General features: G+C 35.9%; 3 protein-coding genes and 1 pseudogene across 3 annotated transcripts; 3 read left to right on the top strand and 1 right to left on the bottom strand.

The window, feature by feature from the left end:
• Positions 1–13412: 13412 nt before the first annotated feature.
• LOC109016708 (RGG repeats nuclear RNA binding protein A-like) lies at positions 13413–17583 on the top strand. The gene is made up of 8 exons (XM_018999093.2): positions 13413–13463; positions 13539–13883; positions 14467–14779; positions 14887–14949; positions 15330–15462; positions 16513–16668; positions 16770–16823; positions 17096–17583. The coding sequence occupies exons 2-8, from the start codon at positions 13673–13675 to the stop codon at positions 17273–17275; spliced, it is 1110 nt and encodes a 369-aa protein (XP_018854638.1). The 5' UTR covers positions 13413–13463; positions 13539–13672; the 3' UTR covers positions 17276–17583.
• Positions 17584–37976: 20393 nt separating this feature from the next.
• On the bottom strand, positions 37977–40280 carry LOC109016752 (flavanone 3-dioxygenase 3). Its single transcript, XM_018999129.2, has 3 exons — positions 39874–40280; positions 39244–39491; positions 37977–39018 (listed from the first exon to the last, which is right to left on the bottom strand). Exons 1-3 carry the CDS (start codon positions 40102–40104, stop codon positions 38436–38438), a joined length of 1062 nt encoding a protein of 353 aa, XP_018854674.1. The 5' UTR covers positions 40105–40280; the 3' UTR covers positions 37977–38435.
• A 6915-nt stretch (positions 40281–47195) lies between these two features.
• On the top strand, positions 47196–48971 carry LOC109016809 (stellacyanin-like). Its single transcript, XM_018999181.2, has 2 exons — positions 47196–47633; positions 48483–48971. Exons 1-2 carry the CDS (start codon positions 47474–47476, stop codon positions 48866–48868), a joined length of 546 nt encoding a protein of 181 aa, XP_018854726.1. The 5' UTR covers positions 47196–47473; the 3' UTR covers positions 48869–48971.
• Positions 48972–49471: 500 nt separating this feature from the next.
• On the top strand, positions 49472–52278 carry LOC109016821 (annotated as a pseudogene).
• Positions 52279–52999: the final 721 nt, after the last annotated feature.

Raw genomic sequence — 52999 nt, 5'->3', positions numbered from 1 at the left:
ATTTATTTTTATAAATTCTGTTTATAATTAAACATTAAAGCATTTCTCTTGTCATAAGAGATGGAAAAATTAAGGTTTTTGTAGTCCATAGAATATTTCTCTTCTCTCTCTCCATTTTTTCCCCTTCCCTACCTCTTGGATCTATAAATGAATTTCTTAAAACATATTTATTTGTAAGTTCGCTTATTAGAACATCTAACATACTACATTAACTAATATAACAAGGTATTAAAATCTTGATACTTTTTATAATTATAATAAATATCACAGATGGATGGTAATGTGATCGATATGTTACACATAGATCGCTAATTCTAAATAACAAAAGTCATAATCTTAAACAATCATAGTACTGCCTAACTCACACACACATATATCTACAGTACTTATGGTCTAGGCCGGCCTAATTAAGCTAATATTGCCTAGTGGGTCCATCATCTTTAATTTAAAGGTCAAGAATCGCGTTGAAAGATTTGAACATAGTAGTTTCCGCTTGAATGATGCCTTTCATAGTTTAGTTTTCTGATCGAATGGGATGCGTAATGAATTTATTAATATACAAAAGAATTTTAAATGAAAAAGTACATTTTGTTGGGGAAAAAAAAAAAAACAAAAACAAATGTGTTTAGGATAAATTTATAAGATATGCCTCGCTGGGTGGGCCTAAACAACACTATAAATTAAATTAAGAATTTGGTAAAACATATGTGGCACGTATTGATCATTCAGCTCAAACAAAATAAACATGAATAATTAAATTGCATGCATGCTTTAGATCTAAGAATAATGATAGATGATATGAGATGATATGAGATGAGACAGAATAATGATATATGTCTTCGTTTATTTTTGTAGATGAGAGATAATATGAAATGAAAGTTTAAAACTGAATAAAATATTATTATAATATTTTTTTTAATTTTAATTTTATTTTAAAATTTAAAAAAGTTGAATTGTTTATTTTATTTTATGTAAAAATTTAAAAAAATTATAATAATTAGATTATATGAGACGAGATGAATTGATAAGTTTTAAAAAAACAAACGAGGTGGTCAGATGTGCCTGTCTAGCAAGCCTCTTACGACGTACCCAGATTAATTTAAGATACGGATGGAAACCATGAACCACATATCAATACTTGCCAAAATATATACAAGAGGCACTACAATGATTTTAACGTCATATTTCGCATACCTTTAGCTCGGATATATATAAAAATATCTCCTAGACTAATAGGAAAAATTCCCTTACATGGGTTTTGTTAACAGAAAAGAAAATATATAAAAAATTATATCATGTGATCATCAAAAGAAGTAAACATGATAAAGGCACGTGAGATATTTTTGTTAACAACGTGAAAAACATATATAGATCAAGAAATATCTTTCTGTTTTTTTCTTTTCTGTCTAAAGCCCTGTTTTTTTTTTTATATATAACAGTATCGATCCTCCACACTTTATTTATTGAAATGAACCCTCACTTACTATGGAGGAAAAACCAAAACACCAGCCATATAGCAACAAACTTAAAACTTACAATGAAACTAGACCAAACCCAACAAAACCTATAGTAAAAACATTATTCCCTAAAACTAGGCAAACCAATTTTTGAAAACTAACTAGTAAAATATCTTTCCGAATACTGTAGATTAAAAAATATATGATATGGAAGATCATTGGAATATATATAGATTTGACAACTAATTATTGAAAACTCTGACGTTCAGAAATGATCTCTCAGAAAAGCAAAATGTCCCGAAGAGTTAAGATATTTAATATGATTTTGAAAAATATTGAGAAAAAATTTAAAAAATTAAAAAGTTAAAAAATTATTTTAATAAGATTTGTATTTATAAATATTAAAAATTTGTATTGTTTTTTATGTTTTATTTCTAAGTTTGTAAAAATTATAATGATTAGGTAATGATTAGATGAAAAAATTAAAAAACTGAAATTAAAAAATATTTTATATTTGAGTAGTGTTTGGAAATAAAATATATGAGAAGACTAATTTGTTAGACAAACAAAATCTTAAAGATCATGGTTAAGAACAGGCCGTCTCAATGGTAAGGTCATTTAGAGCACTACCATGCATTGGTTTCTATATATGTATCTTTAAAATTACATCTTTTAAAGATTGATTTTGCATATCAAGAAAAATTCACACATTTGATTATGCATCTTTGAACCAAATAATAAAAAAATAGTTTTATTTTTTTCTTAAAATTATTATTATTTTATATATTTTACAATTAGCATCATGTGCTCAAAAATACCAATTCCATATATATAAATATTACAAATTTCATATATCAAAATGATCAATTTTATCAATAAATATTAATATGTTTTGCAAGGGATTTTTTCCACTAAGCCCAAAAAGCCCGTAAATGGAAGGAAGTATGAAACAAAAGCCCGGCCCAGAGTAACTAGCCCCTAACTCAGCCCATAGGAAAGCTCCTCTATACACAACCTATAGGAAGGATAGTGCTGCAAAGGATGAGACTCATTGATCTAAAGTCCCCTCGAGTAGTGTCCAGTCATCTAGTGTCCGCTCGCACAATAGGCGCGATATACGGGGAGCCCTTGATCTACTGACAGAAAGGGGATAAATGGACTAGAAGGAAGATAGACTAAGAGAAGGAAGTCGGAAAATCGCACCGCATTAATGGTTTCACCACCCGAACAACACGCCACATTAATAACGCCATCGCAAAGCCACGCCACACTTAAAAACTGTAACATAAGGAATAGTACGAGGGATACGGACGTCATGGTATCAGGCATTATCTGCTACTCAGGCCTGTGGTATAAATAGCAGATCCCAAGTACAAAAATATTTCTCTGATTCTTAAAATCTCTTACTTATTTGTTAATTTTTAAAAATATTTACTAATTTTGACATCGGAAATTACTCGGCCCTAAGGCCTTCCTCTCAAAGCTGCAGTATTTTTTACCTCTTGCAGGGCCCTAACAACGTTAACATGTACTAAAAAACACTTTGTATCATCAACTTAATATAAATTTCATATATCAAAGTCATTTTAATACAAATTTTATAAAGTTGATTTGAATGGGTATGAGAGAGAAAAAAAATAGTAAAATAATGTTTGGAGAGTGAATAGCATTTCTTCAAATTTGAAGAAATACTATTCATAACTATGTAAAATTTTGAATATGCATAATCTAATGTAGACGAATTTAGAGAGATATTATGCAGATATAAAGATGAATTTGAAGATGCATAAGCCATTGCCTAAGGCCCCATCCTATGCAAGGCTTCCAAAAATAAAAGTGATGTGTTTTTTTCTTTTTATTTTTTTTGAAAAACAAATAAAAAGCTATTTCATTAAATAAGATTTAAATAATTTTTATATTTTTCAATGTGTGCAAGGCTCCAAAAGACTAAATTTAATATCTAATATAATGAATTATTTATAGTTTTAAATTATTTTTTAAGATCTTGTTTAATTGAGGCATAAAATTTGAATTGAAATCTTATTTTCAATTATTGTATTAAATGTAAATTTTTAAAAAAATATTATTTAAAGATTTTAAATAAAATCTGATTTTATTGAAAATTTTGAAAATATTATACATAATAATTTATATTTTATTATATTATAATTATAAATAATTTACTTAAATTTTAATTAGACCTCAATTTATATTGAACCGGCACCGGTTAGGCAATGTAAATTTTTTATCTACTTTTCATTAAAATCTATAAACTTTTACCGTTTTACGTACAGAGTTTTTTTGACCGCTATGGTCAGTAGAAAATCTTCATAGATATCTCTACCAAATACGTTCAATTTTCGTCGAACCACTCGACTCGCGTCTACTTGGTTATACAGTTAAAATAAGTTAAAGATGAAAATTAAATAAAATATTATTAAAATATAATTTTTTAATATTAATTTTATTTTTAAATTTTAAAAAATTGAATTCTCTTTTAGGAATTGTTTGGATATATATAAAAAAATATTTCAACTCATTTAGTCTAATTATTACAATTTTTTAAAATTTTTAAACAAAATATAATAAACAATTTAACTTTTTCAAATTTTAAAATAAAAATAATTTTAAAAAATAATTTTTTAATAATATTTTATTTAACTTTTATCTCAATTCATTTCATCTCAACTCACTATCCAAACTTCCGCATAAGTCTCGTTTGGATACAGAAACAATTTCATATAATCTCATTTCATTATTACAATTTTTTTAAAATTTTTATACAAAATATAATAAACAATTTAATTTTTTCAAATCTAAAAATAATAATAATATTAAAAAATAATATTATAATAATATTTTATTCAACTTTTAACTAAAATTATCTCATCTCATTTCACAATTCAGACACAGAGTCTTACTGTTATTAAATTCCTCTTTGTTACATTTTCTATACTTGGTAATAATCTACGAGAACTCGTTTAAAAAAGAGGAGAGATCATCTGAATGCATGTATCATGCAACACAAACGTCCAGTCATATACTAATACAACTCACTCGTCCCTCGATCGAGCCCATGATGGAGACTGCAAAGATAAAAACTAAAATGAATTAATGGCGGCACGAGTTGCATGGGTGGTGAATCCATGCATGCGATTGAATCGATCCCTTTACACACCAAAAAAATAAAAAAGGAAGAAGAAGATTGGGGAAATTATTAGTAATTTTCAGAGAAGGGGATATTCGAAGCATATATGGTGTAGAAGCTAGAATATGTACAAACTATTTCATCCAATCTCATATAATTATTATAATTTATCTAAACTCTTATATAATATATAATAAATAATTTAAATTTTTTCAATCTTAAAATAAAAATAATATTAAAAAATCTTATTTTAATAAAATTTTATTTCATGTATATCATGTGTGTACGTAATAAAGGAGATGTTGTGAACGCTTTGAAATAAGATTTGGTGGACGCTATTTGAATTCAACTTCCAAGTAAAAATAAGTATGATCCTGATTTGGAAAAATTTTGTCGATGTTATTGGAATTTTTATTTTCTCGATTCCTGTTGAAAATATTGGACTAAACTTTCAAGTAATAACTACAGTACTACTGATGAGAATTATGATATTATAGTGTGTAACAAATAAATTATAGGAAAGATATCAGACAACTCCAACGACCAGTTTTGAACTTTTTATTGACTTGACTTCCCCAGCCCCTAGCCTGCTCAACTGGCACCTTTTAAGACATGCATATTCATGCCTATCATCACCATTAATAATTCGTTTTTGTGCTTAGTAGCTTGTGAATGATGTGTGGGACTTTGAGTTTGAATGCAATAATAATACCCTTTTATTTATGAGTGATGAGTACTCAATATGGCAAGCTGGGGGCACCCAAAAAAAAAAATCCCTTTTGTCTTTTTTATTCTTACTTTTGTGGTGGACGGCAGTACGTTTCAACGAACAATTTAAGAGTTTGGTGAACAGACAAGAATTTGGTGAAGAACATGATGATCAACTATGTAGGTCAAGCCCAAGCTTAGAGCAGTTAGTGTGAAAGTTCTTCGCTCGAGTCTGAAATCAGCCTTTTTGATGAATGATAGGAGGAGGACAAAGTCGCAGACAACCCAACATGATTGCAAATTAATTAATTTTTAGATCAGAACAATTAATGCCAAACGGATCAGAATACTGAACTGAAAATTATATTCTCAACTCTTTTTCTTTCTAGTTATGAGAGTGAAAATGTATGTTGTCATGAGGTTGCAAGCTCCTGTTAATGAGCTGTTAGTATATATTGGTTGTAGCGTTACAGATCATAAAATCATACCGGTCGGTAGTCTCCTAATTATTGGGGAACCTGCTTCCGCCCAAAAAAAAAAAAAAAAATTATGGATATTAAAATTAAAAAAAAATTTATTTATTATTTTAATTTCTATCATTTTATGATATAGTATTAAATGATAGATTTATAAATAAAATGTAATAAATAATTTTTAATCATCTAATATCACATTATATGATGATGAAAAGATAATAGAAGTTAATATGATGAGTAATATTACAATAAAATTGATTATAATCGAACCAATTATACAAAAAAGAGCCGTTGACCTAAAGTTATTTGGGTAATCTAAAAAATGATTTATACAAATCTCAAATAGATAACTCTCGCACAAATTTTTATAAAAAAATAAATCCTATCTTAAAAAACTATAAAAAATAAATAAATATTTTTTAATAGAACTAATTATTTTACAAAAATCTACAAAATTTATGTATTTAAAACTTTTAACTAACTTTACTCTTTATAGTCTCTTTTTTATAGTCTTTTTTTCGAATGCAGATGATGTTTAATTTAAATGTCTTTGTTTATTTACCCAACGCAATCCCTTCAAACCTATTAGGGCTTCATCCTCGGGTCCAGTGTAGTTGGGCCACCTTTTAACAAAAGTGCATGTAAGGATCAAATTCCAGACAAAGAGGACCGAGATGCAAGCTCTGCTATATATACTTTGAATTAGATTAGTCTTACTTTTACAAGGCAATGGGATTGAGATTCCTGTTCTAATTCAATGGCTGAGGTTAAAAAGAGATGGATACAATTTGTGAGTCTCATACTATTTTATTTCGTCTGTATGAATACTCTTCTGAACAATATTAAATATCGTAAAACCTTCTGATTGTAATTTGTGTCTATTAACTCTCTCCAAACTCCAAAGGTCATGTTTATACCCTTACGATAAAAGAGCCCTTCAACCCTCCGCGGAGTCTTGTATGCTTTTTATCTTCATCATAAGTTTGAAGGTAAAACAGCAAGTCCTTAGATTGAGTTTGTAGTAATTTTTTTAACCAATTCTTCTAGGGACAGTCGGCTGGAGTAAGGGCCAGATAAGCGTAGCTGACATAGCAAAAAAATTGAAATGCACCGTTTTGTCCAACGCAAACTTGCCCTCTCTCCCTCAATTTCCATCTCCTCTACGTGTTTCCATTCATCCCTCCCTCAAAGCCGAAGTCCACTCAAAGCGCCTCATTTCCTTGAGGCCTCCCACCAAGAAACCCAAAAAAAAAATATTCTACTCCGACGAACAAAAATCAAACAAATAGATTGGAAAAAAAAAAAAAATTCTCCCCACACAACCGTTGTCTTCCTTGCATGAGGAAAAAAAACCCAAATAGAGGACTAAATATATTACAATCTTCTTCAAATTATATCTACATTAATAGCTCCAACAACAGAAATCGCATATTTTTACCAAGCTGAAGAACAAGACAACTCGAACATTCACATTTACATCTAACACTTTTCGATGAGGTATACAAATTTCACATCTAGCTGAGAAACCCAACAACAAAAAATCAATTCCGATGAATACAAATTGAGAAACAAATCTACATCCAAGAAATAAAAATTAAACAAAAATATAAAAAATATTTCCACACAGCCATCGTCCTCCCAAGCTCAACCAATGGGATCAGATGGAGCTCAAGTTTGGTCACTTGCTCGGCAAGGACCCCAAACTAACCCAGATGCTTCGTCTTGAAATAGAGAAAAAAAAAATCGATCATGGGTAGAAAAGTGAACCCAGATGCTTCGTATCTTGAAATTGAGAAAAACTTTTATAAATAGAAAATGTAAGTTAGTACCCTTGCCTTTTATAATTTTCGTATCTTGAATGGAAATGCAGAGGAAGATGGAAATGCAGAAACTCAGGGGGAAAGTCTGGTCTGGGTCTTCGAAGGGAGGGAGAGTTCAAAGGAATTCAGGTAGGGGGAGAGTCTGGTCTGGGTCTTCGAAGCTTTGTGAACAAAGAAGAGAGGGGCAGAGTTCAAAGGAAGGAAGGAGAGAGTTCTAAACAATGTTTTGAATACCGTACCGGATGGAGTACCGGTCAAGACACTGGAACGAAATATTTCGGTACCGGTACCATTTCGTGTACCGTTTCGGGATAGTCGATATATGAATAAATTATATATATAAATATATATAACAATTATATTTTAAAATAATAGTTTATATATGAATAAATTATATATAAATACATACATACATATAAATTATAAATAGTCTAGTCTAAATTGGGGGTCAAAAAATGAACTTGTAGTTTGAAAAAACGAAAAAAAAAAAAAAAACACAGGCCGAAATATCGGCCGGTACCGGCCTAAATATAGACCGGTACATGCCGAAATTTAGGCCGAAACGGCCGGTACCGTCCGGTACGGCCGGTATTTTGGCCGGTACGGAACATATATAGTACCTGTACCGGCCGGACGGCCGAAACGAAAAATTTCGACCGTACCTGCCGGTACGGTACGAAATTAAAAACATTGGTTCTAAAACCAAAATGGCAGCATTTTATTTTCCACGTGGACATTGGTTTCACAGCGATTGCACATGCCGACTGCATTTAGCTTTTTTCTTATAATGTGTACCATACGTATATAGCAAGACATATGAATGTTTGTTGGCCTCAATGACAATGATTGAATTTGCGAGAGCTTTGTATTTTTAACGAATTTTGTTGATATCGAAAAAATTGCATAACAGGCCAAAAGGGGAGAAAGAATCATTCTCGACCTCATTTGGGCCTCGATCAGTGTGGTCTTAAGCTCTTGATAGTGACTCGGTGAGATTGTACGGTGACAGTACGTACAATGCAGATCTGAGATCTATATGCTGGAAGAAGTTTTTGCTCTGGAGCCCAGGTCGCGAGATTGAAGAAGCTGCTGAAGATGAAGTCCCCTTCAAGTCGTATGGCCGTCCCCTTTTATCTGATTCCTCTTTTTGCGTGCCTCCATGCAGTGATGATGAATGACCACCCTTTTCATTGCTTGTCTTACATCCTCTCCTCCTTTCCGCTTTCTCCCATTCTCTTTCCATCTCTTTTTTACTTTGTCCTAGCACCTTCTCTTCCATTGTCTGCTCTTCCTCTCTCTTCCTTTGTCTTCTAGTGAGGACCTTGTTGGTGTGAGCTATCATACAAGGATCAAATCTGAATATAGAAAGTATTTCATTGTAAAATCCCTTACTTTAATGATCAACCTTAATTATAGCCTTAGATCACGTATATCTTAGAATAGCTTTCCATGTATCTATCTACATATACTTGTGTTCCCCCTTTTTGGTACCCGAAGGCCCCTCTCCTAAGAATATCACTAAGGTAAGTTCCTATGCCATATCCTCTTTTACTGATAACGTGAATAGTATTGTGCAATATGTGTTGCCTTTCAGACATAATTGTGGCAAACCACCAAGCCGATACTCTCTGGAAGTGGAAGATAGAAGATCCAAATATCTTATTGCCAACTATGTGTCCATTCACAGGCTATCCGAACCAGTCAAGGCCTTTGCACATAAATTATCCTCAGATTACATTCCTCAAAATGTAGAAGAGGCATTACTTGATTGACAATGGAGTCAAGCAATAAAAGAAGAACTGAAGGCCTTGCAAAAAAATGAGACTTGGAGGCTGGTCTCATTACCCGAAGGAAAGAAAGCAGTAGGGTGAAAATGAGTCTTCTCCATTAAATATAATGCTGATGGATCCATTGATAGATACAAAACAAAACTTGTGGCAAAGGGGTACACACAGACGTATGGTATAGATTACCAAGAAACTTTCTCACCAGTAGCAAAACTAAACACTGTTAGAGTTTTGTTATCTCTTGCAGCAAATTTAGATAGGCCATTACATCAATTTGATACGAAGAATGTATTCTTCCATGGTAATTTAGAAGAATAAGTTTTCATGGACATCCTACCTAGGTACTAGGCAACTCCGAAAGATAAAGTAGTATGCAAGCTACAAAAGGCCTTGTACGGGTTAAAACAATCACCCCATGCATGGTTCGGTAGATTCAGTGCAGTTATGAAAAAATGTGGCTTTCAGCAGAGTAACTTAGACCATACCCTTTTCCTAAAGCCCCAATCTGGAAAAGTAATAGCGTTAATTGTTTATGTAGACGACATGATCATTATGGGTGATGACAAAGAAGAAATCTCCAAGCTTCAAGAGCAATTGTCATTTGAGTTTGAGATGAATAACCTAGGGGGACTCAAGTACTTCATGGGAATTGAAATATCCAGATCAAAAGAAGGCATATTTTTATCACAAAGAAAATATGTCTTAGACTTGTTATCTGAAGTGGGGTTGCTAGAATGTAAACCAGCCTATACTCCCATTGTCCAAAACCATCAACTTGAGGTATATGCCGATCAAGTGCCCACGGACAAAGAGAGATACCAAAAGATAGTTGGTAAGCTTATTTATTTGTCACATACTCGTCCAGACATTGCTTATGCTTTAAGTGTAGTGAGCCAATTCATGCACTGTCCTAGTGAAACTCATATGAATGCAATAACTAGAATCCTTCGATATTTAAAGTTCTCTCCTAGGAAAGGACTAATGTTCACAAAAAATAATCATTTGAACATTGATGGATACACCGATGCAGATTGGGCTGGAAATATTTCAGATAAGACGTCAACTTTAGGCTACTTCACCTTTGTAGGAGGTAATCTCGTTTCTTGGAGGAACAAGAAACAAAAGGTGGTTGCGCTATCCAGTGCATAAGTAGAATTTCGAGGTATGGTTAAGGGTGTGTGTGAACTTCTTTGGTTGAGAAGGTTATTGACGGAAATAGGCTTTGCTCCCAACTTAGAAATGAACCTGTTTTGCGACAATAAGGCAGCCATTAACATCTCTCATAATCCTATCTAACATGATCAGACTAAGCACGTTGAGGTCGATTGGCACTTCATTAAACAGAATCTTGAAGAGAAAATCATTCGGTTTCCATTTATCAAGTCAGAAGACCAGCTAGCATATGTACTCACGAAAGCCGTATACAACATAAATTTCTACATCTCACTCAACAAGTTGGGCATTAGAGAAACATCTATGCATCAATTTGATGAGGAGTGTTGGCGTGAGCTGTCATACAAGGATCAAATCTGATTATTTATAGAAAGTATTTCATTGTAAAATCCCTTACTCAAAGGGTACTCAACCTTGGTTATAGCCTTAGATCATGTATATCTTAGAATAGCTTTCTATGTATCTACTACATATACTTGTGTACTCTACTATTGCAATATAATTGAGAACATAAACTTTTGACAGACCCTTTTGTGGATTGAGCTTGTCGATCATCTAGATTTAGGATATTTTATCCCCTTCAAATTTGGTACTCTCCTATTTTAGAAGCAAATTTTTCTGCTCATCATCATTTGTAGACATGGGCTAAGATCGAAATACAAATATATTTTGCTTCTTTCTTGTGATTGTTTAGCTCTATTCATGATCTGTTTCGAATTTGGCAAGCCCTCCAACATTTTTCATGCTCTACGAGATGGCTTCCATATGTATATATATGATCATGAAGATAGGAGTACTTCCATCGTGGTTTGTCTCATGCACGTGGCTTGACAAAGATTATTGCATTCTGCAGCAGCGTGCTATCGAATTTAACTAAATAGATGAATACATACGTTATAGAGTTATCGAGGAGTAGCGTCTATACATTTTAAGAAATAGTCAATGCTTTCCACTAACGTGATTTTTGCAGTGTGGAGCAAAAGCTAGCTAACATGGCGGCATCATCCTATATATGGATCGAAATGAATAAAACAAAGAGAGAACAAAAATAGTAATTCAGTAAACTTATAAATTAAGTGCATGGTCACTCTGCTGTAGCTCCGCTTGAATTTCAATGTCTCTGCTTAATTGCTCAATGCCAGAGGTCCTGTGTTCAGTGCTCACCGGTGCTAAGAGCCTAAAGTCTATTTACATAACCAACAGGAAAGAGTTTCAAAGGTGACTGGGGGATCTCTTTCTAGCTAGAGATTATTGGCCTGAAATCCCAATTGTCTCTTGAATCTTATCATTCGTGTGGGATGTCAATTTTAATGCATTTGCATATATAATTTCGACAATAAAATAAATCCCATGCATGATGATCGCTTTGATTTTTTCTATGCTTTTAGCGACATTGTTTTGATCGTTTTAAAAATGTCACTTTCATGTCAATGTGGAGGGAACAACTTGTAAATATAGCCAAAAATGAAAATACAAATTGGTGAGTCTCAAATTAATGTGTATTTCACTCGTGACTGATCCAATCATGATTTCTTTCTCTTTCCTTTATCTTTTATACACATGTCCCGTCACTCAAATAATTCCAAATATAATTTCATTATGGAATATTAATATCTTATTCTATTCTATGTTTATTAATTTAATTATTCCATATATTATGAACTTTTTTTTTTTTAGTATTTCTACTCATTAAAATTCCTGAAAATAAATTTCATGTTTTTTTTTTTATGTTTATATTTTATGAGAATGATAGCCTCTCTCTTGAAATGATGTCTGGAAATAAAAACAAAACTGATAGAACAAAAGTAATAAATAAAAACAAAACTTTTTTTTTAATGGAAATAAAAACAAAACTGATAGAACATGATTGCATATGCATAGTGAATACTAATGTGGAACTTTAATCATATATATTTGGATAGCCCATTTCACCTCAACACTGAACGGCCTAGATCAATACCACGTGGCCACCAAACCGACCCTTCTAGCCCAGAATCCTTATCCCCTAGTCCACTGGCACATTCGTAATTAGCCCCCAACATCAAACCCTCCAAAGCTCAAAATTTAGGGGAAAAAAAAAAAAAGGCGGCCGAAATCCTTATCTCCTAGTCTCTCCAGTGCATCCGTGAAATGATTTATGATAAGATCCATGAGATAAAAAAATTTATGAATAATAATAAAAAAATTTATAAATAATAAAAATTAATTTTATTAAATTTTAGAAAATAAAAAAAATAATCTAAGATTTGAAATAATCAAAATTATTTTTATGTTTTATATAAAAAATTCTACCGACTACGTAGAAAGATATAAAAGAGAAATTAAAAAATATTTATATTTGAGTAGTACTTGAATATTAAGATGAAATAAATTAGATGAGACTAATTGCGCATCCAAATGGATCTTAATTACTAAAAAGAAAATTATATACACTATACTACTATCTCATTTTCATTTCACTAAATATGATATGATATATTTATTATCATTAAATGATCATTTATTACATATTTTTTTATTATTTAATAATAATAAATATGTTATATATTATTTAATATAATTAAAATAAGATAAAAATATAATATATAAGATTACTTGACTTAATATATTATATTAAATTGTATTAATTTATAAATTTATTATTATTATTATTTTAGACTGAACCACTTCACATCCACAGGATGTCACAATTATCGTTGGAAAAATTAAGGATTAAGGATTAAAGAAACGTTGATTAAAAAGGAAAAAAGAAACCAAAGCCAAATTAAAAAAAAAATAAAAAGGGCAAAAAAAAAAATAAAAGATGTAAATAGAATAGAATAATATATGTCGCACACCACACACGAGGTCCTTTGTCCAGACACCCAGCAATAAATTCAGCGTTTCAAGATTAGGTTCTTTTCTTTCTCTCACAAGCTCCCTTGCGGCTAGGGTTTATCTCACTCTCTCTCCCTCTCTGTGTCTCGCAGATCTGTGCTTATACTGTTCTTATATCTATATACCGATGGAGGAGTTGTTAAGCTAGGGTTCGTGGTCGCCTTTCGTGCTATAATCTCTGAAAGGGCTCCTTTTCCGCTTCCGTTTTCATATCTATTTCGGAAGGATGGCGACCATGAACCCCTTTGATTTGTTAGGCGACGACGACGCCGAGGACCCTTCTCTGCTGATCGCTGCTCAGCAGAAACTTGCCGCCGCCGCAGCTGCGCAACCCAAGAAGGTGGCTCCGGCGGCTCAATCTAAGCCGGCCTCTGAGCAGCAGCAGACCAAACCGCCGCCTAAACTCCCCTCCAAGCCCCTTCCCCCTGCGCAAGCCGGTGAGCGTTTCGGTTCCCCTTCGTTTTCTACTTTCGGGTTTTCCATTTCGATTCCGCAAGATGGGCTCTGCTTGGTTTTTTTTATTTATTTTCAGTTTATTTGAAAATGCAATCGAAGAGGTGAGATAAAAAAGGTGGTGTTTTTGTACAGTATATGACAGAAAATGACTAGTTAGAATTATAGTGTGGTATTTGAGTTTTCTTATGTGTTCGAAAACTATTATAATTAAATAGTTTTGGATATTTTGGGAATTCTGATTATACCATGTACAGAATGGAGAATTTTTGGGTTCATGATTTGCTGTATCTTTATATGTTCAATTGGGTTTTGGTTAATAATGGATAGCTGGTAAGTTTTATAGTTTTGCAATTAACATTTAATTGAAATTTTAGTGGAATTATATGTAGCTTTTTAATTGAAATTCCTATTTTTTCTATTTATGGCGGTTGTGATTTATAAATATCCAAAGTTTTTCATTTAGTTGTGTTGTGTTTTCTCTTCTCTTGTTTACAGTCATGTTGTTCTTTATCATGGTTCTTATTTTTGTGGTATTTTATTGGGATTTTGTTTCCGTATGAGTAGTGAGAGAGGCAAGGAATGAAGGTGGACGCGGAGGAGGTCGAGGAGGTGGACGAGGATATGGGCGTGGCCGAGGCAGTGGTGGTTTCAATCGTGATTCTGCCAACAATGAGAGCTCATTCAGCAACAGCGCAGCCCCCACTGGTCAAGGTTCCGTTGAAGACGGGGAGTCGGGTAAGTCTACTGAAAGGTGGGGCTACGGTGGACCTCGTAGTCCTTACCGCAGTGGTCGCCGAGGTGGTTTCAGCAATGGAGAAGTTGGTGATGGGGAACGTCCTCGAAGGCCATTTGAACGCCGTAGTGGGACTGGGCGAGGGTGAATACCTATTCTTTAACAGTTCCTTGCAGTATATATTATCTTTATTTTTCATTAAAATGTTTCTTGATTAAAATGCTTTCAATCTAAAATATGTTTATGTGCAGAAATGAGGTCAAACGAGAAGGGTCTGGCCGTGGAAACTGGGGATCACAAACTGATGAAATTGAGTATGTCTATTCCGTAAAACTTTTGCTGTCAATTTCAGAACCTTCTTTAGGCACATGTTTTTATTTTTATTGACACCAGATGTCCTGGAACAGTGTCCAGACTAATCTTGGGGGTGTATAGGCCATCGGCAAGGAGTTTCCTGCAAGTACACCTTGGGTAATTCAAGGGAAAAATCTCCCAGTCCGATGGCCCCTAGAGATTGTTTACATCCAAAGGGATTTGAACTTTAGACCTGGGGGAGCATACCCCCAAGCCCAAGGCATTTATCACTTGAGCCAACCCCTAGGGGTTCTTTAGGCACATATTATATTTCTTAGTAATATGCTTTATTTTTATCAAATAGTCAATATAGCTCTTTCGCTGTTTTTTTTGTACTTAGGGTGACTGAAGAAGTTGTCAATGAAACTGAGAAGAATGTGGGTGATGAAAAGCCTGTAGTTGAGGAAGAGGCTCCAGACAGCAACAAGGAGAATCCTTCTAATGAAGCTGAAGAAAAAGAACCCGAGGATAAGGTGTCTCTAAATTTTGTCTCAAATATTTTGTTTCCAAAAAATCCATTTAAACTCTTTCTTGTTTTTCAGAGAACAGAAATAGATGCATAAAGCCTATCAAGTATATCTTTTGAGTTTTCCTTATACAATTGCCGTATCTACTCTAACAAAGGATAACAAAGAATATGACAAGGGTTCCTTGTTATCTTAATTTAGGCACTTCTGGATCTCTTTTATCCGAAAGCAATATTATTTTCTAGATTAGTATCCACAATAATAGGCATTGTTCTTGTATTTAGAAAATGTAAATCTTAACTTTTGGGAATAGATATGAACAAATAACATAAATAAATTTGGCTGCATGATTGTTTGCATGGTTTGAGTACTGGGAGTATTGTGAATGAGGTCAGAGCTTAGTTACCCTTTGCTCTGTAAGTACGTTGGTAATTAAATTGCTTACTGTTTAAGTATTGATACTTATTGAAGTTATATACCTTTACACGTCATTTCTCACCCATTAGAAAATTCTACTGATATCTTAAGTGACGAATTGCCTTTTTGCAAGAATCCTGAATGTGATCGTATTTTTTTCGAGACTAATCGTGTATCATTTGAAAACATTGATCTTTTACTTTGGAGTGTATTTGTTATTGTGTTTAGTAAGTGAGCTTCTAAAAATGTGGCGATTTTCATCCACTGCATTTGTCGTATTGAATCAGTTCACATTTTATTGATGAGAAATCTTTCGGCAACTGAGCTCCAGTTTTTCCTGAAATGTAAAATGTGGCCTATAAGATTACAGACCATTTAGGGTATCCATTACCTATATCGATATTGCAAGTGTGTTTTTTCTTCTGTTTGTTGGTGATATACATATGGTTGTACATTTTTTTTTTCTTTACAAGTGAGTTTGACCCCAAGAGAAGGGGGATGAGATCCGAGCCAGTGATTTCCACTTCAGGAGGTGTGATTCCTGATCAATAGCGTCACCTGTTGGGGTCATGCTTGCCGAATAGAAAAATATAAATAGAAAAAAGGGCTGTAGCTTATGGTTTGTTTCTTTTATAACAGGAGATGACTCTGGAAGAATATGAGAAACTACTGGAGGAGAGGAGGAAGGCCCTGCAGGCTCTTAAGACGGAGGAAAGAAAGGTGGATGTGAAAGAGTTTGAATCCATGCAACAACTTTCAAGCAAGAAGGGCAGTGATGACATCTTTATTAAACTGGTGAAACCACTTTTTTGCCATTGTAACTTTTGAAGTTTTTGTTTGTCTTGTGTGTACTTGGCATCAGTACAATAATTATCTTTTGCGGTTTTTTTCATCAGGGTTCTGAGAAGGATAAGCGGAGAGAGGCTGAGAAGGAAGAGAAGGCCAAGAAGGTAGTCTGGGTTGCCTAATTTTACATTGAAATTCTATTAACAAACACATCCCTTTTCTGTGTTTATGCTGGAATTTGCTTTACTTTATACACTCCACAAGCAGTTGGAACAGTTAACATGCCTGTCTCTTAGTTTAACTGTCTTTTGTATGTTTTGCTTCTTAAATGCTGCGATCTTGAACTGTTTTCCTGGTTCTCATTGCTGCTGTGTTGCTGTCGCCAGGTCTTTCTGGTTAATACTGAACTCAATTATTATGTTTGTGGTGTTTATAGTCTGTCAGCATTAATGAGTTCTTGAAGCCTGCTGAAGGAGAAAGGTACCAAAACCCAGGTGGCCGGGGTCGAGGTCGGGGTCGCGGTTTGAGAGGAGGGTTTGGTGGAAATGCAGGCAGCAGTGTGGCAGCCCCATCTATTGAAGATCCTAGTCACTTCCCAACCTTAGGCGCCAAGTGAGATTCTCCAGGATCCCGTTTACAATCTCAATGGGTTTTCCATTTTTGGGTTCTATGCTTGCGATCTCTACCAGGGAAATGACTAGAATAATTGGATTTCCTGTATTAAAAAGATCCTTTAAATTTCGTGCCCTAAAATGTATATTTTATGTTCTTCATATGTTCCCCTGTAGTTTTCCCCTCTTTTCCCCTTCATCGTATGCTCTGTTTTCTGTTTTTAAGACTTGGGGGCATATGAAACGATTAACTTATGGCTACAATTCATCGTTGCTTAGTTTTCGGAATAGATTTGAGACTATTTCGGTTTTTTGCCTAAAAAGTGAGGTGTTTGGTGGTGTTTTGTTTTTGCCCTGATTATTGTATTGCCCTTGGTCACAGTCGTCAGAGACCAAAACTAGGCAAATGGTAGGAAAATAACGTCAATGAATGTAATTTTAGTGCCATGAAAAGGGTCTTAGGGTCTATAGAATGTTACAACGGTTCATGCATACGAACCGTGTACATGAGTTATGCCTGGTTGGTTCAACCGAAATGTTAGTTAGAATGTCTTCTTCTGTTCTGGGATTTTGGGGGAGAATCATGAGCTGCGGCAGCTACATATATTTGATTAAGGTGTTGTGTTATCTTAGGGGTAAATTTTATAAAGCCCCATTGGAACAGTACTATTGGAGATAACAAATTGAATCACATTTAATTTCTCTGTCACGACGTAACATATGGCTCCTCAAATTAGGGCATAAAGTAGTTTTTATCATAAATACTTTAATTCGGATTATTATTATTATTATTATTATTTTACGGGATAAATGTAGTTAAATTCTCTGTTTAGATTTTTACTAAGTTTTGAATCCAAATCTATTTGATCGAGTTTTCCTTAAAAAATTTACTACCAACTTCTATCTAAAACTCTCACAGTTCTTAAATTCTTAGCCGCTGATCGGATCAATTTTACGTGTTTATCTCAATCTCGCCACCTTCGTATCATCCATTCAGAACCCATTATACACACTGCCTTTGATGTTCTCAAAATGTAACAATATCACTTGAAATTAAAACGATCAAAATGCGAGACTCAGAGCCAGTCAACATACTCCAGAACGACTAGCTCGAGTCGAGATATATCCTACTGATCGAGGTGGTCGTGGCAGTAAACCCGGCCCATGTTGATCAATCTAATAAACGTTTCATTTATTGGTTATTCAGGATTTGTATCGGTAAACAAATTATATATAAGGATAATGTTACTTGGTCATCTGAAACTTACCACTTTAGATATTCTTTTAACGCGACATCATCAGGTAATGCTATGTGATTTATTAAAAAAATGAAAAACACAAACACAAAAGGAATAGATCAGCCGTAGAAGGAACCCAGAGTTTCAATTTTCATGTTTCTATATTTTTAAACGCTCTTTTGATTTGAATATAATTTTTATGTATTATCTTTTTTACTATTAATAAATCATGTGACACTACATGGTGGTGCTACGTTAAGAGGGGGCATTTTAGCTATACGTTTCAGATGGCTTAACAGCAACAGTGATACAAAATAAAGCAAACAACTAGAAAAGGGGCCAGTACGATATCACAACATTATTTGATTTGCAATCCTGATCTTAATCTGTACATCACTTTTGGATAAACAAGCACGTACGTTGAGAATAAGAAAGGGGTCCTCTGGGGAGCATTTCCAGAAGGAATAGCTTTTTAATTGGAATCGAATGAAGACTTTATGTGCCATGGAAGAGCATGAGCATAATGCAGTTCTCTGGACATAAGCTTATAACCTATACTCTTACTTTAAGAAGAACAGGAACAGCAGCCAATCTTCTGAGCAACAGGCTGTGTCCTTGGACCTCTACTTGTTGAAGTCCATCTAGTATTCATAGCCACTTGGCTGGCCATTCTGCAATTAGAATATAATTACAATCACTAATTAAATGGCACTAATTACAATGAGGTAGAGCTCATTGGCTAACCTAAGGGCAGGTGCCAGGGTTTCCCAAAATCGACCTATTTTGTTTTCTTCCAAAAGGTAAACTTCTATACTAAAATGTCCTTAGTACAGATACATTGAAATTGTAAATACATACTAGCTAATAAGTAACTATGAAGGTGGGTCTTTGCCACTGTGAAAATCCAAAAGACATAGTAATTCTGGGGGTATGCTACCATACAAATTCTGGGACCGATGTATCTTTATTGCTTTCCTGCTTTCAAATCTTTGTAGTAGTATTCTTATATCTCTAATTGTTCCTGTTGTGGTCCATTCTGAATTGTGTTGTGGCTGTGTCAAGACTGTTATCACCACCTGGGAATCTCCTTCTATGATTATCTTCTTGAGGTTCTTTGAAGATGCTTCATTTACTCCTATGAAGGCTGCTAATGTCTCACCCTACTTTGGATTGCAGTTGCTCAAAAACTCTGTTACTACGGACACAATTGTTCCATTATGATTCCTATATATTGCTGTTGTCGTGCTTTATGTTGACCTCACAGCTACATGAAATGAGATTGAGTAATGTTCCAACAGAGGGGGTAACCATTGAGGCCACTATTTAGTATTTTCCATTCCCAAGCCTTGTTGTGTTCCTTATAAGCTTTGATGACTTTAGGTAGAAAAAGGTCAATAGGTACATTTTAGGATTCATGAATGATTTGGTTTCTATAAAACCAGAGACTATCCATTGCTATAACAACAAACAATTGAAATTTTTGAGAGTCCTATGCAGAAATTTGTAGATTGGTGATAGGGTCTAGGATTGCTAGAATCCAACTGGTGATACCTTGCCCCGCTATGGTAGTGATATCCAAGGGTCAAGGTGATTGCCTTCATAGGATCCTAGAATAGGGACAATGCAGAAACAAATGAGAGATTGTTTCCTCTACTTTTTGGCAAATGGGACAAAGCACCTGGTCTTCATCAAAAGGTATGCAGATTTTTAACAAGGATTGAGTAGGAAGAATGTTGTTTAGCACTTTTCATAAGAAGAGTTTAAGTCGATCTTGTATATGCAAAGACTCAAAAGATTGGCTGTTGTTCAGAAGATTGTTGAAGTCCTTGGACCTCGCCCCATTCATTGAATCGGTGATCTTTATCCGATTCTGATCTTTTGAGTCTTGCTCTAAAAAGTAAACCTCTTCTTAACTCTTAAATAGGTCGATTTATTTCAATTTGAGTGCCATATTAAGATGCTTAATATCGTATAATCAAGAACTTTAGGGTCCATATTAATAAATTTATTATTTTCGAATTTAGTTTTAGTTTAAAGTTTTGTTAGAATTTACCCTTCAAATTGAAAGAATTGTTGGGAGCAAAGAAATTAGTTTTGAAGGGACCACATCATAGTAAATACATGATATATAGAAATTAAATAAGGTTTTGGGCCATATATGTAGGAGAAAAATTAGAGATAGGAGTTTCTATGTATATACAGATTTTAGACGCCCACCCCAGCAAGCTGTTCCTTAAAAAACATTTATTTCTCTCAATTCCTGTATTGTCATAAGCTGCATGCTAGGTAAAGATTAAAAAACAAAAACAAAAAAGAAAGCTAGCTTTTGTTTTATCAATGCATGTCTTCCTGCTAGCGCAGCTAGAGTAAGCTGCAAGCAACAAACTGAATCATACATGCATGATGATGATATGCATGCTTGATATCATGCACCATACTCAATTCAAGGAGCCCCCGGAAAACAAAAATCCAGCTCCGGTATTCCTAGGATATCTGTGGTCGATCTGAGTAGTACTGGTTTTGTAGTATTAATTAATTTGGGGTCTTAAATTTTATATATATATATATCTATATGTATATATAGCTAGAAGACAACTTGGACAGAATCCTAGGCATTGATCAGTTTAAGATAGATACAAAAGATCAATGACTTAAGTCTGGTACCCATTTGGTTCCTATCGATTTCAATAAACGTCCAAACTTTGAAAATTTGGCTGCTTCTTCAGTTTGTTCTCTCTCTCTCTCTCTCACACACACACACACACACACAATACTGCATACATTGAATAATTCGCATCAAACGTCGGAACACCTGAATCTGCATTGAAAACAAAGAAAGCAGTACTATTGAATATTCGCGTTTTACAAAATATACATACAACTTATGATCATGACGTATATACACACCAAACTGTTTTTAAACGCTTGGGAAATTGCAATGAAGTATCAGTACGTACGCGGTCAACTCTCTCTCGTATTTCCTCTTTAGTGGACAAACAACCCCGTACAATGGATAGTGTGTCAACTTTGGTTTAAATAGCTAATGCGGTAATGTCTTTATAGTGACATCACAGTAAGATGAATTTATCAATTATTATAGTTAGAAGTACTATTATTAAATTTTTACTCATCATCCTTAAACGTTCTATACATCACATATAATTTTTTTATTTTATTTTTATTTTTCTTCTTACCAAATGTTTGATGTATGTATGATGAGTAAAAAAATCAATTAGTTTATGAAGAATAAAACTAAAAAAAATAAAAATAAAAATAAATATGATATGTGGTGTATATGGATGATGAGTAACAAAACTCTTTACAAATATGTGTTGTTAAGTCAACTTGTAATAAGAAGTATTATTAAATTTCTCATGTATATATGTTTTTAAAACTTACATTGTTGTTATTTTGGAATATAGTTTATAGATATATATATATATAATTTATATATATATATAGACTATTCTGAAATGATATCGGTATCGAAATATTTCGTTCCAATTTCTCGACCAAAACATTCATCAAAACGGTATTTAAAACTTTGGTATATACCTTTAAGCATGTACGTATGCATACTCACATGCATGGACAGAATTACGTATTTGACTCTCATGTCAATTTTCATTAAAACTTTTTTTATAAGAAACTAACTATTTTCTCTCTCTTTTTTTTCCTTGTTTTTAGATGAAACCTTTTTGTTCATCAAATAAGAAATTAATAAGTGAATGATTATATTTGAAGTATTTTACACCACATATCATCTACTTGAGATAATTTGATTTGGAAGATAAAATTTAAAATTTTAATCTTACAAATCAAATTATACTATGACGTGGATGATGTCACTTCGTGACTTTGTGTGTATATGGGATGACCTGCTGGATTTTCAGTATGGGATCCCATATTGAACATAATATATATATATATATATATATATATATATGTGTGTGTGTTCTTGTTTCTTCGAATTATGAATGATATCATGATGATCTGTATTCCATTGAAGGCCGTACAGCCAAGGTTTTCATGTGTAAATGGGTGAAATCAAACGTACCTCTCAGATCTGGTTTGTCTTGTTTTTGTGAACGGAAGATGGTTGAAGTCATCAGATACGTAGTGCTCGTCGTGAGGGCACGTGATCGCACAGAAACAGGTAGAAAACCTGAGCTCCTTTCCCCGCCTAGCCTTATCCTGTTATAACTTATAACATACGTATGAATTATGTTGTTTTGTGTTCAAACTTGAACATGGATGCCGATGTTTTCCTGAGATATCGTCATGAGAGAAGAGCGCGCGGGAGAAGGTCCTTCCAAAACAGACTTCATCCTAATTGCATCTTTTGTCGAAACTATTTCTTCCCTTACGTGAATTCAGCGACGTCGATCGGCACAAACTCTCATGCTACCTGATCTGAAAATGGCACAGAAAACTTGGAGCGATGGTCACATGCAGCTAGCTGCATCATGTCATGCCGTTATACTAATGCATTAGAAAAGCTTTCTTTGCCTTGTCCTCCCACAGCTTGTGTAATCAAGCCACAAACTGCCCCATGTGAAACATATATGTCACCTACACTACTACCAACTAAGAATCTCAAGAGCAACAACCCAACTTTTGTTATAGCTACTCGATCTCTTGTCTGTTTTCACGAATTTATTTGCTCTAGATCGATCAAGACCAAAACCAGAGATGATCATCATCTGCCGATCTGGAGTGTGTATGTATACTATATTTGTGCTAAATTTCCAGCCTCCAAACCCCGAAAACTTACCTGCAGGCCTACTACAAACCTTGAATAATTGATGTCGTACTAGATCAAAATAAGTAAAAATAGTCTAGATCACTTTTATATTGAATGAATGTTATGTACAGTAAGAGAGCCTATTTATATACAAGAAAGAGGCCGAATGAAATAAGAAAGTAAATAAATACAAGATGATCTCCTAATCAAGGTACTATTCTAATCTAAGTACGTAATATACATCAACAGATATCAAACAGCAGCAATTAACCCACAGTTTTGATCACCTGCGGAAACTAACCTCGTTTGTTTTCAGAAAATATCTCATCTCATCATTACAATTTTTTTAAATCTCCACACAAAATAAAATAAACAATTCAATTTTTTTAAATTTTAAAATAAAAATAATATTAAAAAATATATTCTCACAATATTTTATTTAATTTTTTAATTTTAATCTCAACTCATCTCATCTTATTTCTGAAAATAAACGAGCCAAAGCTGACATATTTCACCAATGCATGACGCAAAGAAAGTAGTATTTGGTCACTTGGCATGCAATATTATAAACTGTCGTACGCTTCACACAGGCAGTACTCATGCATGCATGCATGCAGACAGCCATTCAAACAAGGAGAGAAGTGTATGTGTGTGTGTGTATATATGTATATATATATATATATATATATATATATATATAGAGAGAGAGAGAGAGAGAGAGAGAGAGAGAGATCAGGACATCACACACAAGGATAAAGCTCTGAAGCCGAGCAAGCAGTACTCCAGGCTGGCAAGCTAGCTCCTGATCATCATCTACGCGTCTATTATGGATTCTCGTCGCCCGATTTGTGCAATCATAATATAAAACGTAAGGGGGGCATGAAGAAGAAATTGGGAAGTAAAAACGATCAAGTACCATTGTTTTTGAAGTGTTGAGGAGCTAGCTAGGGAGACGGACGAGCTTTTCCTAGTTTTAGATTTTACTAGTAGTCGAGCGCCAATATATATTTGCTATATATATTCTATATATTTAGATCATTAATATATAAAAGCTAGATCGATCAATTAATGTTGTATGTATTGGGTTTGTTGTTGTTCATGTGAATGTTGGTGTTAAAAAATGGTGAGCGCATGGGTACGCGCAATTTTCTAATGTTTCATGTGCTGCTGCATGCTATTGATCTTCTTCCTCGACCGCATACATATAATACGTCAATCTGAGAATTAAAGTGATTACCACCCACACGCCTTTTGGATCAATTCTAATTAGTAATTACCAGGTACGTTAATTTTTGGAGTATAGGGTACTGAAACATGTTTTTCGAAAAGGGAATGTATGTTGTAGCTAATTACCTTGCTAAGCAGGGAGGGGGTGTTAATATGGATTGGTTTCATGAGAGAGATCATATACCCAATAAGTTAGGAGGTCTTCTTGGAATGGATAGATTAATTGATCTTCCTTTATCTGAGGATATCGTAGTGAGGCAAATTTTTCATGCAGTTTTTCTATTTGTTATATTACTATTTGCTTGTGGTTGTTTTTTCTTGCAGGGAGCAGGTTTTTTTATAGGGTTGTTTTCTTGGTTTTTATGTAGTTTTTTGGAATTTTGTAATATGGTTTTGGTTTATTTAGTTTTTGGAGCCTGGGTTTTGGTTTTTGGTTTTGAAACTCCCAAGTTTCAGTTTGTAACTATAATTTTCTTCCGTCACAAATAAGGGCTGTCAATAAAATTTAGATACCACCACTTTTTTTAAATAAAAAGTACGTTAATTTTTACTACGTTTAAATACGTACGTACGTAACCCTGAACCTCTTTAATAAGCATTCATTAACATGCATGCTTAATTTATAAGGGCCATGATCGAAGATGTTAATTTTAGGTATCACAAACACTCGATCGATCAATCATGGTGCCTCTGATCTCCTTATTTGGCGCATTCATTCCGTTTTTCTTTCCAGCTTTATAGATAATTTGTTAGTTTCTCTTTTTATTTTTTGACTAAACCCTGATCGTATGATAAATATTGGACAAATATTATTATATAGTACTAGTCTGTGGCCTTGTAAACTATTAATCAAGATTAAGCTAGCTAGCTCTGTGGCCTTGTAAACTATTAATCAAGATTAAGCTAGCTAGCTAGGAAGAATCTAATCGAATATTGAATAAATTGCGAAGTGTTGAATTAATGCTTGCAATTAAATAGAATGCATGTAGGGAAAACCCTTTCAAATTTGGTTTTTCTTTCCCTAAGGATATCCCTCTTATTTAACTTTTCTCATTTCACTATTTCCAAATTTATGCTACGTACTCAAGCTCAGTTCTTAAATGCATGGTTCGGACAAATTTTCATGAAGTTCAACTATTATATATATATATATATATATATATATATATAATTTTCTAGCCTATATATCTAATATGGATCCTCTATAAAAGAGTTGGAAATTCTAGGTCTACGAGGGTACCCAATAATTGGCTATCAAACCCTTCAGTTCCATAAGTGTAAATATTAATAATAGCTCTTACCTTCGTTATCAATTAAGTATTACTAGGAAGGATAAAAATTAAGATAGATATAAGATATTTAAGCCCTTATAGAGTGTCCTTTTTTCCTTTCTCAATCAATGTCCGACCATTCCATACATCACCATCGAACTGAGTTCTCTGATCAGGTTTCAGCTCTTGTTTTTCCGTCGTAAGAGAAAGGCCGGGTTTTGGCGTCTGGCTTTTTTTTTTTTTTTTTTCAAAAGAGGACGGTACCCCAATTTTATTAAGAAAACCCTCACTTGTGGCGGAGGAAAACCGTGGTTACAAACCAGAGGTCTGGGGGTTACACATAAACATAAAAGGACCAAAACCCAGACCTCGCAAAAATCCTAAGCCTCAAGCTAAAACCCAAGTTTAAGGAAAATACATTAGACTCAAGATAACCACCCTAAAGATCACCTGCAAGAAAAAGTCAGCTCGAATAGATAAGAGAAAATGTAAAAACCAGCTAAAAAAAGTGAATACCTCAGTACGATGTACGCAAATAGGGAAGTCCAATTCTATCCATGCGCAGAAGACCTCTTAATTTACTAGGCAAATTACCACGATCCTCAGACCACTCCATATTCAATCCCTCAGCTCCCATTTTGGCAAGGAGATCAGCAACGGCATTACCTTCACAAAAAACATGACTCACTCTATAATCCAGATGTTCTAGGCAACTTTGAAGCTCGTCCCAATAATCCTCAAAATACCAAAGGTCACAATTTCCTTTTTTAATCCAATTAACCAGAATTTGGGAATCAATCTCAATATCCACTCGAAAAAACCCAAGATGGCGACATCTCCTGACACCTTCAAGCAAACTTCTCAATTCAGCAGCATTATTAGAACCCTGACCTAAGGAGACAGCAAAAGCAACACACATCTTACCATTGACATCACGAATGACACCCCCAGCCCCGGATGGGCCAGGATTACCCATACTACTCCCTTCAGTATTAAGCTTGACCCTTTCCCGCTGGGGTGGATTCCATTTCACCACAGAGATTTTCTTAACTCTAGGACTCAAGACAGGGATGTCCAATCTCTTTAAAATGGCAACATCTTGAGTAAGAAGTCTCGTCGGATTCTTGTTCAATTGCATGATTCTACAAATCCAACTTTTAATAGAAAGCCACACAGTCTCAATAGTATCCAAAAGACCATCATACCTAGCTTTGCAACGCCTCTCCCAAAGTTTCCAAGAAACAATGGAAGGGAGTATGCCAAAAATAGTCTTAACTTGAGAGGACTTGCTAGCCCGACGGAACCAAAAGTCAATTTGTTCTTGCCAAGTACGAAAAACACCCATATGCACACCTAACTGAACAGCCGCCCTACGCCAAAGATATCTAGCAAAATCCCCAGTACAAAGAACATGATTGAGATCTTCCATGTTTCCCAAAGCACAACAATTACACTTAGATACCATCGGAATCCCAGTCATTTTAATCTTAGCATCCACACTCAGACAATTATTAGAGGCCTTCCACATCATTATAGAAATTTTTTTAGGGATATTATTGTGCCAAATCCAGTGAGCCCAATTAAGAGGAGGCGCATGAATCCTAATGCAATCCCAAGCACTTTTGGTAGAAAAACTACCATCCTTCTCCTTCAACCAAACTAAAACGTCCTGCCCCTCCTTCCTACTAGCCAAAAATTGACACACCTCATTAGCTTTTTGTTGGCCCACAAACATTTCCAATAGAGGGATATCCCAACCATTCTCAATACGACACTCTTTAATCTTAATCATAGGATCAATAACTGGATAATGGACATGTAGGGGGCCCCCTCTTCCCAATTATCATACCAGAAAGAAAGATTACCCTCCCTCACAAGCCATTTAGAGTTCTTATTAACATCCGGAATACTATTGACAATGGACTTCCAAAGCCGAGTGCCCTTATTAGGCACTAAAAGAGATAAATGTTGATCCCTAACATACTTACCTTTGAAAAATTCAGCCCACAAAGAATGACCTGACATCAACTTCCAAGCAAGTTTCATGTGAAGGGCCCTCTGAATATCCCCAAAGTCTCTAATACCTAGCCCTCCTTCTTCAATGGGACAACAAATCTTTTTCCAAGCCACCCATTTTCTCTTACCCTTTCCTTCAGATTCACCCCAGAAGAAAGAACTCAACATCTTATTCAATTCTCTGATAACAATCTTAGGAACATGTAAAACAGCGAGCAAATGAGTGGCCATACTCGAAAGAACATGACGCAACAAAACAGTACGACCACCAACAGAGAGTAATTTCATCTTCCAACCTGCAATTTTCTTTTTAACTTTTCCAAGCAGATCAGTAAAATCAGAGGCCTTCAATCTACCAGTAACAATAGGCACACCTAAATACTTAAATGGAAAGAAGCCTTCAGAAAACCCAGAAATACGAAGAATAGAGTGTTTTCTAGACATAGAAATATGTTTAGAGAAATAAATGGCACTCTTATCTTTACTAAGGACTTGACCCGACCAAGCTTCATAAGAGTTCAAAACCTGCATCAATCCTTTCATAGACTTTTTACTGCCATTAGTAAAAATCACAATATCATCAGCATACATGAGATGCGAAACAAGAGGGGTGCTTCTAGCCTGAGAAAACGGGTTAATAAGACTATGATCAAAAGCATGTTTAAGAAGGCGAGAGAGAACCTCCTGCAAAATAATGAATAAATAAGGCGATAAAGGATCACCTTGTCTCAGACCCCTCGCACTTTTGAAGAAACCTTTGGGAGTACCATTCATCATAATAGAGTACCAAGGCGTAGATATGCAAGCTTTAATTAAATCACAAAATTGAGCAGAAAAGCCAAAAGTATCCAAAACATGAAGAAGAAACTTCCAATCTACTCTATCATAGGCCTTAGACATATCAAGCTTAATAATCACGTTACCTCCCACAGACTTTTTATTAATAGAATGGACCATTTCCTGGGTTAAACTAATATTCTCAAAAATGCTACGACCCGGAATAAAAGCCCCCTGCTCTTGAGATATCATCTTAGCGAGCAAATTAGTCAACCGAGCCACAATGATCTTAGTACAAATCTTATAGAAGACAGAACACAGGCTAATAGGCCTAAATTTATCAAAATCATTAGGCTTATCAATCTTAGGAATCAAAACTATATAGGAAGCAGTGAAGTACCTGGGCAGGTGGTGCGAATGGAAGAACTCAAGGACGGCTTCCAAGAGATCCTCCTTAACAAAGTCCCAACAAGTACGAAAGAAACCAGATCCAAAACCATCCGGGCCTGGACTACTATCACTCGGAATACTGAAGAGGGCAGCTTTAATATCATCAAGTGATGGATCTTTACACAGCATAAGGTTCTCATCATCAGAGATTACAGGAGAAATAAGATGGTTAAGGATAGGTACATCGCAGCTATTATGAATTCCCAAAAATTCCTGAAAATACTCACTAGCAGCTTGATGAATTTTAGCAGGAGAATTTATTTGAGTACCATCAACCAAAAGCATATCACTAACTCTATTATGTTTCTTAACATTCAAAATAGCATGAAAAAATTTAGAATTTTGGCCCCCATCCTTTAACCAATTTTTCTTAGCCAGATGAGACAAACGCGTCTCTTCCCGGCTCATCCAAGTCAATAATTCTAGCTTGGCAACCATTAAGTCATTATCATACTCAGCATTAAAACAACTTTGCAGACTGGATTCCAGTCGTTCAATACGTTGTTCCAACTCATGGATAATGGCGGTGGTCTTACCAAAAACACGACAGTTCCAGTCACGTAAGATTATCTTAACTTTTTTCAATTTAAAGGACAATTTATAAAGACCCGTACCTATGCCTTCCTGCTTCCAAACATCTTCCACAAGCCTAAGAAAATCTTTATGATCAGTCCACATGAATTGAAAACGAAAAGGGGTAGGTCCATACCTGAAAGGATTTTCTCCTATTTGAATCACCAAGGGGGAATGGTCCGAGGTGGTGCGAGCTAAAACCTGATAAAAAACATTCGGAAAGCAATTAAGAAAATTAGAGTTAATAAAACATCGATCTAACCTTGCCCAACTTCTCGCCAATCCGTTTTGGCCATTGCACCAGGTCATGCTTGGGCCTTGATATCTCATATCCAGCAAACCACAATTCTGAATACATAGGTTAAAATCAGCCATTGCAGTGAACTGACGAGGTTGTCCGCCTCTACGCTCTGAGTCATCTTTAATAATATTAAAATCCCCACAAAGAATCCAAGGAAGAGAAAAACTGCCAGTAGCCTCCAAATCCTCCCACAAGGTTTTCCTTTCAGTGTGGTTACACTTAGCATACACAACAGTAAGAATAAAACCATGTCCGTTTTCTTCAACTTTGACCGTCAAAAATTGATTAGAACTAGCCAACTTTTGAACTGAGACATCCGAGTTCCACAATAACCATATTTTGCCCGCATTGTCTACATTGGAAGTGTAATCATCACAGTTAAACTTGCTCAAGAAGTCCGGTATACGACCCTCCAATAAGAAAGGTTCCGCCAGAGCTAAAATGTTAGGCTTATGCACTTTAATAATTTTTTTCAATCTCACCTGAGAGGTACCAATTCCCCGAAGATTCCAAAATAAAATTGGACTAATCATAAGTTGAGTTTAGATGGGCGTATCACTGTCCTAGTGGAACACCTTTTCTGGAATGACTTTCGAGACTTATCTTTCTTACTATCCGACTCAGACTTATAGTCTTTTTGAGAATCTTCGTGCAAATTGTCTCTTTCAACTTCATAATCAGACTGACTTTCTTCCATGCTAATATTCAACATTTTCTCACGCACTAGCTCATCAATCCCATGGGATTCCGGATCAGCTCCTGCATCACAGCATTCCACGGAAACAGCCTGCACCTCCTGACCAGGCACTCCCAGCCCACTCTCACCCTGCAATTCCGTAAATCCCACTTTTCCAGAGGTTACTTGCTCCACCAGCAGACCAGTAGGTAGCGTGGTCCACAAAGGGGTCATCATGTCATGCGGCGCGATTTCATGCAGGGAGTGGGTCACGGATTCAAGTTCTTTCCTCACTTCGTGCGACAAGCCCATCTCATGCAAGTCACCTTCAACTGACAATGCGTTTTCTTCCATCACCTCCAACGGTAACACCCGTCCATCTGTTGCGTGTTCAACTAACAACACGTTGTGTGTTCCTTCAGGTTCATCATCGAAAACCTGCTTTGGGACCCTCTTTGACAGGACCTGTTGACTTGCTAACACCTCCAGTCCCTGCTGCTGCTCGTCCGCTTGTATTCCCTGCTGCTGCTCCGCCGCCGCCTGCATCAAACTTGAACTCCGCTTATGTCCACTCTCCGGCAGATTCTTCATCTGCGCAATATTCGGTAGACGCAGTTGCTGCGCAGCATCACCACTCGACCCTGCATGACCCATGCACAAGGATTGTTCTACATTTATTATCACCATATTCTCACTGGGAGCATCAGCAGCCCCGTTTTCATGGTAGCTCACTAACTGTAACTCCTTACATTCCAAAGCAGCACTCTCAAATCTCTTCACCGACCCTGAGTCTTCACCTTCAGTTTCAACCAAGGGTTACGAGTTCAAAGGCTCCTCCATCCTCAAGCCATCCAACTTTAACCCACTTTGCATCCCTTGATCCTCGTTTTTACCTTCAACCATATCTACATGGTTCCATTTCCACTCCTCTTCCCTTTTTTCCCCTTTTTTAATCCACATCTGTCCTCCCTTCCCTTTTTTTTTTCCCCATCTCGGGATCAAATCTGTAGGTATGTATATTGTGACCCTGCTGTTTACAAGTTATGCAATAAGCAGGGAGAGTTTCGTATACCACCTCTTGACGTCGACTCTTTGGCAATCCAGGTTTACCAATCCAAAAATGGGAGATTGTATCTTTGGAAGCATCGACCTCAAGGAAAACACGGGCTCCATCGGTTCTTGTCGCACGAACGGTTGGATTATCACGGCGAATGAACCTTCCTATCGGCGCTGTCAACGATCTAAGAACTGAGGCATGGAAAAAGTTTGGTGGTAGCCCCGGTAAGAACACCCATACCGGCACACAAGGAGGTTCAGATTCTTCATTAAATTCCGGAGTCCAAGCAAAAGGTCGATAAGGAACTCCTGCTATTTCACAGGATTCCCTAGACAAGGCCTTGTTGAAATCACCCTCGTTAGACAAGCGAATAAAGACATTTCTTACCCTCTGCATGGTCGAGACAACTGGTGAAGAAGACAAACCCCATCTCAGACGAATATACGCTCTAATGGCATCAAGGGAGGGTCTCTGTTTAATGAACTTTAGGACCAGTGAAAACCGGAATGGCAAGGTAGTTTTTTCAATTTCCTCCCCCGAGAACATGAAGCAAAGTTCACCGTCAATCACTTTTGGAGGCCTAGGTGCAATCTCCATCTCTGGCAATGGCTGAGGCACAGCGGAAACAAGGTCAGCAAAAGACCTTGGCTGGCCTGCAGTGGCAGGCACGAGGGCCGCCATTGCATCACGAGTAATTTGCTATTTTGCCCGAGTTCTAGTATGAAAGAGTTCTCAGTATAAATAAATTCGAAGAAAGATCAACACCACAAGGAGAAATAATGGCTGAGTGCTGCCCCACCACCTCCCTAAGAGTGCCCGGTTTCGGTTTCGAGTTTGGCGTCTGGCTTAGCTCATGGAATAGTAGCTCTGGAGTGAAAGAAAAACCTTGTTTTGTTTGCTACTCTTTTTGCATAGAAAGACCCAATTTCCACATAAATGTTGTAAAAAAAAAAAAATCGTAAATTCTCCCAATCTCTAGTACTTCTGCTAAGGAACGCTAGAGAATTGGGATATCGAGAGACCAAAGAGGGTTCAACAAAGAAAATCAAGAAAATCGGCTTACGTTTTTCATCTACATTGTACCAAGAGGAGGGGTCTGTGTACCTCCTTTAGTTTAGATAGACAGAGCCCCTGTGCTCCTAATGTAGAGCTGGAACTACTGCTGCCACCGTGGAATCCGCGATCATACACATGCATGAGTACCTCACCTTCCAAAAAAATGCGGCTGCTAATTAGCGCTAATGCTAATGGGGACATTGTGATCGCCTCTTTCATGATCTTTTCAATTATATGTAGATTTACTGTGAGCAGTCTACACTTGGACTCTTATTTATTTCTTCATTATATTGTAAAGGGAGCAAATTAGTCCGTTTTCTACTCCCTAGCTAGCTAGCTCTTTTGGTATATCAAATGGCCTTCTTGTCGTCATTTTAGTGACTCGTAGGGCTTCCCTCAACTCAATCTTTTAATTTGGTTCTTGAGAATGAGCGCCTCTTTTTGTATGGTTGGTACAAATAATAATAATCGTTTGGAGGATGGTACGGTCACTACAAGAAAAACAGATTTTTGTGACTAATTTATTGCGACTAAAAGATTTTTCGCAACTAATTTTAGTTGTAAATAATCATTTTGTTAGAATTAACTGGTCGCAAATAAGCAGTTTTCTTGTAGTGGATAATTTCTTGCATGAACCTGTTTCTGAAAATTTAGTCCCCCTAAAGCCCTAAAGCATTTCTTACTCCCGATGAACATTTTACTAAGGATGCTCTCGACATGGGAAGAGAGATAGTGTCTATCACGAGGGAGACGCCCTTCCCTCTTATCGATGGGGGCAAAGAGGAGATCTCCTCTAGAGTATTCCTTTTGTTTTTTTTCTTCCTTTTTTATACATATGATTTCCTTTTATATTTTATATTTTTTATATATTTATATATTAGACTTTTCATTTGTTTTATATTTATTATATTGCTAATTGTTTTCTAGTATTTTTTTTAATATTTTCTTTAGTTTTTATGTTTTCCTGTTTTTCTCTCTTTTGTTTTTAGATTTTATAATTGATGTTTTTTATATTTTCGTAATTTCTTATCAATCATTTTCTTAAACATGTTTCATGTCTTGTGTCCATCACTCTCCAATATAGTCTTCGTTTGTTTTAGAAAAATGTTTGGGTTTACGTTAAGATCTTATATAAGTAAATTTATAAATTGGCATAATGATTCGTCATAATGTAAAACTCTTTTTTCTTGTAAAATATATCTAACATCTCGCATCAAACTACGTCAATTTATAAGTATACTTTTGTAAAATTTCTATAAAGACCTAGCACTTCTTTTTATTTTAAATATTTAACAAAATGCTTGCAAATAGTTTCTTTTTACTCAAAATACTATAGACTTACTCGAGTACTTTGATGACATTTTGAATAGAGGGCAAAACAATAATCGCACGATTCTTGAATCGGTCGGTCGAAACAGGTGGAGAACAGGTCGGCTAGCGACCTTAATGGATTGAAACCAACGTCGGCCAATTCTGTTCTAGTTTGAGCCATGTTCAAACCAGTGAACCGACTGATATAAACAACGTTGTTTTGGGTTTGGCCCAAGGCCCTAACTCGAGTTCTCCCATTTCTCCTCCTTTTCATGTCGTTTCTCTCTCTCATCTCTCATCTCTCCGCTCTCCCTCCGACCTCTATCCGGTTTTCCACCGATGAGACCCACCTCGCCTCGACACCCTCTCTTTCTATCTCTCTGTGTGTGATTTTAAATTTTAATCTTTATGGGTCCTGGTTTCAAACTTTCCTTCCATATCTATTTGATTATGAAATTTAACAATATGAATATATAGTATATTTGAAATTGTGTTCATATCCATTGCTTCCATTTTTGTTTATAACTTTACCGATCGTGTCTAAAAAAAGAGGAGAATTGGTTTCAATGCATTTTTGTTTTTCTAATGTTGTGTCTCATAGGGGCTTGAAAATTTGTTTACAAATTTACCGATCATGTCTGAGAGGTGTACTGTTTGATTTTTCTAATTATTTTTCCAGTGTCAGGGTTTGGGAAAGTAGAAGATTTTTCTTAAAGGACTCTGATGCATAAAAGCAACCGAAAAACCACCGAACTAATCGAAACTGGTATGGTTGATTTTCTCCCATTTAGTTAGTCAATTCGGTTTCAATTTTTACACCCTACCAATAGCATACGGCTTTAGTTTAGAACCAACCATATATAAACAAATACGTGGCAACTAAGCACACCAATCTTGGAAGCCGACCAAATCTAAACATGCTTGGCACCTATAAATATAGAAAAGTAATGCCATATATTGTCATGGAATGCACAAGCAACGTGCAAGTACTTTGAAAAGGGGCGAGATCTACTATTCAATTTTTTTTTTAATATAGATCCCGTATTTATTAATTTTTTTTAAAATGATTGCACGGTACTTATACACTGCAAATATCATTTCTCAATTTAAAATGAGTTATACGGCAATAGAAAGATAAAAAGAATAAGTTGAGATCTCCTCAACTTCTTATTTAAATTTAAAAGATAAATTATACTTTCAGTCGCCTAGAGTAAACGCCGCGTAAGCAGCTGCTGATGTGGAGAAATTTAATCGATGCGCACCATTTCGATTCCACTCTTCCCTCAATATTTTCTTCCCCATTCCCTCCCACTCTGTGTTTGCATTTCCTCTCCTCCTCAGACTAGAACTCCCTGTCTCGATCCTTCCACGATTATAGTACTGTCGAAGATGGAGAGTCCATCCCCTCAAAGCGCCTCCGTTGAAGACGGCACATCCCGACGAGAACAACAAGTAGAATGAAATTCTACTTGTTGAAGACTTTGAGAACAGCGACCCAACGATGTTGCTTCGGCCTGTGAGGGAGCACCTTGCTAGCGCGGTGAAACGGTGCATTGTTGTTATTGTCATTTCTCAGGGATATTTTCACCTGCAGCTCCAAGTCCCTTGATGATCTCTCCCCACGAAGTGAGTGGTGGCTCAGGGCCTTTCTGTTTCCAGCGGCCAAGTCGTCACCTCTAGCGGCACCTTTGGGACTCGTTTCGGGCACGGCCGCATTGTTGACAGCGAGAATGGACTTCAAAAATAATTCAGCCACTAACGTGGTAGTTCAACAAATTGGCTTCCTGGGCCTGCAACTTTTTGATAAAGGAAAATTTTATTCCAAGACCTTAGTTGAAGACTTTACTGCACTTTTTCATTGTAAATATTCTTCTGGAGTTGATTACCCTTATGCAAAGTATGGATTACAGAGGTGATGAAGACAGAGTTTTAGCAGTCATGTTCATGGAGGGTCTTGATAAAAATGGGCATTGATGGGTTACAGACAATCGAACACGAAGAAGAAAGCTAGACAAAATCACTCTGTTTTGATCTTTCTTCTTTCTTATTTCACGTGTTTTGTCATTCTGACTTCATCTTTTTTTTTCGGTTGACGTGGCGTCAGCGACTCCCCATCACTTGAGCTCAGCGACTATACCTATAAGAATTGAATTTAAAAACTGACGAATCAATTTATTTGAAAGAAAAAATCAGGTCTAGCTGATCATTCCCGTGTTGACCAATCATAAATAGGAAGGAATAGCAAAACCTAAACGAGTAATCTTGGACGGCCGGTATAATAATCTTCACCAATTCATGCAACCTCCCAGCATAGGAAAGGGCTCTCTCACGCCTTCCTTCCTTAGGCGCCTTCTAATTGAAAGGTTCGGGTGGCGTCCTATAATATTTATTATTATCTCTATAAATATTTTAGACAATATTAAATTGATAATAAATATTATAAGATCACGCTTAATTTGTAAATTCTCAACTTCGACTAAAAATTTCAAAAGATCTTTTTTAAGAAGAAACATTCCTTTCAGATATTAAATTTCTATAAATTATTTTCCATTTATTAATTTTTTTGGCACAAAACCAACGGCATGATTAAAAATTTCAGAGAAATGCTTGGTGATCTACTCGATTTGAAGTGGTAGATTTCATTTTTCAAAAAAAAAAAAATTATATATATATATATATATAAATCTTATCAAATTAATTAATTATTTTAGATGATGCAAAATTCATGATCACGTGTCGGTAAATCAAGAAATTAACACGTACAATGAATATCAGTGAGTACACAGTGGACAATCCGGTTAGAAAAACGAGAGGCCAAGATTTTACTGTTTTTGGGGCCCAGCTGAAAGGCACGGTCAGATTGCTACTACGCAAAGTAATAAGTGGTTCCGTGTTGCACACAAACATAGCTCCTGTTCTTTTCAGAACCGGCTCTTCTTCTCTGGAACGAAGAGAAGGTGTTCCAATGGAAATAAAAGCAGCAGCAGAGAGTGGAACAGAGATCAGAGCGTGAGTCTCAGTCGCTAAGGGACTGGGTGGTCGAGTTGTGAGTCAATTTTACAATATGTAAGCATACTAAACCTCCACTTGAAGTTTTCTCGAATATCTTTTTAAGTTTTAGATTCTGAGGAAAATTCATTCTTCTTGTAATTAAAATTTTGGATTATAAAATTTAATTTAATCTTATTTTTTCGTACATTGGGTTATGAAAATATCAGTCTAATTTGGATAGTTCTGTTGGATTTTTGTCTAATTTGGGTTGGTGGTTGGATTTGTTCGTGACAAATGTGGTTGACTATGTTGCTGTGAAATGATACCTAGATGATGTTGAAAACTTAATCCCAAATCTGTAGAATAATAAGTATAAATCTACTGAATCTTCCAATATGTAATTTTAGTCTCACAAAAGTTTGCATAAATCCTTGACCTTTTATTTGTTTATCAAACCAGTAACTAAGATAATAATAAAAAAAAAAAAGGGTTAATTATGCACTTCAATTTGACATTTTTAGCTTGATTTACTCATCATAATCCCAGTTACTCTACATTTGGGAGTACCCTTTTGCTAGTGTAGTTATAGAAATTAATGAAATTTATGGGTTAACTAATCTACATCAATGATATTTAGTTTATGAAGCAGGAAGATGTGGGTTTGTCAACTGGCTTATTCTGTAGGTGACAAAATACATTGAAGTGCATTTTTTAGGTGTTGAAGGCTTGAAGCCTTTGATATCATCATTGGGGTTTGTTGTTTGGTGGTTTGTAGTTCGAAGGTAAAATACTTACAGAGAAAGTCATTAGATTACTCGCCATAGATGCAAAAGTTTTTTGATGTAAGGGTATTCTATCACTCAAAGAAAGGAAGTAAATACTGCTTTTACACAGCAACCACTTTTTAGTTGTGATCAAGCTGCATTTCCTTTTGACATTAGTAGGATAATTGCAAACTTTTATTTTATTTTATTTTTTATTTTTTTGTAAGCACTAATCGTCACCATTTTTCATCTTATTTATACTTCATTTGTGCTGCAAGTAGAAGTGCGATGGAAAAGGCTATAGTAAGACTAGCACTTTTATTATATAGAAGTGAAACTATATGATCACTTCAATGATTTCTTTTGAGTGGATTTTTAGGTGTCAACTCTTGTAGTGCAGCGCTTATAGACCTGATAACTTAAAAAAAAAAAGACTGTAATTAAATTAAATTCTGACTTTAATGTGAACAGAAACTTGGAGGCAATCGTAAACAAACAAAATATAAATATAAAAAGACCATCCATAAACTTTATTACTTTATGATAATGTTTGATCAGCATGCACAAGCAGGGAGAGTAATCAAAACAAAAACCACTTAATTATACATAATACTAAAAACCGAAACAGAAGAGAGAGAGAGAGAAGGTAAGCAAACTAGATTGATGAAAATAGAAAGGAAGCAGGGAATGCAAGATATCTCTTAAATGCTGCCTCACTGTTTCATGGGATTCTTCTTCAATGTATCTATGAACCTTTGACCATTAATGACATCATTGTTTGAGAAGTAATCCAGAAAATCTTTGAAGCTGAATTCCTTATAAAACGCTGGATGCTCTAAGTCCACAAGTTTCTCTGCCGGCCCCATTTTTTTGTCCATAGCAAAACTGTGAAGACTTGCTATTGAAAACCGCTTTTTCTCCGAACTAACAGTTGCCCGATGAATGACACTCTTGTATTGACCGTTGCTCATTACTTCCAGTTGGTCTCCAAACTGTACTATAAGACCTTCTTCAACAGCGGGAACTGAGAGCCAGTTCTTGTTGTGGTCCATGACTTGAAGGCCTGGACAGCTTTGAAGTAAAATGGTTAGGGAGCCATAGTCTGAGTGAGGTGGAATGCCTAACGTAAGCTTTGGTTGAGGACATGCTGGATAGCAGTTCACAGCAAGGACTTGTGTGCCATTCTCAACATCGTCTTGTAAGTAGTTAGGGTTTAGCCCTAAGCTTTCTAGGATAACTTCCGTGAGTTGCTTTTGTAGCACTTGAACAGCTTCCGCATAGTTGCCCATCTTTTCCCTGTCAAGTAAAAAAAAGTTGTTTTATATGTTTGTATGGCTTGGATCATTTTGCTGAAGTTATTGATGTTTAATGTTTCTGAATTTCTACAAATAATTGTCTTGTTTGCACCTTAAAGATTGCATATCTGCTCTCAATTTAAGAATCTCCATAAAAGCTTTGATTTGAAGTACCCTAGGGTAAGTAGTGACTCAAAATAATGGCATAGGTTTAAAGGCTACTTACCTGTAGCTTGGAGGGTTCGATGGCCATAGATGGATCCAATTGGAAATTGGATGGGAGTAATGTTTGATGAAGTCCCTCCAAAAGTGAATTTCATCCTTATCATGATTTAAACTTGTCCCATACCTAACTGGATCGTGAACATTAGCTGATGCATGAAGCATTTTCTCCTCAAGGGGCAAGTTAAAGAACTCGGTTGCAGCATCTAGGGAATCTTTCATGACTGATGGGGGAATTCCATGATTAATCACCTGAAAGTATCATTTTTTCACAAAAGCTTGACATATTAATATCAAAATAAGGAAAACATGATCATAACAATTAAAATGCATGCATGCATTGAAATCTACGTAAAAAACGCTATATTCTGTAGCATAACAAAATTTCCTTATTTGAATTAGTGAACAAAAGAATATCATTACACCTAAAATAAAGCCAAGTTAATGATATTAGTACAGCAACAGTTGGACTTAGTCCAATGGTTGCCTTGCTTCCAATTCAAAACTTATCAAAAAAAGTTAATGATATTAGTACAACCTTATATACTTATAGAACATTATTATTGAAAGATATGGACATATCTTGGTCATGTGCATGGTATTGTTCCTACAAGGTCATGGATTATATATATACCTGAAAGAACCCTATCTCCTTACTAGCAATCCGAATCTCATCCATCGTTTGAGATCGAAGAGAAGGATGCTGTAAAGAGGAAAGGTCTATGATAGGAAGGTTGGTAGACGGGTTCTTAATATGGTCGGGGTTTGGGCGTTGTGAGGAAGGAAGAATATAGCGTTGAGGCACATGAGGTACCCCCAATTGGGTAAGGGTCATTACACTTGTAAATGAAGTAGCACCTTCCATTCTCTCACTATCTCTCTCTCTCTCTCTCTCTCTTGCTTTTTCTTCTTTGGAATGAACTGGTTGAAATAGAGGGGTCCTCTATTTATAAGCCAGAGTAGGAACTAATGAAATGGCATTAGACCCACCTTGCTTGGCAGTACAGTTACAATGGATCTCTTGATTGAGATAGTGATTGTAAGCAGGTTTGTTGTTCGTAAATATGATAAAGTGTGCGCTGTTCCATGGACTTTTTCAGCCGCATGATGAAAGAACTTCGATCAAAGTGAGACCTGATATGCGGAGATTCAGGAGCCTGGTGTCTGGACTTATATGGGACAAGTGTATAGGTCTCTAAAGATGGAGGTGATTTGCACGCGCCAAAATGCATGGGATCATGACCATTGATCAAGTTCTCACGTCAGACATAGGAGATATATATGAGAGAATTTTGTCTTGATATTTTGGAGTGTTTGTCATATAATACAACGATACGGTTAGCATTGAATTGGTGCACTTGTTTGATTCTGGGGGACACCGAAGCACTGTAAATGGCCTACGACTTCATTTTTCATTTTTTAATCATATACATTTTCTATATTAATACCTTCTACTCTAATATTTCATGTATAGATCATGTATCAATCTCTTTGGATTTTTTCATATGTACGTACGGCATATGTAAATCTTTAAGCAACTGTTTAGTGCAGTCCATATTCCATAACTCTTATGGACACGGTTTATTTTTTTAATTGAGAAGTGCTACAATTACAAAGAGATTTTATAAAAGTAAACTTATAAACTAACACGTTTCATATGAAACTTTAGACATACTTTACAATATAAATATCTTTACAATTTAACATACCACATCAAATCATGCATGATAGTTTGTGAATTTACTTTTGTGACATCTTTGTGGCTAAAGCATGGCTCTAAATTTCGTTTGCATTCAAAATTCATCTCAACTCATCTTATCTCATCATTACAACTTTATCAAATTTTCACATAAAATATAATAAACAATTCAATTTTTTTAAATTTCAAAATAATTTTATCAAATTTTCAGATAAAATATAATAAATAATTCAATTTTTATTCTACTATTCGCAAATCATCTCAATCCATCTTAACTCATTTTTAAATTCAAATCACTCCTAATCATCTTTAAAGAACATAGATTTTTTAGATTTTCAAGACACATGAAAATTCAATAAATTACGTTGGAGAAAGTTACTCTAGTCTAATTTGGAGGAAATATTTGTCTTCTTTATCATTTTTTTTTTCCCACCGATTCGAGGATGTTACGGATGGGGAATTTATGTTTCGTTTATTTTTAGAGATGAGATGAAATGAATTGAGATTAAAGTTAAAAAGTTGAATAAAATATTGTTAGAATATATTTTTTAATATTATTTTTATTTTAAGATTTGAAAAATTAGTTGAATTGTTTATTTTATTTTATGTGAAAATTTAAAAAAATTATAATAATGAGATGAAAGGTTTTCAAAATTTTTAAAGTTTTGAATTTTAATTCAATGTATTGAATCTTGATTGAGAGAGTATGGGCAAAGTGTGAGAGTTTTGAAAAGGTCAGGAACCACCCAAACTGAGCCAGTGGTTTTCTCGTTATGAAAACATCGATATCCATGAATTACATCTGCATAAAAGGCGACTAGGCCGCCACATTGCGACCATTGAAAAGGTTGTCTATGTCGCATTCCGGTTATTGGTCCAAGTCCATTAACAATCCCAATCCCGGGTGTGTTCCAAACATAGATTCATGTCCCCATGGCAAGAAATAATGAGGCCAGCCATTCCGGAAGGAAACCAACCACCCAAGTCCTTTGGACTGTTATGTGAAACCAGCTTTATACTGATTTTCTGCACATTAACTAGAATTCTCGATACTCTAGCTAATCGGTTTCTTTCAAACTTTACTGCCATTATGAAATACTTGGAATGGAGATCGATGGCCATGCGATCTACATTAATTATAAATTATACCAGGTTGATGTTGTGAAATACTATACAAAGCACACACATTAACGATGGCAAATAAAGTAAAAGCAACACAATCAAGAACACGACACACAATATACGTGGTTCGACAAATTACCTACGTCCACGTGAGCTGCATATGATTTTTATTTCTTGAAGAATCACAGTACAATAGTGTAGGACGGCTACTGTTCACTCTGATACAGTACAAGTCAAAATCATAAACAATTTATATGTTATGCGGCGGAAATCCTAAACTCAGCAGAATTAGTGATGTTCGCCCGAGCGGCGTGTCGAGCCCGCATTGAGCGAACCTGTTTCCCGCAATCGCTCAAGCCATGTGTCAAGCGACTCCTCAAGCGAAGCTCTTTGACTTCCCTCCGCTCGAGCTGAGTGTCGAGCGGTTATCGAGCGAAGCTCTCTGACTTGCTTTTGCTCGAGCGATCTGTCGAGCTCTCTTCGAGCGAAGCTCTCTGACTTGTATTCACTCGAGCGGCTAGACGCTCCGCTCGAGCAGCGTGAACCAGACTCCAAATACTCAACAATTCTCCCACTTGGAGACTGGTACACCCACATTGTCGCCCTCTGCCTCAAACATGATATCCTCCACCTCTGCAACTCACAGCTCATGTCTTCATGCTAGAAGACCAACTGAAGTCAAGCCCGACTTCAGTCTTCCACATACATCGCCCTTAGAGCGACTCACAACTCCCACTGCACTAGGAGTATCCGGTTTCGAACCGATCTTGACAACCTTAGCCAACTTTCCCAGACTTTCATGAGAAACGACAAAACTAACTCCCTTTGGCTTCCTCACATGTTTTGCGCGATCAAATCTGTCTTTTTGCACTCTTGTATTTCCCTGCACATCACTGGATCCTGATGTCAAATACAAAGAATTAGATCTTTTACCATGCGCTAGGACCAACGCACCTTTAGTAATCTTCCAAGCTCATCCAGAGAATGCTACTACAAAATTGCAGTCATCAAGTTGTCCTATAGAGATCAGGTTTTTCTTCAGATTTGGAACATGTTTGACTTGCTGTAAAGTCTATACGCTCTTGTTTGGAAGTGTGATATGCACATCACCCACTCCCATTACATCCAATGTATCTCCATCAGCAATATACATCTTCTCAAAATCACCAGAAACATAATTCTGTATGATTTCTCGATGTGAAGTGCTATTGAACAAAGACCCTGAATCCAACACCCAATTATCAATCGGACTGTGCACTGCAAGAAGTAAGGCATCATGAATTTCTTCTGCCACTACATTCACAGCATCATCATCAGAACTTTCTTGATTACTGCAGTTTTTCTTGATGTGGCCCGGCTTGCCACAACTCCAGCACGTGATCTGCTGCCCAGATCTCATCTTGCTATTTCCCCTGCTCTTGGAGCTTGACCTGTCATGTCCTCTGCCCCTATTGTCAACAATTAGGGCAGATCCTGAACCTGAGGACTCACCTAAGTCTCTCCTACGTACCTCTTCAGCAAGCACCATGTCACGTATATCATCTTAGTTCAGTTTTGCCTTACCAGCAGAACTACTCACAGCCATCCTCATAGACTCCCAACTATTTGGCAACGATGCCAACAGAATCAATGCTCTGATCTCATCACCAAACTCAATCTCTACAGAAGACAGTTGATTTGTGATCGTATTGAATTCATTCAAGTGTTGGGCTACAGACATACCTTCAGACATCTTCAGATTGAACAATTTATTCATCAAGTGCACCTTATTATTCGTAGACGGCTTTTTATACATACCTGACAAAGTCGCCATGAGATCCACCGTGGTTCTCTCCTTATTGACATTGTGTGCCACTGTTCTGGACAAGGTCAACCGAACAAGACCTGGAACCTGTCGATCTAACAGGGTCCACTCAGCATCATCCATGCTCTCTGGCTTCTTTCCCAACAATGGAAGGTGGAGCCTCTTCCCATAGAGAGAATCCTCAATCTGCATCTTCCAGTACCCAAAATCAGTGCCGTCAAAGTTCTCGATCCCAGGTGCGTTCACTTTATCTCCAGCCATCATTCTCTTTCAGATCCAACATTGGCGCTCTGATACCAGTTATTGTGAAATACTATGCAAAGCACACATACCAACGATGGCAAATAAAGTAAAAGCAACACAATCAAGAACACGACACACAATATACGTGGTTCAGCAAATTGCCTACGTCCATAAGAGCTGCAGAGGATTTTTATTTCTTGAGGAATCACAATACAATAGTGTAGGACGGCTACTGTTCACTCTGATACAGTACAAGTCAAAATCATAAACAATTTATATGTTATGCGGCGGAAACCCTAAACTCAGCAGAATTAGTGATGTTCGCTTGAGCGGCGTGTCGAGCCCGCATCGAGCGAACCTGTTTCCCGCAATCGCTCGAGCCATGTGTCGAGCTCTCTTCGAGCGAAGCTCTCTGACTTCCCTCCGCTCGAGCTGAGTGTCGAGCGGTTATCGAGCGAAGCTCTCTGACTTACTTTTGCTCGAGCGGTCTGTCGAGCTCTCTTCGAGCGAAGCTCTCTGACTTGTATTCGCTCGAGCGGCTAGATGCTCTGCTGAAGCGGCGTGAACCAGACTCCAAATACTCAACAGTGGAGGCATGGGCATAGACGGTGGAAGGATGGCTCCTGAGATGAGATTATGACATCCTAGCTCTGATCTGAAGACAGCTTTTGTAGTCATGAATGAAGAGAAGATTTTTATGATGATTTGCAGTGATGATATACAATCAAAATTATTGCTCACAAAATTGAGAGGACGTTCCGATCATGCACGTTGATCATTATCGTATTGATTTTCATTATTTCCACTGAATCAAATCAAGAGGAAGGCAAGCATCAGGTATGGTATATATGTTGAGGGTGTGGGGTATTAGTTGAGTGGTTACGTTATCTCGAGGGGAATTAGGATAATGAGTCGACCAAAATGAAGGATCAGATTCTGATTTAAGCCCTGTTTGGTTATACAAATTAGTTGAGATGAGATGAGATGAGATAGAAGTTAAAATTTGAATAAAATATTATTATAATATTATTTTTATTTTAAAATTTGAAAAAATTAGTAAATTGTATGCGAATCCAAACATTGATTTACATGTGAAGGCGTTAAATGATCATAGTAATTTGTAAATCCAAAAATGTATCTTGGAATGGACAATGGAGGAAAGACAAAGTTAAAGCTTTTGATTCTTGAGAAACGAGCAGAAACTCAAGACAATGTGTATGTTGCCTCTTAATGTGAACTCTTTCTGCCCAATTACCTCTCAATCTGCAAAATCCTAATTAGGCTAAGCTTTCGGTTCAAGGCAAAGGTTTAGGACTGAAGTTTCTGCATGCGGGGCCAGATTTGGGCCAACTTAGCGAGACAAGTTGATCTATACGCTGCACACTAGCTAGCTATTAACTGTGGTATTTAATCACAGGAAATGGTAAGATTGTAGTGGTTGATCCGACAAACTTTCCTGTAAATACTAATTAGCAGTTAGGAACAGGTAGAGATTTCATGGCATGGCTATATATATATACTTACAAAGAGATAATATACCTTCTGCATGTGCACGATGCTGGAAGAAACCTGCTAAATGATTAAAGGACGTCGTTCATCATCTTAGCCTGTCCAGATGATTGAATGCTAGCTTTAAGCAGACATTTCAAGATAAAAGAGCCATGCAAACTGTTTATACTTTTCCTGAAACTCTTGTCCCCGGTCACTCTTCAGGATTATACATGTAGATCATCATCACATAGTGATATGAGTTAGGGCTCATCCGGCTGATATTTGTTCAAATATTGGTATAAAATGGAAAGCACAAATCTGAGAAACTGCTTTTGGTTTTATATTAGTTAGTGATTAAGTGAGATGCCGCAAGGGTTGGTATGCATTGACCTTATTTTTGTTTAAGAACCCATATGCATGCATACAGAGATCAACTCTTCTTGGCTGGTGCTCAACTACTTTGACATCCCAACCAACCCCCGTGACAATATATGGCCAATACATATAATCTTTGCTTCTAGTAGTAGGTGATAGTAATATGTATAAACAAATGAGCTGGCTATATAAAATCATTTGTGGACGTTGCTCAAGTCTTTTTTAACTTAGTTTTTAGTTTGAATATTGGGTAATTAACATGCCCCTCAAAAGATGAAGAAATTCATAAGCCTAACTCATCTCATAAAACCGGTTCTACAAGAGATGATTGCTCATTCTTTATAAATATGCCCAAGATCTTGTCCACAAGCAATGTGAGATTATTCCTCAACAAAAGATATCTCTCCAAAACAGACATATTGGAAAATGTATTGGTCAGAGGAGAAGATGCATTCATATTATAAAACTTGTACATAAATGTGATTTATCGAGGAAAAGATGAAGCAGAAGAAGGATTACAAATAAGCTTGCAAATAGATTTATTCAATCGAAATGGATTTGAATATAATCCGATCAAGGGAAAAGCTCAAAATAGATTTGGAAATAACCTGAGGCTAAACTAATATTTGCATGTAATGGAAAATTTCCCAATTTAAAACATTGATTGTTAGCTTTTGTTTGTCCCGGAAGCATTGAATCTTGACACAAAAACTGATATTTTTCACCAAATTTTGCTTGTGAAAATTAAAATCCATGAAACCAAATGATTCCAGAAGAGAAGTCCCGGTAGATCAGATAGTACTCCTTAGTCCTCATCGTTTTCTTTGTCCTAACTAATACGATTTTCAATATGTGAGGATAAGGATGGGTGAGATTCTGCTAACTAATCTTTCTATCAAGATGCTGCTGATCTATATAAAGATTAGGTGGAAATCATCATAAAAGAATATCAGAAAATAAAGGTGCGCTGAAAGCCATGATGTATTGTATTGAAAGCTATCTGAGTAGCTAGTAAGCAGCTCTGCCACGGCACCATCAGTTTCTACTTATATTCCCTTCAACTCAATGAGCTTGCTTGATTGTGTTGACATGGCTAGCTTAGTTATATTTTAAGGTAGAAACTCCTTTTTTTTTATTAAATTTGTCCTACTCCCATAAGCTTTTAGCGAGCTACTAGAGAGAGAGACAGAGAGAGAGAGAGGGGGACAAAAGTCTGAATGCATTAGGTAGACAGGGAAAGAGAACCACCTAAACTAAACCAAATACCAACTCCATTATAATCATGCATGGTTCTAGTTCCAGACAAGATGAGTTAGTAACACAACTAATACGGGTGTTTGGCGGCGACTTTTCAATTCCTTTGTATTTGTAATAACATTGTAACATAAGTGTGTATTCGTTTAAGTGTCTATATAACATATGATCTGCTATAAAGCCCTCTGACACTCTTGCCACCCCTTAAGTACTTTTAGGCACAGATAAAATTAAGAGTTTCGAGACATGGCCATGCCAATTATTACTCTCCTCAGTCTCGTGCTGGCCGCACCGGCGGTGGTCTATGGAGCACAGCACGTTGTTGGTGGCAGCGCCGGTTGGAGTCAGACAGCTGATTACAGCACCTGGGCTGCCAGTGAAACATTTACAGTTGGTGACACTCTTGGTATGTTATTTCCTAGCTCATCCTCGGCTGAGATTCAGAAAATTTGTATTACTATTGAATTATTTGAATTCTTCTGGTGTTCCTGCTCTTGTTGGCTTTCTTTGACCAAATTTAAATTACATATATACAGAAATAACTTTTATCTCTATGTATATGTTTATATTAGTCGAGATAAAATAGAACAACAAAAAATATCTAAATTCTTGTTTCCAAATTCTCGGAAGGTTTTGATTTCCTAGTTTATGCAGACCAGTTCACCATCATTTTCTGTTGATTCCAAATCAAATTGGCGCGCGACTCATCTTTTACCAAACAGCAGGACAGTCAGAAGATATAAAACTTCTGGCAGGTTTGGAGGATTGGAATGAAACATAAAATTCTCATCTCGTCTTATCTTATCATTATATTTTTTTTAAATCTCTATATAAAATATAATAAACAATTCAATTTTTTTCAAATTTTAATTCAAAGTTTTCAAATTTTAAAATAATAATAATATTAAAATATAATATTTTAAACTTTCTGACAAAACATAAAATTTACATCTCACGATTCAAGCCCACAGAACCCAACAAAAACAAACCGCTACAGAACTTACAACCGGATTTAAACCTTTTTAGACCCTATAACCTTTAGATCTAGGCAAGGCTTGACACAGAACTAATCCAAGTTTTGTTTGGACAGGACCGTACAATATTTACTATATTCCAGTTAGACATATCATGACTTCTGATATAAAGTTGTAGTTCCTTTTTCTGGCTCAACTTGGTGTAATGTTTCAAAGTTTGAATAAAATTTTCTTTGGCACATATATATATAATTCATCGAAGTTGTTACTCTTCAAAACAGTGTTCAACTACGACAGCACCCACAAAGTGGATGAAGTAAGTCAAAGTGACTACACCAGCTGCAACTCTGGCAATGCCATTGCATCCCACCAAGGCGGAAGCACAACAATCAACCTATCCTCGACAGGCTCAAAGTACTTCATATGCCCCTCAAGCGGTCACTGCTCTACGGGCATGAAGCTAGCAGTCAATGTGGTGGCAACTAGCACCACCCCATCACCTCCCTCCGGCTCAACTACTCCCTCAGACAGCACTCCACCCTCCACCACCGTTTCGCCTCCTCCTCCTCCTCCTCCTAGTGGAGCCACAATTATTTCTTATACCATGAACAATGTGATGTTTGTGTCTTTGCTCGTGTCAGCAACCATGTTTGCATTCATGGGCTAGCTAGCTAGCTAGGCGAGAGGCAGTGCTATTTTATTTCTTTAGTGTTCCTGTTGGTTTGTTGAATTGCTGTCGATATAATGTTATGAGTGAATAATTTCATGTACTTTTCTAATATGTTATCTCACTTGAAATTCACTAATTATCGAGTAGCATTTAGACAAAGGAAACTGAGTGAGGTAAGAGGAGGATTTGAGATGGATGATTGATGTCATTGAGCCAAAGGTCATCGGCACATAATTTAATTTAATTAGTACAAAATCAAGAATAATTATTAGGTATATTCAGAACATGAACACGGTAATTTTTTAATACCATTTATTACAAATTAATAATTTTAATAATATATCATAATATATAATAAATAAATTTATTTATTTAACAGTCCCACATCAAACATATCATTAATATAAAAATTTGCTACATAAATTTACATAATATATATATTAGTTCTTTGAATTTTATATGAATATAATGGGCCTTTACGCACCAAGTTTGTAAATAGTATTACTGCTCAGGACAACCAAAATCCAGAAAAAGTTCACACCTTCTAATTAGAATGAGTCGTGATTGGGGCCCATAACGTAGAAGCCCAAACAAGAACGAAGGAAAGAGCTCGAGGAACTTGGGAAGGTCTGTGAGAAGTGCCCACTGGAATTGGGATTCTCATCGCAGATGGAGAGGGAGAGAAGTTGGGAATGGCGGGAGAGATGGAGGAGTTCTACGTGAGGTACTACGTGGGGTACAAGGGTAAGTCCGGACACGAGTTCCTTGAGTTCGAGTGCCGCTCCAATGGTATGCTCCGCTACGCCGACAACTCCAACTACAAGAACGACACCATGATCCGCAAGCAGGTCTACGTCACCTCCGCTGCCCTCAAGGAGTGCCGCCGCATCATCCTCGAGAGCGAGGTTCCTGCAACTCTCTTCCGTTTTCCATTTTTTTGTCAATTATGGGGTTTTAATGTCTTATGGACGGAGGTGATTTGATCAGATGTTTCGCTTTAGGTTTCATTGTTGGATCTTTTATTTGTGATTTTATGGGGCTCTCTGGTTTAATTTTTGTTAGTTTCTGCTCCTGGATTTCCTGTTTAGTTGCTGAAAAAACGGAGGAACTCTTTTAGCAGAAGTGAGACGAAATGATTTTTTTATGTTCTGTCGTCAGGTTTTTTTTCATTCCGGTTCTAGAGGATCTCTTTTATACTTACTCTTTCTAGCGGCTTATGTTTGTTTGTAGAACTTTTTATAGCTTTAGTGGGGTTTAGGGTTTCTGTTGTCTATTTATTTTGATTATTTTCGTATTTTTTTTCTCTTTGATTCCTGAGAAACAGTTACACGGTTACTCATTTTCTATTCATTACTCTTCCATGTGTGTCAGTTGCAGACACCCGTGTCAAATAATGGGACAAAATGCTTAGATCTGTAAGGATATTCAATGTGGTTCTCCACCCCTAAATGAAAGTGCAATCTGTTTGCTGAGTTTTTTTTTTCCTTTTATGATTTGTCACATGTTTGGTGAATGCGATTAAACTTAAGGTTTTATGGCCTTTTGCCAGTTTATGTATGATTTCGGGGTTTTCTGATGGGTCATGGTGTTAAGTTTTAATAAATCAAAGGGGGGGGGGGGGGGGGGGGGGGGGGGGGAGAAGGGGGGGGCAAGGGACTTGATAAAGATTTACTTGTTTACACTTGTCGAATTTACAACCAGGTTCAAGAGGCAAGAAACTATTGTTGAGCTTTACAACTGCTAGCATATGATATATGAGGATTTTAACCTCTACGTTGTTTTTTTGAAATCTGATTGAGTTAAAGCTTTTAGGCAAAGCTATTAATATGGTATGAGCATATTACTACTGTTAACATTTTGTTCTGTATGTTCTCGATGTGCGATACTTAGTTGTACTTGTATCTTGTTTTCTTCACCAATCTGATTGGTTGAGGGGTTAGTGAGTTAATCTGTAATTTTTTTTCCAGTTAGGTTTTCACTAATGCTTTATCATGGGGGTCTTATAAGCTGGTATGTGGGTGTTTTTGTTTAGATACTGAAGGAAGATGATAACCAATGGCCAGAACCAGACCGAATCGGAATTCAAGAGCTTGAGATTGTGATGGGGAATGAGCATATTTCTTTTACTACTTAGAAGATTGGTTCCCTCGATGATGTCCAGAGCAGTAATGACCCTGAAGGACTTTGCATATTCTATTACCTCATTCAGGTCTGCTTCTATGCACTGTAACGTCCCGACTTTTCATATGGTTGCCATTTTGGAAAGTGGTCGATTAGGAAACTTTCTCGTTTGGAAAGTTATATGCTCTATAGGAAGAACACTGAAAAGTACTGCAAAATAGAAAATAGATACAGGGACTTAAAAAATTAGGGTTATAACCATAATTTCCTTAGTTGATCACATGAGCCCAAATACTGGAATCTAACCATAATTTTTTGAATGCTTGAACTTATCCTCTATTTTCCCTTAATTTTCCATATCTATCATCGTTCTAGGCATTTTTAGGCTTAATAACCTCATTTTTCATATATAACATATAACTTTCCCAAGTGAGAGAGTTTTCTAATTGGGCACGTTCCATAAATCAAAACCTTTACTTTACCACTTATAGCTATGTTAATTGCTGGCATTACATGCACTTTCGTTTGATGTTTTATGGTGTACCTTTTTCATAATTTGTATTAGCAAGAGAGTATAATCTATGCCATTACAGGGCTTGAGGAGATTATTAAAATATTGAGCTTTACAAGCTCATAGTCTAGTCGAAGGGCATTTAACCAGTATGTTATATTGGGTAGAAAGGCAGCTTGGTGGCCCTTGTTATGAATGTTTTCATGTGGAGGTTTGGTTCCAAGTCAATGTGTCCTAACTACCATGGAGAATTATAGCAGCCATCCACCTTTTGGATTTCCTTTTTTTAATTGGGAGTTGTTCTACTACTCTCTTCTTTCTGCTGTTAGTTGAGATCCTGTCTTCCTTTGTTCTATAGGTCTCTCTGGATTTGCTGTTTTCTTATGAGTTTACATATTTTTGTTGTTGCTGTTTATCCACATTTGTGCCCCTTAGCTTGGTTCTTATTTTGTGGTTGCAGGATCTGAAGTGCTTTGTGTTCTCTCTAATTGCACTCCATTTCAAGATTAAGCCAATATAGGATGGATAACGAGTTCTTACTTCTTCTGTTTTCCCTTCTGTGATGTGTATTCAAATTAGTTTTTGCCATTGTTACAGTTCCATTTATTTTGGGTGCAGTCTCAGGCCATTTGACATGATTACTTTTATTCTTATTAGGCATGCGTATGGGGATAGTTAGATTTGGGAATGTGTGCGCACAGAGTGGAATTTTACAATATGTTACCTAAGCCTCTGGCTTTTGTAGTATATGATTACTTCCCATGTTATTGCACTTTTTTAAGTTGTGTGTGGGTGTGGGAAGGATAGTGGCTGCACCTACCCCCTAATGTTTAGGAAATGCATAGCTCCTTTGTTCAAGATTAATTATTGACTCTCAGCCTGGCCTGCATATGATTATTTAAGTCTAGATATCCAAGTTTTAACAATAGAAATTACATAATTATTTTCCCACATTACATAATGTAATAAAAATTTATGAACTTTTACTTCAAATGTAAAAAATTCAAAGTTTACATGACCATTTAAATCTAATATATTGCATCCTCTCTAACAATGTTTGATTGTCAAATGTCACAATGTTTGATTGTCAAATGTCACAGTCGTCTAATTTTGGTCATTAATGTTAGTATGTGGGAGGGGAACTGTAACCTTTTATTTTATTTTATTTTATTTTATTTTATTTTTGGTTAATAGAGCAACATCTTGAAACTCATGCAGTACAATCGGTCTGCTAGACAGCTAGAAGAAAAATTTTATTTATCATACACCACACGTTACATTTATTTTTTATTATTCTTATTAAACTTATTTAATTTTTCAACTCATCATTCATATATCACATATTTAGTAAGAAAAATAAAATAAAAAAGTGAGATGTGAAGTTTATAGAGATGATGTCTTTTTTGTAAGAGCATTCTCATTGGCTTAGCCAAATTAAAGAATGTCTAAAATTTAAATAACTTGTGTAAAAAAGACTCCACATTGGATTGGGCATC

Source organism: Juglans regia, chromosome 14, assembly GCF_001411555.2.
Source record: "Juglans regia cultivar Chandler chromosome 14, Walnut 2.0, whole genome shotgun sequence".
Lineage (NCBI taxonomy): Eukaryota > Viridiplantae > Streptophyta > Magnoliopsida > Fagales > Juglandaceae > Juglans > Juglans regia.
The sequence above is the reverse complement of the archived record's forward strand: the minus strand, read 5'-3'. Positions and strand labels throughout refer to the sequence as shown.

What these genes read in the sequence shown, in the direction of transcription:
- LOC109016809 (XM_018999181.2), top strand. Translation starts at nt 47,474, where the DNA reads ATGGCCATGCCAATTATTACTCTCCTCAGTCTCGTGCTGGCCGCACCG. An exon ending in TACAGTTGGTGACACTCTTG is followed by an intron (nt 47,634 to 48,482) that starts GTATGTTATTTC and finishes TCTTCAAAACAG; the next exon opens with TGTTCAACTACGACAGCACC.
- LOC109016752 (XM_018999129.2), bottom strand. Translation starts at nt 40,104, where the DNA reads ATGGAAGGTGCTACTTCATTTACAAGTGTAATGACCCTTACCCAATTG. An exon ending in AGGAGATAGGGTTCTTTCAG is followed by an intron (nt 39,492 to 39,873) that starts GTATATATATAA and finishes TGATACTTTCAG; the next exon opens with GTGATTAATCATGGAATTCC. An exon ending in TCGAACCCTCCAAGCTACAG is followed by an intron (nt 39,019 to 39,243) that starts GTAAGTAGCCTT and finishes TTTACTTGACAG; the next exon opens with GGAAAAGATGGGCAACTATG.
- LOC109016708 (XM_018999093.2), top strand. Translation starts at nt 13,673, where the DNA reads ATGGCGACCATGAACCCCTTTGATTTGTTAGGCGACGACGACGCCGAG. An exon ending in CGTAGTGGGACTGGGCGAGG is followed by an intron (nt 14,780 to 14,886) that starts GTGAATACCTAT and finishes GTTTATGTGCAG; the next exon opens with AAATGAGGTCAAACGAGAAG. An exon ending in TCACAAACTGATGAAATTGA is followed by an intron (nt 14,950 to 15,329) that starts GTATGTCTATTC and finishes TTTTGTACTTAG; the next exon opens with GGTGACTGAAGAAGTTGTCA.